This window comes from Capsicum annuum, chromosome 7, assembly GCF_002878395.1.
Source record: "Capsicum annuum cultivar UCD-10X-F1 chromosome 7, UCD10Xv1.1, whole genome shotgun sequence".
NCBI classification, from domain to species: domain Eukaryota; kingdom Viridiplantae; phylum Streptophyta; class Magnoliopsida; order Solanales; family Solanaceae; genus Capsicum; species Capsicum annuum.
This window is the reverse complement of record NC_061117.1, coordinates 210037103-210104835: the sequence shown is the minus strand read 5'-3', so window position 1 is coordinate 210104835 and position 67733 is coordinate 210037103. Positions and strand designations below refer to the sequence as shown.

The window sequence follows — 67733 nt, the reverse complement described above, 5'->3', positions numbered from 1 at the left end:
GTAACTAAAGTTTGTAAACTTTAGTTACTATGTAATGGAAACAATTGGTTTTGGAGGGAAAGTATATGTCTTAAATCTCCTTTAAGTATAATCTTCAAAAGGTAAGACTTGACTTTGTACAATTCCCACAAAACAAGGTCCCTTGAAATAAGAAAAGTAGTTGAAAAGTAGATGTTAAGTCAATAAAGTAATGGCTCAAGTCTTCTCACAAACAACTTTACAACTTGTACGTTCACCTTTTTGAATCTATGTTACACTTTGGTTGTCTTAAGTTGTAAGGTGAGATGAAGAACAAGATGAACACCACAACAAACTTCAAGAACACATCAACAACACAACAACAATTTCCACCCCACAACAAATATCAACACACATCATGGCCAATTTTAGTGTCAACACACGGCGAATGTTCTTTTTGGTGTTGTATTTTGGTTTTAGCAAGGGTGAAGGTTGTGATGAATGTCAAGAACTCAACAACAACTTTATCAAGAGAAACAAAAACACCAACAACATCCAACCAAGACTATAACAACAAGTCCACACGTCCAAGAACACCAAATTCAACACACGGCCATGGTCTTGTTCACAACAACAACATCAATTTTTTTAAAGCTCAAATCTAGATCGACTCAAAGTGTTAATGGACAAGAATACTAACACTTGAAACAACAACACAATAAAAATAAATCCTAAACCTAGACACACAACATTCGTCCAAGATACAACAACAATAAGTTCAACTTCTCGGTCAAGATCTCAAGCTCAAGAACACGTCTTTCTTTTCTTTTTCTTATTTTTTTATTTTCTTAAAAATAAAGCCCAAGATTGATATTGTAAGAACAAAACCAAAGATGGCTTTGATACCAAATGATATAATAAAACCAAGGAACACACGAAATTGGCTCAAAATAGTCCAAACACACTCCAAAAACAGTCCACTAATTCAAAGAATTGAGGACCCTTTTGAAGACCACTCTCGGATTCAAAAATGAAATACAAGAAGAACAATATAACTAGGTGTTTGACACCTTTTACTGCCAACAACAAACTAAGTTAACAACACAAGATGAAATAACAATGAGAACAACAACAACAACAACAACAACAAAAACAGCTTCACAATACAAGATACAAAACGGATACAAGATTACAAAAGAAAAAGAATAGATAGATAGAACACGTGAAGGTATAATGTTAAGAACCCAAGAATGGTAACTCTTGGACCCTTAACACTACACACAACAATAAACCTATCTCTTACAAAGACACAAGATCCGAATCCACCTCCCAAGCATCAATGTTTCCAAGAAAATCCAAACATAAGTGATTCTACACTTGTCTAAGACCTAATTTCGATTTTGGGTGCCTCAAGGAAATAGGACTTGTGTTTCTTTGTCTTGTAAGACTTACAACTTCATTCATAAACTAAACTAAAAACCCTACAATGTTCCTTTTAATGCTATAACAAAATATAAGTTAAAATGACCAAAAGGCTCTTCAAAGAGTGGACACCCATCTAGTGTAATTTATGGGCTAATTTGGGTGCATTTTGGGCCTTTTTTACACTTCAATTGCACGTGCCAAGGCTTGGGTCTAACACGCACTCTCCTAAGTCCATATCTGTGATTATTTCCATATCATACGATCTAAATCTTGTTGTATCAAGATTCATACTTACATAAGTTATCACTTCTCAATTTGATATGTATGATTGGATCATGAACACCTCAAGGGAATCCTAAATTCTCAGCATGAATCATCTCCTTAAAGCAAGTAAGGGCAAGTCAACTCAGAATTCTGTTTCATGATGGAAATTTAAATGTTTCAGATCAATATATTCTTTCTTAGAAGACATATCATTTCCACGTTATTCCATACCATTAAGACTTCAACATTCCTACCCATCATTCAGGGATGAATGATCCCAAGGGGGAGATAATGTAATACCCTGCATTTTGGGCTAGAATAAAAATCATCGTTTCTATGCATAGATGATCCAAAATCCATAAATCCTATGCAAATTTGGCATGTTAATCAATTATGTAGTGTGTTAACCTATTTAAGCATGAATTGAGATCGTAGAGATCCCCTAACTGAAGGACGAGTTGAAAGCTTTCCTATCATTCGAGTTTGAGTGAGCGTCGAAACTTGGGTCAATTTCAATCGACCATAAATCTTTTTATATAATGAATTAGAGGTTATACTATATATCAAATGAAATATCTTCAAATTATCTTTCTAACAATACCAATTTTGCCTAAATTTGATGCCCGACCAAAAAGTTATGGCCATTTTAGCGACTAAGATAGTAGCATTATGCGATAAGCGTGCAACGCACGCACTATCACACGCATCAAAATTTCAGGTTCTGTTTCCACATTTTTAAGGGCAAAATGGGTATACTCCATCCCTTATCCAGCTATAACACAGGATTAAACTCCCAAAGCACCAAAATATTGTTCTTTTCTCTCAAATTCATCAAGAACTCACCCTAGGGTTTAAAACTAAAAACCCAAATATCTCAAGATTTAACTGTGGGTTTTCCTTAATTCTTCAAGATTCGAAATCCCCATTGCGAGGGCTACAAGAGGCACCCATCAATCGTACGTATAACATCCCAAAAGCTAGAGTTCATTCAAAAGCTTCTAATTTAAAGTGCGCGTGGTTTTTTTAAAATCTCATGGGTATGGAAATCTTGATTTTAAGAAAGGGACTTTCAGATTTATGAATATATTCAGGCTTTAGAAGCATTGATGATATTGTTTTGGCCTTTAGGCTTTCCCCCAAATTGATTTGAAATTATATATATATTGTAAGCATATGTTTTAAGGTTGATGATTGAATTGAGAGCATGATTCATGAAAAATCCCTCTCTTGTGATGATTTTCATTTACTTATGATATACTATGAAATCGTTTGAATGCATCTTAAAAAGCATGTTATGAAATATCTTGAATAATGTTTTATTTGGATTATGATTTTGATTTCAAAAGAGAGAGGGTTGTTTATGTTGATGAATGTTGAACATAATCATATAATGAGAAGGGTTGCATGGTTTGTTAAAGATTACACGACCACCATTTGTTTATTGAAAGAAATAGAATTTTGCATAGTTTTGGCTTATATTTTCGGAACATGAATTCCCTTTGTTAAATTACATGTTTGGATGGTCTGAACTATGTTTTGATGAAAGAATCATGCATGATGCATTAGGGCTCAAAAATAGGACTTTCAAGTCTTGGTGTGACAATACCAATCCAGATAATGCCATGGTAATTCAGAACAGAATAGAATGCATGTTTGAAATCAGATTTTTCAGATGATGAAACTAGAATAATACATGATTCAGAACTGAATAAAATTAGGCATAAAGAGAGCTTAGGTGATTTTCCGAAGAAGGCATGAGTTCAGACAACTCATTGCCAAAAATCATGATTTGTCGTTCTGGGTATATTATTATACTCTGGCCTAGTGCCCTGTGGCATATCAGACTCAGACACTTCAATCCTTGCGGCACACTTGGGTTGGGGGCTTCCCCACTGAGCAATGGTGGATTTCATAGAGCCCGTGGAATATCAAACTTATAGGGGAGTTCCACCTAACTCAGAAGTAATACAAAGATCCGAAACTGCTTTTGACAGAAAGGTTTTTTTATGTTTTTTTCAAGAATGCCCATGAGTTTTGAAAATTATATCTTTCATGATGTTTATGACTAGCTCTCAACTATTTTATTTATATAAAATCTTTATTTTGGATTGTTCTATGTACCAGTACATCTGTATTGACCCCTTCCTTCCAGGTTCTGAGGCACAGTCTAGGGGTCCTGATAAGTAGTAGATTTCATCAGACAGGAGTGAAGAGTACCAGTTGGTGAGCCTTCTATATTTAAGAAGGCCTAGTTTCTTTCAGACAGTTATTATTTATTATAGTTTTGGTCTAATGGGGGCCTTTTTCTAGTTTTCAGACAGTTGTTATTTTATCATGTAGTAGAGATTTCGCAGACGATTTTCAGACGGTGTTTAGTTGATATTGGATTTTATTCCTCATTGTTAAACTAAATTTAGATTATGACCATGTTTTTGTAGCAAATTTTATTTTTGCATTTCCTATTTATATATGAATGGTGTATATGATTACAAGTTAGGAGGGCTCTCGGGCCTTCATGGTTCGGAATGTCCGTCACAGCTAGGGCCCTGGTTCAGGTCATGACAGTAGGATCCGAAGTCTTGAGTCTACTTGGGATGCTGAAGAATGATTTGATGATATGGCTAGATGTCTCTCCAAGTTGCAAGAAAGCTGATGATTGAATGTGACACCACTAAATGGAAAAATTCACTTCTTAAAGCTAGCTATGGTGGATAGCTTTTATATACTGTTTCCTCTACTGGAGACTTGGATTTTGTTCAAGAATTACTTGAAAGAATCCCACTTCTTGTATTTGGAGAAAAAGAATATGGTGTCACTGATATATTATACACTGCTGCTAGGAGTAAAAGTTGTGAAATTTTGAGCTTTGCATTTATATTTCCTTAGCCTGTCCACTATTAATTCAAGATGTGAATATAGCTAGGATATTTGACCTAAATTTTATGATATACACTTCACACTCTTGACACACCTCACAACAAAAAATACACACTAACAAAAAATAGGGGAGTAATCCACATACACCTCACAGCAAAAACACACATTAATAGAAAATAGGGGAAATATCAGGAGGAAAATTGTAGAGAAATATGGAGTGAACAGGAAAGAAACCCAGAGAGAGAGAGAGCTGCCCTTTGATTCAGATATTCCGATAAAGTTTTTGCCAAAATCACCAACCCGTTCCCCTCAAAACAAACTCACCAGAAAAGCCCTCAAAAGCCTGACCAAACACCACCAATTGACCACCCTAAAAATTTGATCAAACACAACTGAACCATCACTGGAGAATAGCGGTTAAACACCCCCACCACTGTTGTTACTGTCAAGCAGTGGAATTCATCACCAGACCATTGACAACCATCAGTAAGCACCCACCACTCCATCGGCAAAATATAATTATACTCTCATAGTTTAATTTGGACCTTGAACACCCATTGAGAACCCATAATTAATATGAGTATTTTACTATTCTATCCATATTAGTTTAATATTCATATTAATTGATGTATAGCGTTTGATCTGACATTTTCTTCTTTCTTTTATATTGTGATAAAATGACATTTTCTTGGTCGAAACAAACTAAAATATAGGGCTTTGCCCATTAACTAAGCTACTATTGATTCATTTGAATTCGTTATCTAATATAATAGTTCTGCCTTTGGTGGAATTTGGTTAGTTATGACTATTTAATATGATCAAAATTTATGGATTGAAAAGAAAAATATTTTTAATTTTTAAATTCATGTTTCAGTTTATATTTACATAAAGGCATAATACATAAACATGTCCTTTAACTTGCCATCAAATCACATGTATGGCCTTCAACTTTGGGTGTGCACAAGTAAAAACTTAAACTTATATAAAATTGAACAAGTAGACACACATTTCCAACGTTGCATATGTCACAACTTGAACTAGGGCCTGGCCGTGACGGATATCCCGAATCATAAAGGACCGGGCATCCGACTCTATCTGGTAATCATGCACAACATTCATATAATAAAAGAAGATGCGGAAATATAATATGATATGGAAACATGGTCATACTTTGGATTTAGTTTAACAATAAGGAATGAAATCCAAAATCAACTAAACTACATCTGGAACAGTCTGCGAAATCTCTACTACATAATCAAATGACAACTATCTGAAATTGGGACAAGGCCCTCAGTGGACCTAAACCAAAATAAACAACATAATCTAAAAGACACAGGCCTTCTGGAATTAAGAAGGCTCACCAACTGCACACTTCACTGATGTCTGAGAACTCTACTATTTAGCAGGACCTCTGAACTGAGCTTTAAACCATGGGAGATAGGGGTCAATATAAATGTACTGGTATGCAGAGCAAACCCAAAATAATAATATATGTTCAACATATATGAGAGCAATTTAAAATAGTTCATAAACATATCATATGGTAAGAAATCACATAGGCATTTTCGAAAAACTCTGTAAAATCATCTAAACTCTGAGACATTCTTTGTTTTACTTCTGTGCTAGGTGGTATACCATACAACTCTGAAATTTCACGGGCTATATGGAAGCTTCCATTAACTCTGCAGCCAAGCCCCCAACCCAAGTATGCCGCAAGGGTCAGATTCTCTGAATCTACTATGCCACACGGCCGTCGCCAGCGTACAATAATAATCTACCCGTATCAGCAAATACGATTTCAGGCTAAGAGTTACTTGAACTCAATCCCTCTTCGGGTAACCACCTAACCCTCTTTAAGCCCATTTTTAACTCTTTTAAAATCATGCATCTTCTGAAAACATACTCTAAAATCTCTTATCTGTTATGGCATACATACTTATGGTATCATCATACCATTGACTTGCAAGTCACACCTCTAAGCCATTAATAACATATTATAATCTCTATTTTTAAAAGATAAGTTTGGGACCACCATATCAATAAATCAATTCAAAGAAACTCTTTCTCAAACCTCATGTAAACGCATGCAAGGCACTCTCTTTGTCAAGCATTTCAATAATACAATGTGGTCAAGTCAAATTTCTCAATCACATGCAACACTTTCTCATTTAAAACAAGGATGTAATTATATCAAGAAGATCCCTCTCATCATCTCTAAATCACGCTCAAACACAAAGGTGTTGAGAAAATTAGTTTCAAAACCATAATCATGCATTTCAAAACATTCACAATAAGATCATAAACTTGAATTTATCATAAGAGAGACTTATAATCTGTGCTCTCAAACAAATCTTAAATTTTAATTTCATACATATACATATACTTGTAAATCAATTTAAAGGGATGAGGCCTAAAGGCCAAAACAACAATATCAATAACATGCATAAAGCATAATAAAAATTATGGATTTCAAACCCCTTTAACAAATTCATGCTTTATAATCTTTAAATCATAATTGAGTATTTTCAACAAGCCCATGTATTTTTAGGATAAACCTCACATACCTCAAATAGGAAATTAGAGACTGATTCTTGAAGCCTACGGTTTGGGGATTTCAAATCTTCAATCAATTTTGAAAATCCACGGTTGAATCTTGAGATTCTTGGAAGAGGTTTTGGGATACTTAGGGCTTTTGCTTTGTAGAGAATGAAGATTTGGGCATAAAGTTCTTTTGTTATGCCATTGATTGTATGTTTATAGATGGATTGGGGTAGGGTAATTTCCCAAAATACCCCCCTTTTAACCCTTAACATAACCGGAAAATATAACTGGGAGCCCAATTTTATGGGCCACCGCAACGTGCCACTATCGCGGTGGCTCACTGAAAATTGATGAATGGAATTCTTGGGATCACCGCAACGTGGAGCCATCGCGTTGTCCCACTAGTTGGGACCTGTAACTTCAGCGCGATGCGCCACAATCGCGCTAGGCTACTGGAATTTAACAATTGCTAAATAGACCCTCTCCGTGACGCGCCAAGTACTAAAATGATGGTTTTTATTCTAGCCTGAAATGCGGGGTGTTACAGCATAATACATGTAGGACGCCATGTAGGATGCCACATAGAAAATATGTATCTACTTTTTCAACGTTATACAAGTTTAAGTGCTTACTTGTGCATAGCCAAAGTTGGAGGTCATAAATATGATTTGATAACAAGTTAAAGGGCATGTTTATGTATTGTACCTTATATGAATTGATGTTGGTCGCAAAATGTTATACCTTGTGACCTAAGCATAGAACCAATCTTTTTTATAGACACAACTGTATAAAAAGAAAAAAAAAGACTATTATTAGTTATAAATAGTGCATTGGTTGGTATAACCTCAACAAGGAATGTAGGTTTAAAGGCAGAGGCGGATGTAGCTTAATATGTTCTGGATAAACTATTATACATATTAAGTGGATTTCTTAACACACGTACAAAAAGTTTTGGCCAAAGCTAGATCTAGCCCCGCCCTATTTACAAGTGTATAGAATTAGGGAAAATGGTTCAGTGGACCCTTGTACTATGTCCGTTTTGTAATGTCGACACTTCTACTTACATGTTTGTCATCTGGACCCTTGAACCCACTAAAAAGCAACATTTTAAACACATTTTCTGATGTGGCATCCTATGTGGCTAGGACCACATATGAGCGTGAAGTTTAGCTTCCTAGCGTACGTCAACCATCATAAAAAGGGCCCCAATGGTCATAAAAGACCTTATAAATGCTCTTTCTTCCTCATTTGCTTCCAACACCATTGTTGGAGCAATTTGAGTTTTTTTTCTCCCTTCTTCTCAATTTTTTCTCTCTCTAAGTTCTTGTTCCTTAATTTTTTTTCCTGTTCTATTTGTAATATTGGAAAGTTAATTTATTTTGTAATTTTTTGCAACACCATGACAGTTCGGGTTTGTTATTATGGGCTTTTTGTTGAACTTAAGATGTCAAGAACACCAACCAACCCTAAAAGAATATTTTAGGGCTGTCAAAAATATAAAGTTGGTAATGGTTGTGGATTCTTTCGATGGGCTAATAAAAATGAACAATATAAAGGCAGACATAGAAGGCAACACAAACAAGAAGGACTGGAAAGATATGGAAGGCACGAAAGACATGAAAGATCAAGCATTAGTATTGATATCACTGTAATCATTATTATTGTCATCTGGTTTCTATCTGTTGTATTTAAGATGGCTTGATCTTTGTAATTGCAATGTGCAATGAAAATGAAATTCAAATTTATTGACAAACACCATTTTGGCAACGTAGAAATCTTTAATATATATTGTCTTAACAAGAGTTGACACCAAAAAGCTTGTCTTAACAACATCTTAAATGAGAAATACACCAGAAGTCTTAAAAAAATTTCTTAACAACAATTGGGATCAATACAGAAAGAGAATTATACTAATGTGTTCCTTGAGTACTTGTTGTGGACTGATTCTTGCTGGCTTGAGCGCTTGATGTGGCTTGAGTGGTTGTAGATGATTTTGCCTTTGATCTTTTGTAACTCTATTCTTGTAGCTGTCTTTGAGTTACTACAGCTCCATCTTTCTACCTTAGTCCATTTGGTTTGAAACCCAAGTCAATATTGGTTGGAACTGAACTAATAAGTGTTGGACTATGTAACACTCTATCAGTATTTTCAAATTGTAAAAATTAAAAAAAAAAGTTATAGATGCACTAATTAATACCAGTTAAATGTAAATTACATTATAAGAAACTTACCCTCTCCACTACACTGCCACTTGGTCCAAACAGCGTACCAAAATCAGCTTTTATTACCTTCTTTTGCCTTGGTCTTTTATATGCAAGATTTGCACCACCTCTTAAAGATGTACTAGTCTTCCTCTTTTGGCCACCAACACCACTAGTGGACTGTTGAGTTGTAGATTGTGTAGCATTACCACCTACTGCTGAAGTGGCAATGGGCATCACAACAGTTACAGGCCTTATATCAGCTGTTGAGGCACTTGCAGGCCTCACACCACCAACTGATGCAGTATTTATAGGCCTTCCTGCAGCTTTCGATACACTGTGAGAATTTGCAAGCCTTCTTGCACCTTTTGGTGCACTATGAGTATTTGTAGGCATTCTGTGGCTTAGTTTAGCATTTGAAGGCATCTCTTCAGCTATTAAAGCATTTCCAGGTCTCTCAGCAGCAGCTGCTGCTGTAGTACTAGTGTTGGCTTACACACTTGGTTAACTGCCACAGCTACTACTGAAATTTTTTTTCTACAAAAAAATATGTAAAGGTCAAAAACACATTCAAAAAGAGTAAAATTCATCAATAAAAAAATTTTAGCTTACCAAAGTTGGACATCCTTTCTTGTTGTGTCCAATAGACTTGCACACAGAACATGTCATTTTTTTTCCCTTTCTTGTAGCCTTTCCAAACTTTTTCTTAATAGGTTCATCCTTAGCTTTCTTTTTATTTTTACCTGGCCTTCCAAGCATGGGAGTAATCTCAGGTGGCTCAATTAGTGGTCTTGTGCTTCTTGGCCACATCTTAATATGTCATTTGTTGAATATACTTATCATATGCCTTCAAGTATGTTTTTCTTTGATACCAGTGATCAACAAATGACTAAACATTCCATCCCTTGTAATGCATTACAGCAATTGCATGTGCACAAAGAATTTCCTTTAGTTGCCATGACCTACAACTACATTGCTTCCTCTTCACATTAACAACATGTGTATATGGTGGATCACAAATCTCAAAGTATATATCACCATTAAACCTCACCTCACACTTGGCTGCATATTATTCATTCTCTGCAAGAACTTTCATAGTCATTGGTGATACATCACTGATCCATTTTTCTGAAAAATCTCTTATTTGATTCATTCTTTCCATGACTTTGCATCTTATTTCCTCCAACATAGTGATAATTGTTTTGAACCTAGCAGCTAAAATCCAACTATTGAAAGTCTCACACATGTTGTTCGCAACCACATCACACCTGTTATGTTCTTTAAAAAAAGCCCTACACAATGTCTCTTTGTTGTACTTGAGCAAATCTTCTACAACTTTAACACCCAACTCACTTATTTCATTAAGTTTTGTTGCAAATACATTTCAAATGGGGCCTTTGCAACCTGCCAAAATTTTTTTCTCCTTTCTTCACCACTCCAAACCTGCTTCCAATTGGTCCATATATGTCTAGCACACCATTTATGCTCAGCATTTAGCAGTAGATTAGTAAGTGACAAATGAAGACCCTATCAAAACATGTAAAACAATAGTTAAACAATAATGACATCACTACAGCAAACTGAAAAAAATAACTGAAAAATATGAAACTTTATACCTTTTGCATATCAGACATTATTGTCAAACCTTCACCTTCATTTTCTTCAAGTTCCAAATCATGGCTGATGCATCTAAGAAATCAAAACCATGTGTCCTTGGTTTTTTTATCGACCACAGTCTATGCTACAAGGTACATTTGATTATTTCCATCTTTAGAAATGCAAGACAACAAGATACCTTTACATACACCCTTAAGAAAGGCACCATCTAAACCAATTATTCTTCTACAGCCCTCTTTACATCCACTTTTTAAGGCCCCAAGGCAAATATAAATGCCCATAAACACCTCTTTTCCTGGAATTGCATTCTTGAATGTCCTAATAGATACAGTGGTATCAGGATTGGTGGTCCTCAACTGTTCAGTATAGTCCTATAACCTAGCAAAGTCTTCAATAAAATCACCAAAATGTTCATTCATAATTCTAATTTTTACCTTTCTATAGGTTGTTTTACTAACATACAACCTATAGTCCTTCCTTAAAAGTGCTTGAATCTGATGCAGTTTTATTGATGGATCACTCATAATCCTATCCTTGTAATGTTTACTAATCCACAAAGGGTTACACATCTTATTTCTTGTCCTTTTAGAACACTTGTGGATAGGAAAGTAAGTTTTCACTCTAAAATTTCCTATGTTATCAACACTTCTAAGAATAACCCAAGTAAAACTCTTATTCTTACACTTTGCCCTTACCCTTTCCTTCTCATTAGGTTTCAACTTAAGGTTCACACCATTTTGAATAAAGTAAGTCTAAACATACTTTCTTTGCAATTTATCAAAGTAAATCTTGCTAGATGAAGTTCTGGGTAGTAGATCTACCAGTTTATCATCATCAATAGGATCTCCTTTCTCTTCACTAATGTCACTACCCGGATATGAACTATCAAAATAAGGGTCATCCCCACCCAGTTTACCTTCATATTTAACCCCTCTTGCTCTTACAAATATCCTTAAAATCAACATTTATACCTACTGGTCCAGATGGTATCTCGTCTAGATTCACCCTATCAGCCTTTTCTTTTGTTTGTTTGTCAATGTTAGACTTTGTATCTTGAAGCAACTCATAATCAAAATCACTCAACTATTTAATGTTTTCATCAGCATCATAAAATGAATCGCCATCAGAATCAGTGATATCAAAAACTAATTCAGAATCAAATGTTTGAAGATGGTATGTGGAGAAATCATTAACTTGACCTTCCCCTAAGTCTTCTAAAGAAACCTTAGCTTTTCCTTTGACTTCCCTAGGAGGCTGATTTTCATTTATATACTCATCTTCATTTATAACCAATGGATGAGATGAAAACACATCAGCCCTATAATTTTCAAAAGGGGCTTCCACATCACCATTACTAAGTAGTAATAATGGTGGAATGACTGCCACAACATCATTAACAACTATAGGTTCACTAATTTGGTGAACAACATATACATCAACAAAATCTCCAGGTTTTTAAACTATTAGTAAATCTTAAAACATCAGCATCACTATCTAACTTGTAATAATAGCCCTTTTTGTTTACTCTACACCAAAAGATTTTGTAACACCCCAATTCGCTGAACCGAAATTCTACACGGTGCTCATGACCCCGAGGGACCACAAGCTAACTCATGAATGATATCTGTACCTGTATACTGCAAATCATGATATAATAATACGGAATACATAGAACTGTAAGGCCATAAGGTTCAACTAAATAAAATAATATGGGTGAAAATACCCAAAATAACTGAATCTGAAAGCTAAGTCTGAACGTAAATCTGAACATAAATCTGAAAGCCTCTAAACTATATGAATAAGGAGTTGAAGGAACGTGTCTCTAACTAACTCCATAAAACTGAACTGAAGAAATAAATAAATATATCAAATCATATTGTCCTCGAATCAATAAGGACTCACTGTGTCTCTGCGACTAGAATGCTACCGCTACTGCTGGGCTGGAGCTCGTGTCTCGAAACCTATGGTGTAACATAAAAAGAAAGCACCATAGCGCAAATGCGTCAGTACAACTGGAGTACTGAGTATACGAGAAAGGTAGGCTGAACATAAAGGGTTTCATGTATGAACAACACTGACTGACTAATATGAACATGGGAGTGCAAACACACATATATAGAAACTAGGATCGTGAATACGTGATAGCATGACCTATAAGCTAATACATGGTTTACTGATAACTGTTATGACTGATACTAAAACTGATAACATGGACGACTGTATCTGACAGTCCTGTATATACTAAAATCTAAATAACGCCCTGAGTTCTTTTATTGAGACTGATACTGAAACTATGGGAAGTAGTGTTTAACCAACATGCCCCATGTATGCCGTTATGGCTAATCTGGGGTCCAATCTCTGTCCCAACTAGAGGGGTGTCAATACCGTGCCATGGGTAAGGACAGCCTAGGAGTGACCCTTATCTGGCGGGTACTCAATGAGAACGGTGGGAACCCTAAACTGACAGGTTAAGCCACATCATCAACCCTAATCTAATGGGTTAAGATGTCTCAACCTACGCTGGCTACGTAGTTCTGGAACACAAGGATGACTATTAAGAATCACACCCTGAACTGACGGGTGAGTTCCCATCCTTGGGTTAACTCGGTGCTAACCTCTACTCCCATTTGGAGGGACTGGACATGAATAACTAATTGCGCATGACTTAATCTTACTGAGTTCCATTGACTAGAGGAATGTTACTGATATCTGACAACTGACTAAGATCATGAGGTTTTCCTGAGTCGCATGACTGACTGAAGTCTATGGATCATAGCTTGAGTTCGGATATCATGAAACATTACATAGCTCTAGGCACACAGCTATAGTTTTTGGGTACAAGTACCCCCAGGACTCATTAGGAGGAAACTGACACACATTACATGACTTGATCACAAGATTTGAGTCCACAATTCATAATATCATAAGTAAGGCTTTCATAATAAGAATGATTCTCAACAAACTATCACATGATCGGGAATGCACGCAATATATATATACTTGCATGGCTTCAATAACATGGTTATTCCATATCGCAACAATATCATGAGCATCTTGTACAACTTCTTCAATTCAAGACAGTAGCACAGGGATCGCGTTGAACATAAACTTAGAACATGGAATAGTCATTTAGGACTTATTATGTCATAAAAGCATGATTTCTATTTCCTTAGGTATTTTCACAAACATCTTACATGCACATCTTAGGCATAGGTGGATTCATCAAGATTACAAATATTCAACCACTAATTTCACATATTTATACGTTAAATACCACCATATCCTTACAATAAACATACAAAGATCCCATCTTAGGCATCATCAAACTTCAACCACATGAACATCAACCACCAACAGCATAAACATCATGATACAAAATTTAGAAGTTGGTTCTTGAGCTTCATGGATTAGAGGAGTCCATGAATCAACTCACGCATACCTTAGAAGGAAGATTCTTGATGATTGACGTAGGAATTTCCTTGAAATCGGATCTTCAAGTTTAGTTACGTAAACCTAGTTGTTTTTCTCTTTTAGTGCTCTTGGATGATGATCTTTGAGATGATAATAGGGTTGTAATATGTTTAGAAGCTATATATTTCATAAGGTTAAGTTTAGGGACGTGTAAGGAGTGTTAAAAGACTTAATTACCCTTAAAATAACTCAAAACGGAGTATTTTTGGCACCTGAAACTGACTTAGGCGGCGCCCAAGTGATTGCCCGCCCAACCAATCGCCTATGTTTCGCTGGGCGGTGCTTAACCAATCGCCTATCCTTACTGTCTCTCACGAAAATGGGTATAACTTTTCGCTTGGGTATTGGATTAAGGCGAAATTGGTATCGTTGGAAAGCTAATTCGATTCTCTAAAATTTGGTGGGTCTAAATCAGCCAAAATACCATATTAACATCAAGTTATACTCGTTCAAAGATGACCCTTGCAAAATCGAACACTAAAACTTGATGGATTCAAAAACTCTTAGCTTGTATTACCTTAAGTGACACATATGAACATGCTTAATGCATCATAAGCTATCCTATCACTAGGATATTCATTGTAAGTCATGTACTCAAGTATGAATCACAAGATAGGAGATTTCATACGTAGGAATGCTTATTCACTTCCTAGCTTAGAAACATGCGGGGTATTACAGATTTCAACTTTTTCCACATCCAAATCTACTGCTAAGTTATGAAATAGCATAATATGAAGCTCATCTGCATCTACTCTAATTTTTTCAGGAATACAAACTCCATTTACATTAGATCAGGGTCTGACAAAAAGACCCCCCTAGGTGAATTGAAGTGTTACCCTTGTGTCCATTTTTTAGAAAACCTATACAATGACAAGATAACATATACTATTAGTCAATTATCCACAAAGCCCTAATTTTTAAACAAAAAATAAAGAAACAAAAAAATCAATTCTGATTTTACCAAAAAAAAATTAAAATGTAGTCGAAATAACAATACATGCCATTGAAGGCACAAAATTGTTATACACACGTTTAATAGGAGCAGTAAACAACAAAAAAAATCAAAAAGCCCAAAGTTTTCGGACTCAATTATCATTTTATGAAAAAACCCTTAATTCTAATCAAAATCCCAATCTATGTCATTGAAGGCATATCACCACTACAAATACTACCTACAACAACAATAGATACAAAACAGAGCAAAACCACCCAAAAAATCGAAGAAAATAGTTCATAATCGGGAAACCCTAAAACCACTAAAACTGACTCCATCAAATCGACAAGAAGCTTCAAAATAAACTACGAAATACTACAACTACCCCCAAAATATTAAATACTTACACAGATCGCAACAACCATCAACAACAATCGGACTAAATTAAGTTAAAATCGGGGTAATTTTGAATTTGGGATAATAGAGACGAAGGACGAAAAAAAAGGGTCTTAAATGACCTAATTTTTTGAACCAAATTTACTATTTATACTCTAGACACGTCATTTCCTACGTGGAAATTATTTTACAAATATTTGATGACGTGTCCGCAATTGTGCAACACATTCAAATGAGTAGACCAACAAAGGGTTTAAAATGTTGTTTTTTAGTGGGTTCATGGGTCCGGATGACAAACATGTAAATAGAAGTGTCCACATTACAAAACGGACATAGTATAAGGATCCACTAAACCATTTTGCCATAGAATTATACATAAGTAAAATCGTCAAAATCATACTAGGAAGAAAAGATTCTATTAAGAAGTTTTAAAAATGTTGCTAGGAGAGTAACCTGTTTGCTGGTTGATTTATGAAACGTTTGTTGATATATTGTGGATTAGGGTCAGGAACTAGAATTCTGCAGCAGAACAATCAGGGATACCGATTTCCCACAATGTAGGACCACTCCTCAGAGGCTCGTATACAAGTTCACCGATATCAACATCAGAAGCTGAAGCCATATTTGTAATCTCCAATGAAGCCAGGTACCCATGCATAGAGGTTATAGTCCCCAGGACGAACATTTTGGATTGAGAAATAGCCTTCATCATCTGAGTTGGTTCAGAATTGGTAGCCCTGAGGAGTAAAATATAGTGTAACTTACTCTTGCGTTTGTTCTTATTTAACTCTGTCATAAAATCATGTACGATGGCACATGCAGTATTTGTTAAGCGCAAATATTACATCTTGTCATTATACGTAGTTATCTTAATGGCGTTCGTGGCTTCAGAGACTGAGTTGTAGCAGTGCTAACTGGAAACTTGCATCTTACCTTGCATTCTCTTTGAAATGATCCAGCATCTCCAGGTGGAGTTATCCCCACAAAAGCACCCTTTGCAGATAAATACTCCTTACTTATATACCTTCCACCAATACAAAATTGAACAAAACTTGAATTTCATGTGAACATGTAGTAATTCGATTCTTTCATTTTTCATGATTGGAAAATAGAGAAAATGTTCTTTGAATAGCCAGGGAGAGGGAAAATTTTGAATCTCTACCTGTCATTGACTACTAATCTTACCTCGGATGGCACCTGGTTGGTCGGCTTTTGGAAAATCTTCTGAACTTGGAAAACTATTAGGCCAACACCCAACAGTCGACTTCTTTGAGCATCTAAATTAACGCATACATATAATTTGCCAGAATCCCACTGGAGGATCTAAGCAAATGAAGCCGTGGACTTTGTTATCTTTGTTCTCACGCGAGTACTGATACTTGTCATCAACCTACTCGTTGGAACAAACACAGATGTTGAGGCTTACATATCAAGTGATTATACATATCAAAAAGAAGCACGTTTTCACGCTGACAGAGAGCTTTATATATACTTCTCCTTTAAATTCTGGCTCCACAGGATCAACCAACAAGCAGCACAGCTTCTGTATATGCCAATTCCTTCCCTCTTAGAGGTACGCCATCTTCAGGAAGGGGCATTAGCCTTTCCCTATCATCTGCCATAGCCATGTACCGAAACCTAAAAGTTGGATACAAGCAAATCACTTCATCATTAATTCAGCAGATCTGTAAAGAAAACTAAGTGGATTTTACATAAGACACATCCTTTTTCTTGTGAGAAATTAAAAATTAAGCTTCCAGAAGTTCCAATTCTTGGTTGAAAAAGTTCTTATACAGAGGGAGACATAGTACTTTTCGATGCTGAGCATGAAAGCTATCCTTGTTTCATTGAGGTTGAATACTGGTATATCCTCTTTGTGTTCATCAATAGCATAAGAGTAAAAAACAGGCGAATCCCGAAGAATTATGAACCTGAAAATTACCATATCTCAATGCTGCTACATAAAAAATTCTACGTTTGCATTCACGAGATGAATCCCGAGGGGTCAGTGGAAACTTAATTAGAATGTTTTCCAAGTTTCAGCTGGTGCACTCAGCTTCCCAAGTAGCTTCTTCTATCTTTTGATTTCTCCAAAGCATCTTCACCAAAGCTATATCCTTAGTCCTCAATCTACAAACTTGCCTATCCACTATCTCGACCGGGACTTCCTTATAAGACAAGGAAGTGTACCATGAGATATATGGATGTGCATAAAAAAGTTACACAAAAGGAAGAACCTGAACCTTTTGTCTATGGTTAACGGGGAAAGCTCGTCCTGAAGTGAAGGATCCCATGTCCTTGTAAATGAGAGCTCTATCTGTTCTTCAGTTTCTACAACTTCAAAACTATTACCTTCAATCCTGCATAACATCTAATTATGAGCACCGATATAGAAATTGTGATAAATTATATGCATCGGCAGATCATGGCTATGTTGTTGTTTAAGGGAAAATATTACTCATCAAATTTTCCTCTTGTTCCAACAGTTCCAGGTACACTCCAGTTTTTTAAGTCCCAGAACCTGCAGATACATTGTAAAAATAGCTAAAATAACGACTTAACTACACATAAACTCAATAGACAGAGTGCTAACTTACAATGATTTCTACTTTTAACTTCGTATTACTTTCTCTAACTATCATAACATTGTTATTAGAGTTCATGGTCAAAAATACACCTAAACCATCACCTTTTTTGTGAGTTGCATCCTTATAGATACATTGTAATGGTTAAAGTATTTAAGTTCCAACCCAAATTTTGAATTGGCCTACACATTGACACATGTCTATTGTAGAGTGGGAACAGTATTTAGCCAGTTCAGCATTGAGATGTGTTTTAATACAAAAGGAGTAAAGTATGTAGAGTAAACAATGGATAGTTGGGGTATGAAACTAGCTAAAAAGTGATAGATTAGGTATGTTTTGGACCATTAACTCTTGTTATTAGTCAAAACACTCTCTTATCTGCTTATATAATTATTTTCTTGGGAAAACATTTGTCTTAGCCAAACAGTTGATAGTAACATTTTTCATAAGAAATGACTTTCGTCGGACCAAACACACTCTAAAAAAGAACAAAAAAGTAGAATTCATGTGGTTTACCCTCCAAACAAGTATTTAGGAATATAAGCACACCCCAAAGGGAGCAAATAAAAACGAATGGATGAAATACCTTCTAGTTAATAATTTTCTTAAGAACTGTGCAATTTAAAAAGGTGCTAAAGTAAATAGAAATGGAGTACCTACTAACTTCAACTATTCAACTTAAGGATTGTTCAAAACTATATAAGGAGACTACTTATACTTTTTTCCTTTAATGTGAGATTATTGGGCATCGGAATGTCGATAATTTAATATGACATGTAAAGAAATATATTTTGTGCTTAATTCAACTTTAAAAACTAGCTTACAAGAAGAAGATTGCTCAAAATTATATTAAAGAACAGGAGACTGGAGACCACCACACATCTATTTATGATGAGTCTTTTAACACGGGTTGAAATCTGAATTAGTCATGGTGGACAAATAGGAAAGGGAAAAGGCATCGTTTCCATCGCAAACTACACAAGAAAAGTCGAAGTCATAACTAAACTATACCAGTGACCTATTACACACCTAAACTATAAAAAAGTGATACTTTTTACCCCCTAGATCTGACGTAGAAAAACCATAATTATTTAAATGAAATATAGCGCGTCTAGTAGCAAAATTAACGCCAAAATAAAAAAATTCCTCCCCCACCCCCAAACTCCAACCCCACGCCCAAATAACACAATTTCTTCATACCCCATCCTCCACCTTCATCGATTAGATGTCAATTTCACAATGAACAAAATTAAATTATATTTAATTTTAAACGGGCAAAACCAAATTTTATATTAAAAAAAATACAAAATATAAAATTGGAATCCAAATTGAATTTGTTGTTTTCAATTTGCCGGCATTCCGACAAACTCAAACGGTGATGAATATCGAAGGATAGGTCGAGAATTCTGTAGCAAGGACGTTTTCCGGTGAGTTCTCATCGGAAAAGTCGGATTCACCGTCTGTTTTCTCCTCTCTGTCTGTTAACTATTAATCCATCAAAAAATGGAGCTTGACACCACATTATTTTTGAAAAAATAAAAAATTATAGCTGAAAAACAAATAGAAAAAGTAAGAAAATGTCGTTGGTCATTACACTAAAGCATAAAGGTCAACAGTCGAGTGGCCATTTTCTGAAATAATAATGGCAGGTTGGCCATTTAAGTAAAAAAAAAAAAGTGGTATGTGTGTGCATATGTTTAAATTTAAAAAAAATTATGAAAATAATAAATTTATTATTTTTTTCGTATTATGCTGACGTGGCAGGCGCGTGTGCAACACCACACCACATGCAAGTGGTATAATGCTTTACAGGATGTAAAAAGTATCATTTTTTTATTGTTTAGGTGTGTAATAGGTCACTAGTATAGTTTAGATGTGGTTTCGACTTTTCTTGTATAGTTTGGAATGTAAACGATGTCTTTTTCCCAATAGAAAAATATAATACTCCCTTCGTTACTTTTTGTTTGCTTTTTTGGGCTTAGGCACACTATTTAATAAAGTCCTTAATTTTAGAAAATTAAAAATAATTTTAGAAAATTAAAAATAATTTTATCAATATATCCTTAATTAATTATGTGCCGCTTTCTAAATTGTAGTAATTAAATGCATTGAAAAAAAAATCTCAATTAATGGTCTTAGTAATTTGAATAAGAATATAATAAGAGGATATTGACCAAATTATTCTTAAAGATTAAAGGAGTATTTAAAAAGAAATATAAACATATAAAAAGGAAATGGAGGGAGTAATTCTTTTTAAAGACCATCTGGGAATTAATAAACATCATCATACTACTATCCTCGCTCTTTTCTAATTGTCATGTTTATTAAAAATAATTGTTCCTAAATTTAAAAAAATCAAAAGAATTAATTATTTTTGCAACTTTACCTTTAGCATTAATTATTCTACAAGAGGCAAGAAAATAGATAAAAACTAAAGAATTAATTAGGGAATCATGATTCAAATTACACTTATAATTAACCTTTTATCAAAAATTGTGCAACATATCCATATTAGGGTTGGTGTTCTATACCTATGTTGGGGCACTAAGTAAAACTTACACGCACTCGGTGTATATACCAAGCCAATATATGTATGCCTTGTGTTTGAATTTAAAGTTTATGTTACTTAACCATGATTAATCAATATATATTTTACTTAATTTAACTACATAATCATGGTAAAAAATATTAATTTGATGTATACACAGAATGCGTGTAAGTTTTTACGGTGGGGGCACTTGTATGTATATTTGCATTAGGATCCGCCTAAATTGGGCACATGTATTAGCATTAGGGTTCAACTAAATTTGAATTCGCTGATTATACACCTGTTTATATATTGAATGCCCAACTCATCTATAGGAGGAAAAAATCAAAAACTTTTAAAGTCAATCTCACTACAATCACGTAACCAACAACAAAAAATATTTACTTGCCATTCAAGAATCACCCCAAAATCCTTTCTATCTTAATAAACCCTTGTGGTTCAGTCCTTACTCGCCCGCACATAGCTGAAGTTTTAGTCACCGGACTGCCCTTTTTCCTTATGGGGTTCAAGAGGGGTGATGTTATTGAAGTAGCAAGCAAAGATGAAGGATTTGTTGGTTCATATTATGAAGCAATTGTGGTGTGTCAACCACTCAAGAAAGATTACATAGTACAGTATAAAACCCTAATGAGAGATGATCATTCTGGTCCCTTGACTGAGTTTGTTACCCTTGATGAACTCCGGCCCGTGCCACCGGAGATTCCAGTGAGTAGATTCGACGTGCATGATCGAGTAGATGCTTATAGTAATGATGGATGGTGGGTTGGAAAAATTACTGGTAAAATTGGTGCTACGTACTTTGTATACTTTGAATTAAGTGGAGATGAATGTGGTTATGGTATTAGTGATTTGAGAGTTCATCAAGATTGGGCTGATGGAAAATGGATTTGTTCAAAAGAGGGTGCAATTAGTGTTTGAAGAAGCAAATACTTTTCTTGACAATAGAAATTTAGTGGGTGTTTGGCAATGTTTCATTGTGAAAATTGAAAAAAAATTAATTTTTTTCAATTTGAAAAATGATATATATTTGGAAATTGGATTTGTGAAGTTGTTTTTGAATTTTTGTGAGTAATTTGGAGTGAGCTGAAAACATGTTTTTTGTTGTTTTTCAAATTTTTGAAAAGTTCGGAATTTTGCGGCTAAACGTGTTTTCTAGAGTTAAACTTGACAAGTAGGAAAAAATTTCATGGCCAAACGCCCTCTTAATTTCGTTGAGGGCATAGCATATTGATCAGGCTTGAATTTTACTTTAAATCTTAGGGAAATTGATGAGGGATTTATGATTTAGTATTGTTGTTCATTTGTTTGATGTGGTATAAGTATTTTCTTTAAATTATTCAGACAGAAATTTGTACAAAAAAAAAACTGTTCAATTTTAGTAAACCTTGTGGTGTTCCTTCAGTAATTCAATACGATACATGTTCTATCTCTATTATTAGTTTTTTTCTTCTTACCTTGCTTTTTAGTTTTTTAGCCAATGGCCTATCGAAAATTGTCTCTCTAAGGTGAACTCCGCATAAAGAACAAAAGGAGCACACCAACTAGTTGCTGTGATTAAATAGATATGATTGAGAGGTCTTTTTAAAATATATAATAGTTCTTCAAGATATATACACATATGTATACAGAACTTTTTTCAAAGTTAATGAATGTACGTGCACCCCTATTAAAAGGCTAGATCAGCCCATGACTCTTCTCGTAGTAGTACTTTTGTTGAGTTTTATTTTGTCAAGGATTATAATTTATATGCTTCTCTTTTTCCAATCAAAATCAAAATGGGGGGCATGCTTAATTATTTCTAAGAGAAATTAGGATTTGTACTAGGCATTCAAGTTGTTGTATTATGTACCTATGTAGAACATATTTCCCTTGGAATGCAAATCAAAAAGACAAAAGGAAAATCATTTTCATTGTTTTTCCTATTGGATGCGAAACGCATTAGTAAGCATATTTTCTAATCAGTTAATGGTATTATTAGTTAAAATTGTAAGGGAGTTCCTATTTGTGGTCACAATTTGGTACTTTATAAACAAAGATAATTAGGTATATTGGCTAAAACATTTGTGAACCTAATTTTCTTAAAAAAAAGATTTTCTAAATCTTCGGGATAATATCCACGAAAATACCTGAAGTTTGACTGGATTACCAGTAGAGCATATTGAACTTTGTGGAGGTCTATTACCCCAGACTTTTTTGTTCGTATTTTAATGACATATATCTGCCACTTGGCACATTGCGTGTTAGTCACGCGCATTAAGCGCGTGAACAGTGCTAAAAACGTTTTAAATTCTTTTTTTTTTGTCAAACAACCCCTTAATTTTATAATTCTCTAAAGTTTTATATTTTTAGTTATTTAAAGTTTTTCATTCTTTTTCTCCTTTCTCCTTTCTTCTTTCTTCTTTTTTCTTTCTCTTTCTTCTTGAGTTTCAGTTTTTTCTTCCTATTTGTTGCAGTCCATTTCGTTCCGTTTCAGTTTCCATTCTTGAAGCTTCTGTCATTGAAACTGGAAACTCAATGGAAGAAAGTTTGGGGTTTTGAGTTTAAGAAAGTTTGTTGAAGAAAGTTTTCAAGAAATTTGAGTTGGAATGGACTTGGAATTTGAAACTCAATGGAAGATTCAATTGAGTTGGCGTAATTTGAAAATGGAATTTGAAAACTTTTGTGCCGGATGAAGAAAACTAATAGAAAATTTCATTCAATTATTGAAAATTCAATGTATGTTTTTTATACATAAACTGAAATTCAAGTGAATTCACATAAATTCAATGTGCAAGAAAATTTTTTATTAAACTCAATGGAATTCAAAGTTTGAAACTAGAAATTGAATTTGGAAACTTGTGTGATAAGAATGGACTTGAAATTTGAAATTGACTCAATGAAATTTGATTTGTAGGATGAATTTGAATTGTGGAATCTTTAATATGGTTGTAATGGTGAAAAAATATTAAAAAGTGATAAAATGGAGAAGACAAAGCGTGTGTACCACACATTCCACCTAAAAAAATTGGGTATACGTTTTGGAGGATTAATTTCACTTTAAAAAAGTTCGGGGGAATTAATTCCGATTAAAAAAATATAGGAGGTAATAGGACCCCCGCAAAGTTCAATATTCTCCACTAAAAATTTGGTTAAAATTTAGGTATTTTCATGAATATTATCACATTTTATAATGTTTTTATACATAAACCCAATTTTACCTTTCATAATCCAAATCTCTTTCCCCCAAACACAGTTTAGGCAAATTCCTAAAGTTGGTCTTAGCCGACAAGTAAACACTACATAGAGATACATCAACTCATCTCCACTATGTCAGTTGAATACTCCGACTTACAAAATAATCCTCTAGATAGTTTTCAAAGTTAACGTGTCACATCAGCATCAAATGTCTATGAGACATAATTAAGACGAGTTGGATCGCTTAGAGTGTTTACTTATCGACTCAAGTTAGAAGTATTTAGATTTCCACTCTCAAACTTAGAGTGTTTACTTATCGATTAAGATCAAGTTTAACTGTTTGTTTATGTATTATGCTTTTTATTAGGAGTAACTTTTATCATAAATATCCAATCAAACTTTCTCATAGCCAAACAATCAAAAGGAAGCAAATGTTATCATTAACCAGGTCCACCCCCTATCATTTAGCAACTAGCACAAAGATGTGTACATTTTTCCTCTATAAAATCAAGAAAGTTGGCAACCCCATAACTCTATCCCCCCAAAAGATTGAACAAAAATGTCAGTGCTAAACTACTGTTACCTCTCGGTGACCTCAACAGCCACACCAATATCTCAAGATTCTTCAAATAACTCAACCCCATTGTCAATTCCAACACAATCCAAGCAGAAACCTGTGAAATTGTCAAGTGGGGACCCACCCATTACCACCACCACTAAGCTGAGGAAGTACTGGGGTGAAGATGTGGATCCTCTTACCTCTGATGAGTTTATATGGAATACAGAATTTATGGGGCGCATGAAGAAGTATGTTCAAGATCCTCAAGAAAATGCTCCTTCTGTAAAGGTATAATCTTTAACCAATTGTCCTCACTGTGTGTTCATTACTGTTGTGCTCAGACAACTCAAAGATACTCTTACGTGTTGTGATATTGTGTGTTCTGTGTAAAGACTGTCAGTCTTTTCAGTTACCAATTTGAGACTTTTGTTCGAACACGCAACAATCACTTATGACATGCTTTTATCACAAAGGATTGTCTTTTATAGAATTTGAAGTGTTGTGGCAAATTAGCTTTACTAACTGTTGTGGCAACTTTTGAATTGTTGGTTCTATCCTCCGTTCATGATTACTTGTCCAGTATTGACTTAGCACATCCCTTAACGAGCAATAAATAGAATGAGAATTTTACTACCTCGCCTTTTGTATATAATAAATTCAATGTTTTGGGAAATGACTATATGTTCATCTTTGGAGCTATTTTAGTTCAGAACTTATGGCATGCTTTTTTCACAAAAGATTTTATCTTTTCCTGAATTTGAAGTGTTGTGGCAAATTAGCTTTACCAATTGTTCTAGCAACTTTTGAATTGTTGGTTCTTTTCTCTATTGTGTTGTTCTGTGATGAAATCTTTCTTTAATTGATAGGCTTCTCTTTATTGGTGTATATCCTTTTTTTTTTTAAACAACCGTGGTGTCGGGGTCAGCTTTTGCACACCTTGACTAATTCCATGTGATACCTTCCACCTCCCGTTAACATGTACCACGTAACTTTGTCCACCAAGGCTATTTTTGTCTCTTTTGGGATTTGAACTTGAAACCGCATGGCTCGCGACACACTTTATTGATCACTAGGCCACACAATTGGGTGCGTGCATATCCTGGTTTTCATGTTGGGCAATTAACAATCTTAGTCATTTTGATGGTTTCCTTTAGCTCTTTTTATAATCAACTCTTTTGTGAACCTATTTGACTAGGCACGGTCACGGAGTTAAAGAAATGAATGGACATTTCTGTAAGTTGTGGTCTTAAATATGCCATAACTTATGTCTGACTAATAGATTTTTGAAATATATCATAATTAACATTTATGTGGCTAGGGAGAATGCAAGTGAGGTGTTGGGTGTTTCTAGGGGCCGGGCCGGGCACCATCGGGGAGATTGGTGGTGGAATGAAGAGGTGGAGAAGAAAGTGGGGACCAAGAAAGGGGCGTATGCTAAGTTGGTGGAAAGTAAGGACGAAGAGGAGAAAAGGGTAAACAGGAAAGAGTACAAGCTAGCGAGGAAGGAGGCTAAGTCAGCAGTCACGGCAGCTAAGACGGCCGCTTTTGAGAGCTTGTATGCAGGGTTACAGGGAAAAGGAGGGGAGAAAAAGTTGTTTAGACTCGCTAAGGCTAGGGAGAGGAAGGGTCGTGACCTCGATCAGGTGAGGTGCATTAAGGGGGAGGACGGTAGAGTGTTGGTGGAGGACGGCCACATTAAGAAGAGATGGCAGTCGTACTTTCATAGGCTCTTGAATGACGAAGGGGATAGAGCTATTGTGTTAGGGGAACTGGAGCACTCAGAGGAGTGTCGGGATTTTAGCTATTGTAGACGTTTTAAGGTAGAAGAGGTTAGACAGGCTGTCCGCAGGATGCGAAGGGGTAGGGCGACGGGGCCGAATGAGATACCGGTGGAGTTTTGGAAGTTCGTTGGAGAGGCTGGTGTAAGGTGGTTGACTGGATTGTTTAATGAAATCTTCAGGACGGCAAAGATGCCCGAGGCTTGGAGGTGGAGTACCATGATCCCTCTCTATAAGAATAAGGGGACATTCAGAGTTGCAATAACTATAGGGGGATTAAGTTATTGAGTCACTCTATGAAGATCTGGGAGAGAGTGGTCGAGGTGAGGCTGAGACGGATAGTGTCTATTTCGGAAAAACAGTTCGGATTTATGCCCGGCCGCTCGACGACGGAGGCAATCCACCTGGTACGGAGGTTGGTGGAACAGTATAGGGAAAGGAAGAAGGATCTGCACATAGTGTTTATCGACCTGGAGAAGGCTTACGACAAAGTCCCCGGGGAGGTGCTTTGGAGATGCTTGGAGGTGAGTGGAGTACCGCTGGCATATATCAGAGCAATTAAGGATATGTATGATGGAGCGAAAACCCAGGTGAGGACGGCGGGAGGAGACTCAGAGCATTTCACTGTCCTGACAGGATTGCATCAGGGATCTACTCTTAGTCCCTTTTTGTTTGCGTTGGTGATGGATGTGTTGACGCGGCGTATTCAAGGGGAGGTGCCGTGGTGTATGCTTTTTACAGACGATGTAGTTCTGATAGATGAGACTCGAGGGGGTGTGAATGACAAATTAGAGGTGTGGAGGCAAACTCTTGAGTCTAAAGGGTTCAGGGTGAGCAGAAGCAAGACAGAGTATGTGGAATGCAAGTTTAATGACGTAAGGCGGGAGAATGAGATAGTAGTGAAGCTGGAAGCACAGGAGGTATGTAAGAGGGATAATTTCAAGTATCTTGGGTCCGTGATCCAGAGTAACGGTGAGATTGACGAGGATGTCTCGCACCGTATTGGGGCGGGATGGATGAAGTGGAAGCTCGCGTCGGGGGTGCTGTGTGATAAGAAAGTGCCGCCCAAGCTTAAAGGCAAATTCTACAGGGTGGTAGTCCGTCCGGCCTTGTTGTATGGAGCGGAGTGTTGGCCAGTTAAGAACTCCCACATCCAAAAAATGAAGGTGGCAGAAATGCGGATGTTGCGTTGGATGTGTGGGCTGACTAGAGGGGATAGAGTTCGGAATGAGACTATCCGGGAGAAGGTTGGTGTGACTTCAGTGGAGTGCAAGATGCGGGAAGCACGATTGAGATGGTTCGGACGCGTGAAGAGGAGGGGCATGGATGCCTCGGTCCGTAGGTGTGAGAGGCTAGCGTTGGATGGTTTTAGGCGGGGTAGGGGTAGGCCGAAGAAGTACTGGGGTGAGGTGACTAGGCGGGACATGGAACAGTTACAGCTCACCGAGGACATGACCCTAGATAGGAAGGTCTGGAGGACGCGAATTACGGCAGAGGACTAGGGCCTGTTTCGGTCGCTAGTGTAGGGAATTACTTGGTGGGGGTTTTATTCCTGTTATGATTCCGTGTTCCGTGTTCCATGTTTCATTACGAATCTGTGTGCTTTCCTCTGCTCTCCTCTGTTTTATATTACTTATGGGTGCCGTATTTATGTTATGTAATCTGCTTCTGTGCTTTACTATGTGTCTGTGTGGTATCTCGTGCCTTGAGCCGGGGGTCTATCGGAAACAGCCTTTCTACTTCTTCAGAGGTAGAGGTATGGACTGCGTACATCTTACCCCCCAGACCCCACTAGGTGGGAATACACTGGGTTTGTTGTTGTTGTTGTAACATTTATGTGGCTAAAAATGTTTATCATTAAGGGTGAAATAAGAAGTTTTAAGTTAAATTATTTTTAAATTTAGAAAGAAGTCATTCTTTTTGGAATGGACTAAAAAGGAAATAGGGTCGCATAAATTGGAGCTGATGGTATAGGAACTTACTTGAACAGGAATGTGTCTTATTTGTGTAGTTCTCTAGTATGAAGAACAAAAGTAGTTGCTGTTGTATTATATGGTAGTGAAAACATATGCATGTTGCTTAATACTGGTATATTTTTTTTTTACAATGATTGCCAACATTCTTGTGACCTGATATCTCAACAGGAAGAGACATCAGGATTTCTTAGCTTAAACAGAGTCATGAGTCTTAACAGGTGCAATTTTTTCTTACTTTCTTTCTAGATATTTAGAAATTATGCGTTCTTCCTAATATAATTGCATATGGAGAATGTAGTTTGGAAGTTGACTTGACCAAGGAGCTCACGGCCCCTTCAGAACCTGCTCTAGAACCAGAAGTGGAAAATACTCAAGTATGTAGTAACTTTAAAGAACTTGCCTTCAGAATCTTGAAGCATTAGCCTCTTCTACTACCCTTGTTGAAAAATAAACTGATTTTCAGGCTCGTTTTTCTGCATCTCCAAAATGGCGGCCAGCACCAACACGACGCGAGCAGGAGAAGTGGGGCAAAGCTGCCAAGGCTGCAACTGGGGGCAGTGTATGTCATCAACTTACAATTAGTGCATTGCTTGAAACTTGGTTCATAATACATCTTTGCTCACCTTGTCTCTAACTAATAAGATAGAGAAATATGCTTCTCTAAGTTGTAATTCTGAAATTTTTTATCACACAGGACGTGATGTTAAGGGAATTAAAACGCCCTCAAGGGGATCCACAGGTTATGGCTGCTCAGTCAAGGGAACAGTATCTTAAGGTCCTTGTTTGCGTTTATTCCGCATAAATCATTCTTTGTTGAGATATGTTGACTTTTCAGTTCACCGTCTTGATCGTTTCATTTTTCTCTTCTTTCAGTTGAAAAATAAATTGCTGTTCCTCACAGTTGGGATTGGTGGTGTTGGTGTGATTTCAGCTTATATTTCTTATTCTCCTGAAATAGCAGCAAGGTAATCCAATATAGAACTTTCTACATGGCTATATGCTTTAATTCCTTTAGGTGTCTACTTTACTCATGTTTGACTTGCTATTATTGTGTTGGGACATTGCCCTTATTTATTGCAAATTGTTCCTCCAATTAGTATATTGGTCCCTTAAGGTTGTCAGTTTGGTAAAATTTTGGATGGAGGGAGTCTTAATTTGCTTATTTCTCTGAAATTGACGTTCGTGATAACTGATGAAATGTGTGGAAGCTTCTTTGACTGAAATATCTTAATCCGGTAGTGTCCTTTCAATGTCCTCTATCTGTCCTGGATGTTTTTTAGCTTCTCTTTGCTTAGATATACTTAATGCAAGGAATCTTCAGCTTTTCTGAATCTGGTGATGTTACACATGCACAAAATTGTGGTGTTAATGAACTGTTGTATTTTTCATTCTTGCAGTTACGGTGCAGGGTTGATTGGTTCTTTGATGTACATGCGTATGCTTGGAAATAGTGTGGATTCTATGCGGTCAGATGGACCCAGAGCACTTATCAAGTACGCTTTTGATGTTTCTAGATCTTTAGCCAATGGCTCCCTCTCTGCATGTTTCTTGTATTTTATTTGGCTTTATGCCATGCGGTCAGATGGACCCAGAGCACTTATCAAGTACGCTTTTGATGTTTCTAGATCTTTAGCCAATGGCTCCCTCTCTGCATGTTTCTTGTATTTTATTTGGCTTTATGCCATTTTTTCATGATTTCCAAAAGGAAGTTCCACGTTTTGGTGATTTTGCTTAAGAAACTGAAATATTCATTATTTCTACTTCATGACTTGTTTGTTGTCAGCAGGCAAATGAGTGTCCTGCTCGATCAGCATGTTAAGAATACCCTTGTAATAAAGGACATCATAAGAGTCCTGACTCGAGGGTAAAGATGAAAAAGCGAATTGTATGTCTGTTTGTTTTGTGCGATCTGGTTCCTGTTCCTTTCCTTGCAACCTTCTCTCCTTTGTAAGCTGTTGGGGCATGAAAGAACAAATGTATGAGAGGATGAAAAAGAGAAAGTCAAAAAATAAATACTACGAAGGACTGGAGTGAAACTGTTTCTCTCTTAGAATTGTTTTGTGCACTGATAGGTCAGGAAACCACCAGAAATATCTTGATCCTTAACGGAACTGTATCATTTTTGAATACTTCTGCACAGTGTTCACCATGGTACTATCCCCCGTATTTGGGTGGTGGTTCAAAATAGTACTATCCCCCCGCGTTTGGGTGGTGGTTCAAAATAGGCCGTAATTTTACAACACAAATTTACTTGGAAGAGCTGAAGAAACTAATCTAGGTCAGCCGGTCATAAATCAATATGCAAACATTTAACAAGGAAAAGAACTTAGTCAGAGAAAGACAAGTGTATTCTTTTTGTTAGTAATTTAATATAGCATTAAGAAGGTGCCAAGATGTACAAAGGGGTTTCTATTGTATTATCCCAAACCTTAGCAGCTTCTGTTTCTTTGTGTTACATGTATGTGGCACTTGGGTTGAAGGTGTTGATTATTGCCTCAGTTACTGCAGTAAAAGTAGGAGCAATTGTTGGACATTATCCAGCTTTTTTAGCCATGTTCTCAACTTAGTTTAGTGGCTGATTTTTAGATGTTAGTGGTGTAGTTGTTTTGGATATTGCTGATCATAAAATCATGTACAAAGTAGTGGCTTAATTATAGGCTTTAGTTATTGCATTTTTTTAGTATTTAAGCACCACTTCAGATTAATGAAAAATAAACCTTTGTGCAGTAAATTATTTGTTCTGTTCTTTCTTTCTTTCTTTGTTTTCACTTCAAAGAGTTGAAGTTAACCTTACAACTCCAACAAATTGGTATCAAGAGCTCTCTTCTAAAGGGACCTGCATTTGAGGGAAATATATCTTTCTCTTCTTGTTTTTTTCTCCTATGGATTCAGAGGCTCTTTTCACTACACTAGCACCACCTGTCTTCAAAGGTGAAGGCTATCGTATCTGGGCAGCAAGAATGGAGGCATATATGGAGGCAAACGATTTGAGGAAAGCCGTTGAGGAGGACGACGAAGTTCCTCCCTTGCCTGAAAATCCAACCATAGTGCAGATGAGGAATCACAAGGAAAAGAAAACAAGAAAATCAAAGGCTAGAGCAACGCTATTCGCTACAGTCTCATCTGAAATCTTTGTCAGGATTATGACATTGAAATTAGCTTGTGAGTTCTGGAATTTCCTAAAGAAAAAATATGAAGGAAATGAACGGATCAAAGGTATGCGTACTCTTAACCTGATTCGAGAATTCGAACTTCAGAAGATGAAGGATTCAGAGACAATCAAAGAGTATTCTAATAGATTACTCAACATTGCCAACAATGTAAGATTACTTGGCTCTGCATTTCCTGATTCTAGATTGGTTCAGAAAATTCTAGTAACAGTCCTCGAATGGTTTGAAACAACTATTTCCGCTTTAGAAAATTCTAAGGATTTGTCACAGATTAGTTTGGCAGAACTATTGAATGCTTTGCAGGCACAAGACCAGAGAAGACTTATGAGGTCTAAAGGATCTGTTGAGGGTGCACTACCTGCAAAAGTTCAATCAAACCAAGGAGACCAAGGTAAGAAGAAGTGGAACAACAAGGGAAACTCAGGTTCTCATTCACTTGAGATCCATAGGGGAGCGAAACATGATTTTCCTCCTTGCAGGCATTATGGAAAAAAGGGTCATCCACCGTTCAAATGCTGGAGAAGGCCAGACCAACAAGGTGAGGAATGTCAGCAGATGGGACATCATCAGAAGGTTTGCAAGAACAACACTCAGCAAACTAATGTTGCACAGGTAGCTAATCAGGAAGATGAAGAGCAACTCTTTGTAGCGACATGTTTGGCAACTAGCTGCTCGAGTGACAAGTGGCTTATTGACAGTGGCTGCACAAACCACATGACATTTGATCGTGATCTCTTCAAGGAGTTGGATACTTCAGTAATTTCCAAAGTACAAGTTGGTAATGGAGACTATATTTCTGTGGAAATGAAATGCTCCTCGGGTACAAAACTAATCAAAGATGTGTTTTTTGTACCTAATATTAGTCATAGTCTGTTTAGTGTTGGCCAGATGCTTGAGAATGGTTTCAAACTTCATTTTGAATCCAATTACTGTCAAATCAAGGATGAAGATGGCAGAAACTTATTCAAGGTAATGATGAAGGGAAGGAGCTTTATATTGGATCTTTTAGATCATGAGCAAAAATCTTATTCTGCAACTAAGATCAGCACAAAAGACTCGGACATTTCAACCATGCTGCTGTAATTAACTCACAAAAGAAAGATCTGGTTTGAGGGCTGCCTAATCTTGAAGCCGAAATACCAGATTACAGAACTTGTCAATTTGGCAAGCAAGCAAGACTTTCTTTCAAGAAAGCAACCTGGAGAGCCACTGAAAAGCTAAAATTAATCCACACAAATCTGACTGGTCCTCACCGAACTCCGTCACTCAAAGGGACCGCTTCCCCCTGAATGGAGCCCTACGAGGCGCGAATCCAGAGTAGTCGGACTCCAATATGGGTACCGAACACCGGATGGGAAAAAAATACTGCAAGACGGATCTTCAACTGACAGATATGTTTACCAAAGCCTTGTCAAAGAGCAGATTTGAATTTCTCAGCGAAAGACTTAGAATTTGCAGCAACTGAAGCAAGGAGGAGTCTTGATTATTGCCTCAGTTACTGCAGTAAAAGTAGGAGCAATTGTTGAACATTATCCAACTTTTTTAACCTTGTTCTCAACTTAGTTTAGTGGTTGATTTTTAGATGTTAGTGGTGTAGTTTTGGATATTGCTGATCATGAAATCATGTACAAAGTAGTGGCTTAATTATAGGCTTTAGTTATTGGATTTTTTTAGTATTTAAGCACCACTTCAAATTAAAACCTTTGTGCAGTAAATTATTTGTTCTCTTCTTTCTTTCTTTGTTTTCACTTCAAAGAGTGGAAAATAGGAAGCCCAATTTCCTTATACATTTTGCATGTGCTACAATCCTACAGTCCAAATTTGTTTTGGAAAATGTTCATGGAGCATCTATTACCACTTTGTCACAGTTAAATCGATATCCATAATCTTGAATTGGAGTAGTACGAGATCACTCAAATAGTGGTTCTATGCGAATTGCCAGTTTCATCATCATTCCAGGATTGGAAGTTATCAAACGACAGTCGTAAATAGAAATCAAATGCTTGCATGACAAATGACGTTGGTTTTGAGACTAAGAAGAGTAGCTATAGCCTATATCCCTAAGACTGACTGTTTTGTGCTCTGATTGGTAATCTTACCAGAGGCTTTTACTTGCAGGGGGGCTGTTGGGCAGCCAAGGCTATTGGTTCCTGTTGCTCTGGTCATGATTTTTAACCGGTGGAACGGGTAAGATCTACCGCTATTACCATATTGTCCAAAAATGTATATGGATCAAAACTAAATGTTAAACAAAACCTCTCTTCTTGATTCAGTGCAAACTTCCTAGAACCTCTTGTTTATTTTCTGAAAATTGCAATTGGTAGTATAAGTTTTATCTGCATTCGCATGGCCAAAGAAGTTGGGGCTGTTTTAAGGGACTTCAACTTCCTCTCTTAACCTTATTTTCAAGTTGGGGATCCCAGCTTTTGGTTTAGCAAGCTTAGAAGTAGCGACTTCCTCTGGTTCATTCTGCGAGGGCAAGTATTAATGCTTTTAGATTGCCTCAGCTTTCAATTTGCTTTATTGGTTTCTTTTCCAGGATCCTAGTCCCAGAGTATGGATTCATGCACCTCGAGTTGATACCCATGCTGGTCGGATTTTTCACTTACAAAATCGCAACTTTTGTCCAAGCAATCGAGGAAGGTGTATCAATTATTGGAAATAAGACACAAGCTTAGCTCTCTACATTTTATGATTTTGCATCAACCTCTGATGAAAATAGTGGGTATGCTTCGAGTCAGCGCTCCCATCTACAACTTTTATATTCATTTCAAGTTACTATGAATCTTACATTGAATAAATATGTGTAGATCTTCATGTTCCATCTTAGTATAGGACTTGATTAGTCACAATGAATAATGAAAAATCATGTCATTTTTTAATGTGCACTCACACTCCATAGTTCTTGTTGCAGAGGTAAAAAAAATGTTCAGGAAGATGTTGGATTCGAAAGACGAGCTACAACATGGATACTGGTTTACTTCTCAATTGATGAAGTCAAATGTTTATAGCTTGAGTTCTTCCATCTACCAGATCTTTACTAAATCTTGCTCTAAGTTTCATTGATCCTCTCAAGTTTCTTATCCTGTTGAAGGCTTACGAATAGTTTTCTCCAGAAAAAAAATCGAGATATTTTGACTATCAATTGAAAGTGTAAATTCTTCCTGTTAATGAACGATTCTCAAGAGTTTCTATTGTGTCACCCCTTTTAATACAAAGCAAATCCTATTAGTTTTATATATGCCCCACATGGACCTCCAGTAGATAAATAAATAACCTAATTGTGAGTTACTTTTTCCATAGTTACATTTATATGTTTTTGGAGCAGAAAATATGATCTTGTTTTCTTTGGGAATCCCATGCTGGAAGCTGTGTGTACTGCGCTGCTCTTCTTTGAAGTACTTTTTAGTGTTGGTAATTAGCATCTTTGGAAACCAAAAACAGTTTTGTATGTAAAATCCCATTTACTTGTTGCTAGTAATCAATTTAATTTGCCCGACTTATACCGCCTTTTAAAGTTTGATTTGCTCACAAGTAAAAAGAAAAGAAAAAAGCAATCCAATACAGCTTCCAATATGCAGGTAACCATCTTGCAGCCCTTCGCATTGTCGAAGAGTCAACCTTCTTTCTTTAGTCAAAAATGTGTTTTTGCGCAATAACATATTTAGTGCATAAATTGTAACGCAAGAATAATAACATGAATTCAGTGCATAGGGTGAAAATTAACATATGCTATTGTAAGTTGTAACTGTACTTTTTTATACATGACTTCTGTAGCGGCTCATTGAAATGGGTGGCCTAAAGCCAAACGACCTTAAATATATTTTTGTCCATTGCTATTTTAAAAGAGAACACTTTTGTGATATTATACCATCCTTGATTGTTATTTTAAAAGAGAACACTTTTCTGATATTCTACCATCCTTGATTGACTGGGGCTTATATTGCAGTAAGCTAGCTAGGAAAAGAAGTAACACAACATTCCAATTACCTTTACCAAAAAAAAAAAAAACATTCGAATTACTTTCCACTTGTTCTTTTTTTACGCCCCATGCATCATATTCAAGAACAGAAATAGTTATTGTTCTTTAACATACATAGTTATGAGTTAAGACGACATCACTTATTCCACGTACGTATATAATAGACTTAGACTTAACCAGTGTTCTGCATACCAGCAGCAATACCTTTCATTGTCAAGATGAGGGTGTCTTCTAAGCCAGGAGCATACTCACTCATAGGATTCAGCTTCACTAATTCAGCTGCTGGTTTGCTTGATTCCATGATTTCCTTGTCTAGATGCGGCCCGACCTTCACATTGTAGCTGGGGTCGCGAATTCTCTTCAATGTGTATGCTTGGCAAACATTGAGGGTCGTAATGTAAGAATCACGAAGTTTGAGCCGTTGCCTCAAGTATGGATCTCCTTCCAAAAGATCCTTGTGCCCAGCAACCTAAAACAAAAAGCAGCATGATTAGAAGTAAGATATTCCAAGAATCCAAACATGTGAACTTTGGAATAACTGGTTAAGTTGTTGTCATTTGACCAGGAGGTCAAGGGTTCCAGCTGTGAAAAGAGCCTATTCCAAAATGCAGGGTAGGCTATGCACTATAAACCCTTCTGGTCCGGGCTTAGTGCACCAGGCTGCCCTTAAAGATGTTAACTTTCTGGTGATAAGAACATGATGGTAGTAAAAATAATAGTATCAATTTCTGTACCTGAAGGAGATAGCCTTTTGTTTCTTCATATTTGGATCTCAAGCGCTCTCCAAGCGGCCACAGATCTTCTGATACCAAAAGCTTATCGTACAATGCAGCAATACCAGGGTCTCCCTTAGCAAACACCATTTCAATCAAGTCAAGTGTCACTCTAAAGAAAGGCCATCCATTGTACATATCCTTGAGCATTTGCAGATTTCTTATATCCTTCTCAATAACATGCTTGAATGCAGCCCCAAAGCCAAGCCAGACTGGGAGATGAAACCTCGTCTGGGTCCATGCAAAGATCCATGGAATAGCTCGAAGAGATTCAATCCCACCACTTGGCTTCCTTTTGGCCGGGCGACTTCCAATATTCATGCGACCATATTCTAGTTCCGGGGTTGCCTGCATTTTTGACAAACAGAAAAAAAAAGTTAAGTTTCATAGGCATCAGACTGAAGGCAAATAAGTCATCAATGTCTGAGAGGTAAATTCTATCCATGCTATAGTTTTGACTGACTATTAGAAACTGTGCTTTCACCTAGTAGAAAAAAAATTATTAATGTCCTTCAACATTTTGTATATTTTGGTTTCTGAATGTTCTTTTTTTTCTTTTACATCTTTTTAAATTATCCATTAAGAGTCATCTAAACGCAGTTCAAATCAACTTTTGAAGTAACTTGAATATACTTACAAGGCGGAAGTATTCAACAAATCGTGGATCCTGGAACACTAAAGACCGATACTCTTTGGTAGCAACAACAGACATCTCATCCAATAGGGCACGCCACTCTGGCTTTGGAGCCACAGGGGGATTCATTCCATGCTCAAGTGTAGCAGCAGTGAAACGCTGAAGAGTTCTAAAGCACAGGTGTTCCTCCCCAAATGACTGTTCAATAACTTCACCTTGAACAGTCACACGAAGTGAACCATGGACTGTGTCGGGGGGTTGTGATAAAATAGCAAGGTGGGTGGGACCCCCTCCTCGGCCAACAGTCCCTCCTCGGCCATGGAACATTGTTAACTTTACTCCAAATTCTTTTGCCACCTTTACAAGTTCCTCTTGAGCCTTGTACAATTGCCAAGCTGCAGATAGTCGGCCAGCATCCTTACCTGAATCAGAATACCCAATCATAACTTCTTGTTTCCCGTTGATACGGTTTCTGTACCAATCTATGGAGAACAGCCGAGCAACAGCAGCAGGTGCAGATTCAAGATCAGCAAGCTTTTCAAACAACGGAACAACCCTCAATGGACTTTTTACATGACACTCACGCTGCAAAAGCTCAACGGCAAGCACATCAGAGGGTGCCGTGGCCATCGAAATTATATAAGCACCGAAATTATCAGCAGGAAGTTCAGAGATGACGTGAAAGGTATCCAGAACATCAGCGATTTCATCAGTTTTAGGGAGATCAGGCCCAAAAAGTGGACGCTTGCCACTTAGTTCAGATAAGAGCCATTCCTGTTTCTTCTCTTCAGACCATTCTTTATAGGAGCCAATACCCAGGTGCCTTGTTATAGCATCTAGAACGTCGGTGTGCCTATCTGACTCTTGCCGGATATCAAGTCTCACAAGTGAGAGACCAAAGGTGGAAACTTGCCTTAGAAAATCAAGAAGGCTGCCATCTGCAATTGGTCTGTCACCGCAAGCGCATAGAGATCTATAACACAGCTCCAGAGGTTCCAGAAACTGCAGGACAAGAACAACCATCTTGTTCACATATTCAAATCATACAAAAATTGACATGCGTATTAGCAGAACAGAAAGCCATGAAATATGTCTAAACATTTGAGAAATGAGAACCATGCTATTTTGGTTGATAGACAAAATTCCAAAATAACCTGTACAACTTACCTCACAAAATTTGGTGTAGTAGTATGCCAGAACTTTGATTAAAAGCAAGATGAACATTGTCAAATAAATATTTCAAACGCTCACTCGAGTTCGTTTTCTTATTATCTTACAGAAACTATTTTCTTCTGCCTTTCACCATTTAGTGACAGACTGTAGAGCTTTGCTACTTAGACGGGCAAATTAATTAAGGGTGACAAAAAAGTTTCAAAACTAAAAAAGAGTGACACAAGTGTTAAATATTGAGTAAAGGTGACAATTTTAAGATTAGTATTAATGACACTAATTTTAAAACCCTCAAGTTTTATTATTTACACACAGATCCCTACACAATATTTACATAAAGATTCCTACACCATCACCACCACTCCTCCTCCACACCCTTTTTGTTGTCGCCGCCGCCGGCACCTCTTCTTCCTCCACTATCACTATCACTACCATTGTCACCTCTTCCAAATTCACCATTATTTCCTCTCTCTACATAACTATCGCCTATTTTTCTTCTTTCTCCTCCACCACCGTCGTTATCAACACCACAACTAATGTCATCTTCTCATTCAGCGTCACCACCAACACCACCACCTCCCTTTTTATCGTAAATATCACTTTTTCGTTGGCTCCTCCTCCAATCACATTTTTTTCAGAAATTAAGTATCGAAGTTGCTGCAGCAACTTCGATAATTGCCGTAACACAACAACTAATAGTAGTTGTTGCAACAATTACCGTAACTGTTGTAGCAACTATGATAGTTGTTGAAGCAACTCTCATAGTTGTTGAATTTGCTTAATTATTTCTTCATTCATTTTTAAAAGAAATAAAAAAAATTCTTTTCAAACTTCTCAAATTTCTTTTAAAAAAATAGTCCATAAAAATTAAAAAAGGAAGAAAAACGAAATGAAAAGAGGAAGAAAAAGAAGAAGAGAAGATGGAAGAAGACGAAAATCTAGAAAGAGAGAAAAAATAAGAAGAAGAAGATGGGGAGAAAGAAATTTGAAAGGAGAAAGAAAAAAAAAAGATTGAAAGATAAGAAAAGGGGGAATTCTAAAATTTGAAATTTGGAGTTGGAAGACTTTTGAAAAGTTTATAGAGTTTAAAAAGTTACATTTTACACTCCAATTTACTTTAATCACTAATTAAAAAGAATTTGACTGGTCAAAGTTGTTACCAATTTTAATTTTAAAACTTATTTGTCACCCCACACTTAATTTTCTCTACTTAGACAGCCAAATCCACTTTCAAACAAAAATAATTAAAATTCACCCATAGAACCCGATATGAAATATCATTGACGCCATATTGGAAATAGAAAAGAAATCTATTCAGCATTAGTAAATTTTTTTGACATAGCATCAGTAAATTTGGAAATCGAGCTAACAAGTTCTAGATTATTGAAGAGGTGAACAGAACTAACAAGAGTTTCTAAAGGACACCTGTTCAATATTTGTGAATGTGGCCTCCTCAGGAATATCAGACAACCCATTAGCTAGTAACTGACGAGCTCGTTCCCGTGTATTATATAACTTATCTCTCACATCAGCAAGAAGCACACGGTAGGGCTCATTTGATGGAATTTGCTTCCAAAATTCTGTATTAGTAGATTAAGCAAGAAGATCAGACTAAGTTGAAGGGTAGGAGGGAAAGAGACTTTAGCAACAATAATCATAAAAGGAGAAAGGCAGGGTAGGCGGAAGAGAATAATATGTGAGCTCCGATACACTTTTCAGTAAACAAGTCTGGAAGCAGAACAAAGAACGGAGGTAAATACCAATGTAGTGCTTTGCATCTCTTTTGGAAGTCCTATGAAGTTCTTCTGCACGCGCACGGAGCTCATCATTGCATCGCCACATTGACAGCTGAGGCAAATAAAACGAGGCAAGACGAAAATTGTTAGTCAAGTCACTGCCACAGGATCAGGGGCAAAGTGAAAGCAACAACATCCAGTAACCAATTTGTCACCTCAAACATAAGATCCTCAATCTGAGAGAAATACAGTTTTGCAGCCATCATTCGAGCCAATAAGCACACATCTCTTGTCACTTCGGGAGTTACTCTAGGGTTACCTGCATGCAAATCAAAAATTGTAGGTTCCTTTACAAAAGCATTCAAACCTTATTTAAAACTTGGCATGCAATTATATTAAGCTTTAGGGAGAATATTTTCTCATGTCACTCGAGAATCAGAAGCAAAACGCTTCTACTGCTCTAACCTAATGCATACTGTAAAGCTTTAAAAGTGCCATTTTACCATCTAGTTATGATGTTCCAGATTATATGAAATCGTTAATGAGTTGATAAAACTTTAAATAAACAAACATCGTCTCTTTGTCCCTCAAAGGTTAGATTTGCAACATATGAGCCATTGATTTATATAAGGATACAACCGACCTCATTAACCTTTTGAGAATTTCAATAAACTGAACCATCTTAACCAACCATAAGTTCCGCTTGTACCGGCGTTGGTTCCTTTTAATATGTGCTTGATCTGACTTTCAAAGAGAGAGAACCAAAGAAGAAGAAAAAAAGACGATGCTACTTGTAAAGAAAGACCATACCATCTCGATCACCACCCATCCAAGAAGAGAACTGAATGAGAGGGGCATTGTAGGGAACGCGTTCATTTATTCCAATATTCTTCAAAGCAGTGTCAACACGGCGTAGGAATTTCGGCACCCCCTTCCATATTGTCTCGTGGAAGTAACTCATCCCCGCCCTCATCTCATCTTGTGGAGTTGGTGGAGTCCTTCTGATTTCATCCGTGCGAAAGGCTGCTTGTATCTGTATGCAGCAAAAGAGCAGAGTCACAGGAATTTATAGTTACTGATATTCTTTATGCAGAGGAGTGAGGACTAACTTGGTATTCCGGCAATGCTTAATACCCAAAATCACGTAAAAGGATAAGAAGTCAGTTGCAAAAATGTAGAAATGAAATAGTGCAAACTCTAGTGGATTCCCTCCTTATTTGTTCATTTTTTTAATATACCTGCCAACTAGCCTTCTTAATACTACTAATGCAGATACTTTAGTTCTTAGTTTTTCTCCATTTAAGGAACTTTGCTTTTATGTGTCTAACAGCTTACAACCTTTTAATGCAAAAAAAATAAAGGTAATCTGGCTGCTTAAACACCTCTGCGGAGGTGAATCTCTTTCTTTCCGTTTAAAAGCTAAGATATGGTTCTTGAAAGGACTAGCTTCCCTAACAAGTGCAACCTATATTTCTTACTGTGTACAGCTGATTTTGCTATCCGAGTTTTCTTATCAGCTGTAACTACAAAGAGAGATGCCCCAATATCAGTACTTACGCACCAGGCGAGTGAAAAAGCGCTAAGAGAACACTCTACGACCAACAGAGATTTACTAAAGCACTGTTCTTGAAAGTTTTTCCTCACATCCGTTTTAGCTTAGCACAAGTTCACTAAACAACATTTCTGTACACCGTCTTCACATACCAAATAAAATTTAATCCTTTCTTAAAACTTAAAATTGTACCCTTAATGAAATGGGGAGAATTGACATGACAGAAAAGAGAGGAAGACGACAATAAAACCAACACTATGAACCTCATACCTCTCTTTGTAGAGCCTCGTCTAGCTCCTGCTTATCATCAGGAGTAATATCTTTGGCATACAACTGCGTCAGACAATCACGAATCCTGGACAGGAAGTGGGAAATGAGAATCTAATCTTGTCCAGTTAAGAATAAGTAAATTGGAAAAAAAAAAAAAAGAGTTGTTCTCTAGATGGAAATATAGATGAACTGAACAAAAAGTAATGTCTCCTTTCCTTTCATCTTCTTTTATTATTAGTTGCTTTAGGACTACAACAACAACAACAACAAACCCAGTGTATTCCCACACAGTGGGGTATGGGGAGGGTAAAATAGACGCAGTCCATACCACTACCTCCGGAGAGGTAGTAAGGTTGTTTCCGATAGACCCCCGGCTCAAGAAGTTGCTTTAGGACTGCAGTATTTATTTATTTTATTTCCTATATTTCTTTTTTAAGTTATTAGGAGGTAGTTAGCATGGTTAGCACCATGACTTTAAAGTAGGGCCATTATCTATTTCAGTTTTTTTTTTTTAAGAACACTTTATGTAACTTCTTTTTTTTAAAGAAAGAATATCTCTCTCTGCACAAGTTTCTCTCACACAGTGATCTTCTTTCATTCTCCTGCTTCTTTTCTGTAGCAATCTAGACATCGTTTGCATAGTGTTATGTGCGATTTGTCTATTTAAAACTAACATTTGGTATCAAAGCTTTCATCTTAAGGGATCTGTGATTGAGTTGGAGAAATCATGGATGAAGAAACCAGTTTCTCACCAATCGCTCCGCTGGTCTTTGATGGAGATAACTATCAGTTTTGGGCAGTACGAATGGAGACGTACTTGGATGCTTTAGATCTATGGGAAGCTGTGGAAGAGGATTACGATGTTCCAGCCCTACCGAATAATCTCACCATGGCTCAGATTAAAGCACACAACGAAAAGAAGACAAGGAAATCGAAGGCCAAGGCATGTTTATTTGCTGCTGTATCGTCAACAGTTTTCACACGAATAATGTCTCAGAAAACTGCTAAAGAAGTATGGGATTATCTTAAGGAAGAGTATGCTGGAGATGAGAGAATAAAAGGTATGCAAGTTTTAAACTTAATTAGGGAATTTGAATTGCAAAAAATGAAGGATTCTGAAACAGTGAAGGAGTATTCAGATAGACATCTTAACATTGCAAATAAAGTGAGGCTACTTGGCTCTACACTTGCCGACTCAAGAATTGTTGAGAAGATTCTGGTAACAGTTCCTGAAAAGTATGAAACAATAATTACGACCTTAGAAAATACTAAGGATTTTTCAAAAATTAGTTTAACGGAGTTGCTCAATTCCCTGAAAGCTCAAGCGCAAAGAAGACTCATGAGACAGGATGTTACAACAGAAGGGGCTCTTGTCAGTAAGCACCAAGTTGACGAATTTCCGAAGAAGAAAAAGAATCAAGCGTTGAGTGAAGGAGAAACATCAACCAACAAAAAGGTAAGGGAGGAAGTGCGAAAAAAAACTTTTCCCCTTGCCATCACTGTGGAAGAAAAGGCCATCCACCATTCAAGTATTGGAGGAGACCTGATGCTAAATGTAAGAAATGCAATCAACTTGGACATGAGGCAGTGATTTGCAAAAGTAAAGTCCCCCAGCAGGAAGAAAATGCTCAAGTTGTTGATCAAGAAGAGGAGGATCTTCTTTTTGTTGCAACATGCTTCTCAAGTAAGATCTCAACAGATTCTTGGTTAATTGATAGTGGGTGCACTAATCACATGACTCATGACAAGAGCCTATTCAAGGAGTTGAAGCCCACTAAAATTTTCAAGGTTAGGATAGGAAATGGGGACCATCTTCATGTTAAAGGAATTGGAACCATAGCCATCAAGACTGACACAGGCATAAAGAAAATTGCTGAAGTTCTTTATGTTCCTGAGATTGATCAAAACTTGCTAAGTGTAGAATATCTGATGGAAAAAGGATTTACACTTTTCTTTGAAAATGATCACTGCCAAATCAGTGACACTGCTGGAAATGAAATTTTCAGGGTGAAGATGAGAGGAAGGAGTTTTTCCTTTAGTCCAACAGAGAAGGAGCAACTTGCTTATTCCGTGAAGGCAGATGTAACGGAAATCTGGCACAAGAGACTTGGTCACTGTCATCTACAAGCATTATTGTTACTGAAGAAGGAGGATATGACAAGAGGACTACCAACTCTCGTCAATCACTTACCCAGTTGTCAAGCTTGTCAATTTGGTAAGCAGAATAGGAAACCATTTCCTAAAGCATCATGGTGCGCTTCTCAAAGGTTGCAATTGATTCGCACAGATGTTGCAGGACCTCAAAGAACACCGTCCTTTAATGGTAGTCTTTACTATGTTATATTCATTGATGATTATACAAGATTCTGCTGGATTTTTTTCATGAAATACAAATCAGAGGTGGCTGAAATATTTTGGAAGTTTAAGAAGATGGTGGAAAATCAAAGTGGTTGCAGAATCCAATCCCTGCGTTCTGATAATGGAAAAGAGTACACTTCTGAAGAATTTAACAAATTCTGTGAGGAATTTGCAGCTCCTAATGCAAGGAGGAGTATTACTAGTTGCTTTAGGACTGCAGTATTCATTTATTTTATTTCCTATATTTCTTTTTTAAGTTATTAGGAGGTAGTTAGCATGGTTAGCACCATGACTTTAAAGTAGGGCCATTATCTATTTCAGTTTTTTTCTTAAGAACACTTCATGTAACTTCGTTTTTTAAAAGAAAGAATATCTCTCTCTGCACAAGTTTCTCTCACTCAGTGATCTTCTTTCATTCTCCTGCTTCTTTTCTGTAGCAATCTAGACATCGTTTGCATAGTGTTATGTGCGATTTGTCTATTTAAAACTAACATCTTTTAACATCTTCAGAAATAGAGTTATAGTTAGATAACCTACACAAACTATGCAGCTTGTGCCAGCACAGCCCCACAAAAAGATTGAGTAGGGTATGCTGCTATTTCAGCACTCATTTTCAGTTAACTTCAGCAATCGTAATTTACCTTGCATGCTTTTGAAGCAAAGACCTACGAACAGATTGAGTAGGATGTGCTGTTAGCACCAAATCCACGGTCTGGTTCTTCAAAGCATCAAAAACTTCTTCAGGTGATTTCTTTAGCTGTCCGACGAGCCTCCTAAGGGTCTCTTCAATGTCTGATTCAGTTGATGCAGACGCCTCATCTGAAAAATCACGCTTTTTTAGCTTACTTCTTCGTCTGTAAGCTATCTGAACCTCTTCGGCAAGGTTTGCCAAGTTAAGCATGTTAGAAAAGGCTTTGGTGACTACGATGGAATCCCCAGCATCCAAACTGGTAAGCATATTCCCAAGCTCTTCCAACTTCTGTGGGTCATGCTTCCCTTCGTATTCAGCAGAAAGTTCATAACAGTCTTGAACCTAGCACAATGTACCACCAGCGTAAGTTCCTTACACTTTTACCAGAAATTGCTAATATTTTGTAATGATTAAGACCACAGTACCTACAACTTCCCGTGCTCTCACAAAGATAGAAACATCTTGAAACAATCAAAAGTCAAACTTCGACTCATCTTTATCCCAGCTAAACAATCTTTAATAATGAAAACATTAAAGGATATGTAAGTGCTACCAAGGGACCAAAGCTAAAACTAATTTGATAGAAGAGCAGACAGTGCCAAATCGGAACATAATAGATAAGAAACAAGGTCGATAGAAGTAAACATTTTCTTCTTTTCATGAGATAGGGACTAAAAAAGTCCCTAATTCAAGGGCTAACAAAGACTTCTCCTTAACGAGTCAGGAGAATTTCAACATCACTGAACTAAATCAAAATTGCATAACTATACGTCTTAGTCAAACAAAAAGAAGCTCCATCACCCTCAACAATCCATTCCCTCCTTTTTATTGGTTGTATGCAGATCACTCAGCTCAAAACTTTATATATAATTTGAAGTAAAGAGTTCAACAGAAGCTTAACAATAAAGAAAAATAAGAAAACAAAACTACGTATAGTGGACACTGGTCTAATGCATTCACACCAGAAACTATGAATAAAGTACAAATCTTTTCTACTTACACCGCATAAACAGCAAAAGAATTACAGTAAAGGTGTTGAACAGAAGTTGATAAACACAAACTTAAACTAAGTACTAACAAAATAAACCAAAATGTATAATTGACGCAACACATTCACATCACAAATTATGAAGAAATTACCGGTCTTCTTGACTAATCCACATAACCATCAATACAAACACATTAAAGGAGTTGAACAGAGGACACTGGGTATGTTGTTGCTGTTGTTGGTGTTGAACAACAGATGAAATCAAACTAAGTACCCACAAAAATAAGCAAAATGTATTCTTAGCATACTAAGCAAAATCAGCTTGTTAGTACTTTTGGTGAGAAGCAGCTTGTTTTTGGAATTTAGAAAGTAATTCTGAGCATCAATTAGTGTTTGGCCAAAGCTTTTAAAAGTGCTTGTAAGTATTACTTTTTGCCAAAAGTGTTATTGAGAAAAACTACTTTTTTTAGCTACTGAAAACCTTCTGCCACTCCCCACTCCCAGGAAACAATTATTTTCTCCTAAAAGCTTGGCCAAACATTACCAACAAAAACTAAGCAAAAATGTATACTTAGCATACTGCATTCAAACCACAAATTAAGGAACAAAGCAAAGGGGTTTAACAGAAGTTGATAAAAACAAGATCAAGAAAAGTACCAACAAAAACTAACCAAAATGTACAATTACCATACTGCATTCAAACCACAAATTATCAAGAAACACAGCAAAGGGGTTCAACAAAAGTTGATAAACACAAGATCAAACTTTTTTCTTTTTGGATAAAGGCCATGTTCACAAGTTCAAACTAAGTACCAACACAAACTAACCAAAAAGCACAAATTACCATACTGCATTCAAACAACAAATTATAAACAAACACAGCAAAGGGGGTCAACAAAACTTTAAAAAAAACACCAAATAAACTTCCAAAAACAACTAAAAATACCGTTTCTCTAATATCCTCTCCATGCAAATCCTGGAGAATATCAAGAAATCTATCAAGCAACAAAGCATCATATTCCACAAGCTTATCATCCTCTGACACTTTTGCTGGTGCCAATAACCTCAACTGTGCATCAATTGATGCCATTTTCTCTATTTTTCTACTCATCTTGAACCAAAAAAAACTCTCTTTTATCAAATAAAAAGAAAAAAAAAGAATTTTTTTGCTTTTTCTTTAGCAAAAAGTTACACGAGAATTCTACGGATTCTTGCACCAACTATCACGGAGAAAAATGGGTGTCAAAAATCTTTAGCATTAACTCAAAAAATTCACCCAAAAAAAATATTTTTTTTATTTTTTTAATGTAAAGTACAATCAAGAAATATAGTGATTAATTATTTTATGGGGAATCACGTGAAGGGAAAATTGAGAAGATTAATAAGTCACGAGAGAGGTAAAAGAGAAGTGAATTGGAGAAAATTTTGCAGAGAATTTTGGGATTTTGCTTAGGATTTATAGGAGGAGGATGTGAAGAAGACAGTGGAAAGTTCCAACTAAGCTACTGTCCGATTCCTAAATATGTGGTGTTTTAATATTATTATTATTCAACTAAAAAATAATTTAAGTAAACACTCCTAGTAAACTACTAAAAAATTATATTATTTTTTTATAAATATGTTCGAACTAAAAGCACTACTTAATTAGTGATGAAGGGAATTGTGGTGTTTTTTTGGTCAAATTATGGTAAAGTTTGGTTGAAAATTGAAAATAGAGAATTTTTAGATTCGTGTAAGAGGTGGAATATTCCACCGAATCATCTTTTCATGTACTACTCCTATGATTTAATTTGCATTTTGCCACAAAAAAATATTTTCATTTATTTTTTTGAAATAATTTGAAATTAATAATTGTTTATAAAAAATTTAAAATTTGATTTAACGTTGTATTTAATATTTAAAAGATAATTTTAAAATTATTTTGTCTCATTTTTCATTGTTGAAGTTAAATAGTAACTATAGTCAAGTATGAATATTGTTTTAAATATTTTTTTTCAAAATGTATAATTAAATACAATTCTATTTTTAAATCTACAACAATAAAGTACATAGTTTAGTGATATAAATGATGTCTGAGGAGGTAGAGTGTTGGTAATTTTATCTCTATATTAGATCTAAATAGGTTGTTTATGATAAATTCTCGACTCAAGAAAAAATATTTAAAACAATTTTAAAAAAGAAGTAACTTAAAGTATGAGAAACAACAAATAATAAATAGAAATTGCAACAAAACAATACAATCTATTTTCTATTTTAACTCCATAAATTCTAAACAAAGTAAAAAATATTTTAAATTTATGAAAAAATGCTACTTAAAATTTTTATTCCTAGTTCCTTTTCTTTATATTTATTTATTATATGTATAGTACTGTATTTGTGTACTTATATGCCTTTCAAAAGTTATTGGATTCCAAAGCTATTGGCATTATAATATAAACTCCTTTTTTCAAAATTTCTTTTATTTTTTCCTTACACTTATAGCTCGTTCGGTTAAGCTTTTTTTAAAAAAACAAATGCTTATTTTTTTAAAAGAATGTTTATTTTTAAAAAATTAAGATATTTAGCCAGATTTGTTTTAGAGAAAATAAGTATTTATGGGGTGTAGAGAATTAGTTTTTTATAAACTAAAAAAATAGTTTCTTACTAAAAGCATTTTTGAGAAAAATACACTTAAAAATATTTTTAAAAGTTTAGTCAAACACTAATAGCAACTCAAAAATATTTTTTTTAAATTTATTGACCAAACACAAACGATTTCTTATCAAATTATCTTTTTAAACAATACATTTAAAAAAATACCTATCAAAATAAATTAATTTTATAAGTTTAACCAAACAAACTATTAGTCTTATATGTTATTTGCTAAATATTTGAATAATTTAACTTCGTAATTTTAAAATTTGATCACAAACTTTTAGATTTTATTTTTTCCATCATAAATAAAAAGACAATATTGATTGTAATCTCTCCCCCATTCCTCTTCTCCTACCCCCATTTAAAAAAAAAAAAAAAAAAAAAACTATGAACATGAAAGTCCGTCGAATTATATTTTGACAATACTAAAAGATACCTTCTAGATGATTATTTTTTAAAAGTTTCTAGTTCGGTGTTTGATATTTACTTTACAACTTGACATTTGGCGACTAACATTTTAGATTTCATCCTCTTTCTAAAAATAAAAACATAATATTGGTTGGTTAAAAAATGACTTCGACTTCTTTTCTCCTCTTTCACAAAATCTCAATTAAAGACATTTTTGTTCTACTTGAGTTGATGTAACAAAGAGACATTTTGCACCATTTTAAACAAATAATTGAAGAATATGAAAGTCCAATAAACTACGCTGATAATACTATGTGATTGTTTGAATTAACTTTTTTAAAGTGACTTGTAAGATAAAAGTTAGAACAAGTTAAAAGTTAGTGACTTTTTTTTGTATTTCTTAAATCTAAGTAAGTAATTGAAAGCACCTAAAAAAAGAGTCGATTCAAATATCATCTAAAAAGCTACCTTCTAGATGATTTATTTTTAATTCTCTGTTTGATGTTCAATATTTATTTACGACTTAAATAACTTAAATTACATTGAAAATTCTACATTGAAAATTCTCGTCTATTAAAGTCAACTTAATTTTTAAAACCTGCATCCAAATTTTCTGATTAAAAACTGAAAAATGAAAATCAGATTGAATTATGCCATCTTTGGGAAATAAGAATCGTGACCAAACAGTTCAAGCAACAGTTGATTTTGACTGTTTAGTTGATAAAATATGTTAGTTTTTGGTCTTATATAAATGTTTTAAGGGCCACGTGCTGTGATATGATAAGATGAGTACGTTATAAGTATTTGGGTTTATTTGATTGGGAATAAATTATTTTAAGATTACTTATTTTAAAATTATTATTTTATCTTTAACGTGAAATTAAAATAACATTATAATTTTATGATAATTAATTTCGGAATAAGTTATTCCTTAATTTGACTAAATACATAATAAATTCATCTTAAAATTAATTTTGAAATTAGTTATCTCTTATTCTTCTTATCAAAAGAGTCATGATGAGTAGCTTGACACACATATGTGGTCGTATGAGTGTCAAGCGAATGAATTGAATTAAATTTTTATGGATTAAAATAGATTGAATTAATAAATAAATGAATTATAGATCAATGTGTTATATAATATGGATGTCATGTAACATATATATGTGTGAAATATTAGAGATAATAGTTAGTAGTCAAGCTGGATTTGAAGACCAAAACATTCCTTGTTCAATTTGCATTTGGAAACCTAAAATAGTTGGCCAACTTGCCAACTTGAAATCAAGTTAGGCAAGCTTAGAAACTAAGTTTGGTGTCTATAAATAGCTACCATTTGTACATTTTATTGACACATCTAAGTAGTAACAAATCAATATATATGTATATAAAGGAGGATTATAGATATACCTGTGTGGCACCTCTCTTTGGCCAATGATTCTATTTATCTTTTTTTGGGGAGTTTTTCTTTTCTTTTTTTCAATTATTTTATTTTTAAAATCATTTCATAACTCATATCTCTTTATGTTCATAATAAATTACACTCTTAATTAGTATTAATAAAATTCATAACTCTAAAACCTTTTATATTCATAACCTCCAATTATTTAATTTTGCATTAAAAAAATCTAATGACAATTGTTTTTTTAAATAATGTGAAACTATGGCAATTTTTTCTTGAAAAAGTCTAATGACAATTGTTTCTTACTATATGCATTTTGAAAGTCACTTCTCTAAGCTTTATTTTTTTATTTTTAGAGTAGATTTCTTTTATGATATGCATAGTCTATCCATAAACTTCGTACATTTTTATTTTTTTGAGGAGTTATGTATTACTTTATTAGAACAAATTTCTTTTATGTTATGTGCCCATTAGTTAATTTTTTGCAATCTTGTATTTCTCTTTATCTTAATCTCATTAATTTTTTTATTGTAGATGAAAAGAAGATTACTATAATGACAGTTTTTCTTGTCTTCATCTCACCGTGGGTATGAGAATAGCATATAGAAAAAGTCGCACCGGTCAAGATATAGTTCAAAGTGCAATATTTTTTATATTTTCGATTTATTAAATTTCATCTCCAACTGCTCTTAGCACTTTTAGTTAATAATTTAGTTGTCCTTCTTTTTCGTTTCATGCAACACTTAGTTTTTTTTCTTTTAGTTTTTTTTTTTCTTTTTACTCTTTTAAGGCTCGATTGACATACAAATGAAGTAGGATATTGAGACGACAAGAATCTAACTATTACTGTTTAAAATTCTTTGAGAGAAATTATATTTATATGTGTGATAGTTCTTCTTTCCTCTTCAATTCACAATATAACATTTTCAAAAGTTTATATTAATTTAGTTAACTATTTTTCTGATTTTTTTCGTTAGTGATGTCAACTTTTTATGTGCGTGTATAGACCGGAGTGTTTATTTTCTAAAGTAAAAGCAACGGAAGGAGGCAAACGTATATGTGTGCTACTTAAGAAAGTATCTATAGATCCTTCTACAATTATGTACATCAATTTTAGTAAATCTTTTGATAAAATATGAGAATGTAACATTAGTTTATAATTTTAAAATGACATTTTAATTCATAAGAAAGTTGTTTATTGATTCGTTAAATTGTAGTTTTTGTTTTTTCACATTTTATAGTTTAAAGAGAAATGAAAAGGATAAAATAAGATAAAAAAATATGAGATTCATATAATTAGATATGTCTATATATTAGAAATGATGGTTTTGACATGTTAGTTTATGGGTATTAAAACAAAATTTTAGGATACTAAGGTTTATAAAATATTTTGCAAGATTAGTTTGCTTAGGAAAATTGTATTTTGAGTTTTAATGTTTGAACCTTATCAATAACTATAAGAAAAGACCATCCATTTTGAATTAATTACAACTCATGCCATTCCAATAAACTACCACTTTGTCATTGATGCTACTCCTATTTAATTATTATAAATTATTTATATATTAAAAAATTAATAATATTTAATTAAAATAAAATAAATATTTATGACATATCTGCTTCAACCGTAATTATACTATATCATTCCTAATTAATGATTATCATCCCTAGTTAATTATTAATATCACATATAATTAATTATTATAAAATATGTATTATTTTATTTATTATTATTATTATTTATTTTTCTATATAATAGAAGCGCTAGTTTTGACCAGCTACTTCATTATTTACTATATTACCCTTAATTGCTCTGTGATTTACCATATTACTCCTAATTAATTATTATAAGTCATTTATATATTAGAATTAATAATACTTTTTACTATATAACCCCTAATTAATTATTATAAGTTATTCATATATTAGAGCGCTGGTTTCGACCAGCTGCTTCATTATTTACTATATTACCCCTAATTGCTTCGTGATTTACCAAATTATCCCTAATTAATTATTATAAGTCATTTATATATTATAATTAATAATATTTTTTAACATATAACCCCTAATTAATTATTATAAGTCATTAATATATTAGAATTAATAATATTTAATTAAAAAATAGATATTTATGATGTTTGTTTCAGCTGCTTTAACCGTGATTTTACTATATCATTCCTAATTAATTATTATAAGTCATTTATGTATTAAAAAATTAATAATATTTAATTAAAAAAAATAGATGACATGTCTGCTGCAGCTGCTTCAACCATAATTTTGCTAAATATCACTAATAATTAATTATTATGAGTCATCTAAGTGTTAAAAATTTAATAATATTTTAAAAAATAAAATAATCATAAAATGATGAATTAACTTTTGATGTATTAAATTAAGTTGACCTCCTTCAACCGTGATTTTACCGTATCACCCCTAATTAATTATAAGTCATTTATGTATTAAAAAATTCATAATATTTAATTAAAACATTGATTTCGATATGGCTGCTTCAAGAGTTGCGCCATGATTTTACTATATCACCCCTAATTAATTATTATAAGTCATTTATGTATTAGTATATCAATAGTATTTAATTAAAACAAGAAAAATATGCGTTTATGACATGTTTATTGTAGGTGCTTCAACCATAATTTTACTAAATATCGCTTCTAATTAATTATGATGAGTCATCTAAGTATTAAAAAATTAATAATATTCAATAAAATGATAAAGTCGACAAATGATAAATTAACTCTTGATGTTTTAAATTAAGTTGGCGTCCTTCAACCTTGATTTTATTGTATCACTCCTAATTAATTATTGTAGGTCATTTATGTATTAAAAAAATATTTAATTAAAAAAAGAAAAATAGACATTTATGGCATGTCTATTTCAGCTGCTTCAATTGTAATTTTACTAAATACCGCTCTTAATTAATCATTTAAGTATTAAAAATTAATAATATTTAATAAAAAATTAAATAGACATAAAATGATAAGTAGGTAGCAAATCAACGTGTTTGAGAATTACGTAAAAGTATTGTAAATCATAATAATTAACAATTTAAAGTAATTAAAAAGACATAAAAAAATTTGGTTGACTCTCTAAATTTTATTACTGTCACGTAAATTAGAATAGAAGAAAAAGTACTACAAATCACAATAATTAATAATTTAAAATATTTTAAAAATATGTAAAAAAAATTAGTTAACTCTCAAAAATTGTATCAATACCACATAAATTGAGACAGAAGGTATAACATATATCATTTAAAAATTACATAAAAAGTATTATAAATCACAATAGTTAATCTTGAAAATATTTTTCGCGCTGCCACCTCAATTCTAACTGTTGTTATATTTGGATAACTAGATCTGATAATATTGTGCATCCATTTATAAGAATTTCTTAACTTAGTCGTGGTTCAAAATATTTCAATATCTGTATTTATAAGTGTTCTGCCTTTGACAAGATGATCCAAGACTTTGTTGTTAATTGAAGTATTTTTTGTTCCAGTTTTTGTATGAAACATTTCAATATGTACATTTATGTTTGTATCTCATCAATATCGAATTTTGGTGCTAAAAAATGTCTATAGTGTTGGGCCCGTGCTGACACGGGCCATGCACCTCTAGTGTTATATATATAAATAATAAACAAGTTTAAAACTTATTAAAACTAGGCATGAAAATAAATTCAATTTTATGAAATCTTTTCTTTTTCGCTACTTTCTTTTAAGAAAAATAAAATTACTGTTTCACTTATATTATATAAAAATCAAACTTTTAGAAGACCGAAAATACGTAATTGATGAAAATTCACATAAAATATATTTATATACTTAAAGAGTGTATACATTCAATTACATAAATTCTACTCTTAAATATTAGTAATGTCCATAACTCTTAAGCCTTTCATATTTATAACCCTCAATTAGTTAATGTTCAAGAAGACCACTTTTTTTTCTATTATTTTTTAAATTTTCAAACTTTAAATATTTTGTTAATTGTTTTTATCTTCCTTTATAATTAATGTAATTGATTTGTATTAAGTAAAATTTATGTCTATATATAATTGAAAAAATTAAATTTCTACTCTTAATAATATCATTAACTTCATGACTTTTAAATTTTCATATTCATAACCTCCAATTATTTAATTATAAAATTTAAGATAACTTATGATGTTCCTTCATTTTCATCTATATAAAGTCATAATATTTTGTTTCATGAGACCCATACTCAAGAATATCCTTTGTGTTTTATATCTGAAATAGTGTTCTTTATATTATTATTTATAGTATTAAATTCAAGCTTATTAAGAAGACATTTGAAGGTTGATTGTTTGTCAAAGAGACTATTGAACAAGATCTTAAAAAAATTGTACACTAATTTTGTATTTCCTTGTCGTGTATTTTCTTATGGTTAACGTAATAAAATTAGGTGTGTGTGTGTGTCAGTATTCGTGAGTATGTTCTCTATATGTAACTTCTATAATATGAACTTTCATGATTTTTTTATTATTGTAAATTTTATAGACTTTTGAAGGTTGATTGTTTGTCAAAAAGGCTATCGAACAATAGCTTACAAAATTATACACTAATTTTGTATTTTTTTTTGGTCCATTTTCTTATGGTTAACATAAAAGCAATAGGTATGTGCGCATGTGAGTGTTCATGGCTATGTTCTCTATATGTAACTTCTATAATATGAACTTTCATGATTTTTTTATTATTGTGAATTTTATAGGCTTTTGAAGGTTGATCGTTTGTCAAAGAGGCTATCGAACAAGAGCTTAAAAAATTGTATACTAATTTTGTATTTCTTTTTTCATCTATTTTCTTATAATTAACGTAAAAAAATAGGTGTATGTATGTGATTGTTCATGTGTATGTTCTTTATATGTAACTTCTATAATATGAACTTTCATGATTTTTTTATGATGCTAATTGCAATATGCACATTAATGTAGTTGTAATATGGAGTTAATCTGTATATAGTGCTGACGACTTAAATAGATTTATATTGTTGAAATTGTTTATATATATATGTATATAATGAGAAAGAAATTATCTTACCATCTTAGTGCATTTATAAGCACACATAAGTACATTATTTCAAATTAAAATCTCAACTTCATTGAATACGCAATACAAATGAAATAAAATTGTTATTAGAGAATATATTTTAATTTATTGATAAAAAATATATTATCCATCATTTAATAAGTGTTAAATTGTTATTTTTTTTCTTTTATGTAACAAAACATTCTTCATAATATAATTATAACAAGTTATAATATTACGATTAGATAATAAATTTAAAGTAAATATAAAATTGATCATATAAAATAATTAATTTTTTAACACTGCGCGAAGCGCGGCTAATTTTCCTAGTGTACTACTAAAATTTTCTAAAGTTCTCTCATTTTTTTAAACTTGATATTGATATTTTGTCTTTATTTTAATAATACGTTATCAACATGAGACTCTACCAAACAAGGTGAGATTATAAACATAAAAGTAATTTTAAGGTTAGTAATTCCTTATTTGTCTTTTGCTACTGATGATATAATTATTGTTGGATTTGAGGAAAAATAGTTGATTTGGAACCACTTATGCTTTAAATTTGTTCATGAAAAATAATATTATTAAAAGATATGATGATGGATTTAAGTCTCATATCATTAAGAGGGTAAGCCATTGGATTAAAAGTTTCAATGCACCATAATGATAAGATGTTGGGTTCAAAGTCCCATCGATTTATGTCTAAGACGCCTTTATATAGATAAGATATTGAGTTTGAATCGCAATGCACCGTATTGATAATATAATGATGGCTAAGGTAAAATAATATGTATTTCATGAAAAGTTTCATTGATATGCTCCATTCCATGAAGTGAATATGGTAGTAATACATGATGAATTTGAAAGTTAACAACTTGCTCCATTCTTGAAAGGAATGTGATAGCAGCGGAGAGTATGTTTGAAAGAAGACAAGTGATTGAATGCACGAATATAAGCGTGAAGGGATAATATGATAATAATCATCAAAAGTTATAAAATTTTCACACTTTTATTATGACTATAAGATATGTTAGAGAAAAATTCTCTATATTATATGCATGCCTCGATTTGCTCCTGAAGTAGCAATATCATGAAAGAAGTTACAAACTATCAAAATTTGATAGACTTAGGTCATGATTATATTTTATTCCTGCACTTGATTGTGATGGTATCACAACTCACCTCCGAATGACGCAGAATAACTGAGAAGACTTATTTTGAAACCTACTTCTAAAGTAGTAAATTTGAAATTTATTCATGTAATAGTAAATCTGAAATTTACTAAAGTAAAAGATACATGTCATGGTAAACTTAGAGTTTGCTAGAATAAAAGTTCATAAATTGACATGAACGATTGCGACATCTCAAAGATGTGCATACTGAGTATTGAGCATGTGTTGAAGAATTAGAAAATTCTTCATTATTTTTAATGTTGCTTGTTCTCATGATAAGTTGGTTGGACCAACTAATTTTGGGATTGAATCCCTTAAAATTTGAAAAGTATAAAAGGTGAATAAGGGCCCGTTCACCTATCATGTGATTTGTTGAAATGATGCATCAATAAGATGATCACATGTACTTTTATTGTCAATCTGTAGTTTGAGATTCATAAAGTTATTTGCTCAATAAAATTGAGTTAAGAACATAATTTACAGATTGTGTATTCAAGACAATTCATTTTGATGATGATGGTTTGACATTAAATGCCTTCGATAAATAGTTAAACCATTGCTAATGAGAACAAAACTTCATGTGTTGGTATGAAATATGATACAATAGCACTTGTATGAATTACACCAATAAATTATGATTGTTTTTCCCTCTCAATTGATTCAAGGTCAGGAACCAACTATTCTATCAAATAGCTTTGATGTGCGGTATACGATTAATGAATATACCATGATGTACAAAGATGGATTCCTCAAAGAAGATAAAGGATTTATGTAAGTTTTTCTAACATAAGGAGGAGATTATAAGCAGCTAAGAAATATGTGAGGAATTATCATCAGATCCTCATTCAAAAGACAATCCAAGTCAAATGTCGAAAGCATCTCATATATTAATCTGCAAGTGCACCTATTTTGTGTTCCTAAAGGACAAAGTCTATGCATGCGTGAAGCATGGTAGACCAATCGGTTACAAAAAAAATAATCCTTGAAAAGGATAAGGAGCAAATAATCGTAATAAGAAGGCAATGTGCTCTTGAAGAGCCTACGACATAACACTCCAAGAAACCTTATGAGAGGTTCAAGTACCTGAAAATAATGAAGTGATGAGATCTCAAAATGTTATTTCATATTGTGAACCGATACAAAATGAGAAACGTCGATGATATCTTTGATACAATATTGGTGCAATATTGTAAAAGATTACGAGGATCTAAATTCTATGTTAATTTAAGCATGCTGACGTAGAAACATTTATCAAGTGACATGAAAGGATGCATCTTGATAAGCATAACACTTATTTGATTTGCAGTCCAGATACTTGAAGATGTCACAGATGAAATGTTGAATATTGTCACTTAACAAAATTACATAAAAACTTGTTTAAGGATTCAAAATGTTTGAAGCATATAAAAGTTTCTGAGAAACTTATCTATAATCCTTATATTGCATAAATCTATAACTTGAAAATTATTGAAACTCTTGGAGAGTTTTCAAAAGCAATAGATTATTTGATGACATGAGAAATATACGAATTGAATTGGTTATGAAGTGTCATATCTTAGTGCAGTTGATGTACTAATGTATCTTGCAAATACTACAAGGCCTGATATTTCCCTTTTCGGTTAATTTGTTAGCAAGGTATAATTCTGCTCCTATTTTATTCTAAAGATTGCAGTCCTAATCTTGTTGATTATGCTGATGCTGGATATTTATTTAACCTGCATAAATCTCGATCTCAAACATGCAATGTGTTGACATGTGAGGATACAGTCATATCTTGGAGATATACAAAGTGGTCTATCTAGAACTTCATCAAATCATGCTGAGCTAATAGTTATTCATGAAATAAGTCGAGAATATATATAGTTGAGGTTCATGATACATCTCATTCGAGAAAAATATTATTTGAAATGTGACAGTGTATCCACAATTTATACGAAGATAATGCAACATGTATAGCACATCTTCAAGGAGGATTCATTAAAAAGAGACAGAACGAAGCACACTTCATCAAAGTTTTTCTATACATATGAGCTACAAAAGAATGGTGATATTAACGTGCAACAGATTCGTTCGAGTGGCAATATGACTGATTTATTCATCAAGTCTCTTTCAACTGTAACTTTCAAGAAGATGATGCACAAGATCGGGATGCAAAGATTCAAGTCATTAAACTGAAGTTTCCATCAGGGGGAGTAAAATACGTGTTGTACTCTTTTTTCCTTAATCAAGATTTTGTCTCATTCGGATTTTCCTGGTAAGGTTTTTAATGAGGCAACACTAAAGGCGTATTACAAGATGTGTGTATTCTTCACTGGACTTTTTCCATTGGATTTTCCTAGTAAGTTTTAACGAGACACATTATCTCTTAATGGACATCCAAATGGGGAGTGTTATATAATATAGATGTCATGTAACATGTATGTGTGTGAAATATTAGAGATAATAGTTAGTAGTCAAGTTGGATTTGAAGACCAAAACATTCCTTGTTCAATTTGGATTTGAAAACCTAAAATAGTTGGTCAACTTGCCAACTTGAAGTCAAGTTTGGCAAGCTTAGAAACTAAGTTTGGTGTCTATAAATAGTCACCATTTGTACGTTTTATTAACACATCCAAATAGTAACAAATGTACTACTAAATTTTCTAAGGTTCTCTCTTATCTTTAATTTGATATTGATATTTTGTCTTTATTTTATAACACAATTTAAATATTACTTGGATAAAATGAACTAAAAAGTGATTCATAATTCAAATTGTTGAATTCTTACTCAACTTTAAAATTTTGTTATGTTCTTTTATAATATTGTAGTACCTACTAAAATTATTTTTCTCTTTATCACAGAGATACAACAACAACAATAACAAACCCAGTATATTCCCACATAGTGGGGTCTAGGGAGGGTAGAGTGTACACAGTCTATACCACTACCTCTAACGAGGTAGAGAGGCTGTTTCCGGTAGACCCCCAGCTCAAGATAAAAGGCAGTATACAAAAAAACATCAAAAACATAGAACATGATAAAATAACATAGATACAACATCCATAAAAAGTACCTTTCCAAACAAAGGACACCACAAATCCCTTACCTACTGACTACAACTCAACCACACCCTTAGCCCTCTATCCTAATGTTTTTCCTCCATATCTTCCTATCCAGGGTCATATCCTCAGTCAGCTGTAACTGCTCCATGTCACGTCTAATCACTTCTCTTCAGTATTTCTTTGGTCTACCCCTACCCCGCCTGAAACCTTCTAAGGCCAACCTCTCACACCTACGAACTGGGGCATCCGTGCCCCTCCCCATCACATGACCAAACATCTCAACCCCACTTTCTACATTTTATCTTCCACTGATACCACTTTCACCTTCTCCCGAATAATTTCATTCCTAACCTTGTCTGCCCTTGTGAATTCACACATCCAACGCAACATTCTCATTTCCGCCACCTTCAACTTTTGGACATGAGAATTCTTAACGGGCCAACACTCCACTCCATACAACATAGCAGGCCAGACTGCAACTCTATAGAATTTTTCTTTAAGCTTGGGGGCACCTTCTTATCACATAAAATTCCCGAAGCGAGCCTTCATTTCAACCAACCTGCCTCAATATAGTGAGAGACATCCACATCTATCTCTCCATTTCCCTGAATCGTAGACCCGAAATACTTAAAACTATCTCTCTTGCAAATCGCCTGAGAATCCAACTTTACTACCACCTCCTTCTCAAGTCTCGAGTCATTAAACTTGCACTTGAAGTACTCCGTTTTGGTCCTACTCAGCTGGAAACCTTTTGACTCCAGGGTTTCTCTTCAAATATCCAGCTTATTATTAACCCCTTGTTACGATTCATCAATCAAAACTATATCATCCGTGAAAAGCATACACCAAGGCACCTCGCCTTGTATATTCCGCGTCAGCACATCCATCACCAAAGCGAATAAAAACGGACTAAGAGTTGATCCCTGGTGCAACCTTGTCAAGACTAGGAAATTCTCAGAATCTTCTCCCACTGTCCTTACCCGAGTCTTCGCCCCCTCATACATGCCCTTAATCGCTCTGATGTACGCCACCGGAACCCCCCTCGCTTCCAGGCATCTTCAAAGAACCTCCCTAGGGACTTTGTCATACGCCTTTTCCAGGTCTATAAACACCATGTGAAGATCCCCCTTCCTCTCTCTATACTGCTCTACCAATCTCCGCACAAGGTGAATTGCCTCAGTCGTGGAGCAACCAGGCATAAAACCAAATTGATTCTCCGAAATAGACACAAACTTCCTCAACCTCTGCTCCACCACCCTCTCCTAAATCTTCATCCTGTGACTCAACAACTTAATACCCCGGTAGTTGTTGCAACACTGAATGTCACCCTTGTTCTTATATAGAGGAATCATCATGCTCCATCTCTATGCCTCGGGAATCTTTGCTGACTTGAAAATATTGTTAAACAAATTGGTCAGCCACCTCAACCCTGACCCGCCAGAGAACTTCCAAAAATCCACCGGAATCTCGTTGGGCCCCTTCGTATCTTGCGAATAGCCTCACTGACCTCCTCTACCCTAAATCGACAACAAAAGCCAAAATCGCGACATTCCCCGAAATACTATCACAGAGATATAGTATATAATATATCAAATATTAAAAAAAAATAATAATAATAACAACCCCTCATGGATCAATTTGAATTGCACCTCTGACCAATTTTTATAGACTAAAATAAATTGAATTAAAATGGATTGACATCCTTTCAAGCTTAAGCAACTTGAACAAAAGTATGCATATGAATAAATCAAAGAGAATTCAACACTATTATATTTACATAAAATTTTTTTTTAACATATATATAAATAGTAGTATTTTTTGGACAAAAAAATCAAATAAACCGTTTGATCCTACCGTACTCCGCCCTGAACACATAATATGATACCATTTCACTGAGAATCATCAAATATTTTCCATAAACTTTTCTTTTTGTTGTTATCAAATTCGTATCTTTTCCGAATAATCCGATATGCCAATCAACTTATATCCTATGAAATGTTCTAATATTATATTCGATTTTGACAAAAAAAAGCTTTATTTTTTCAATCCAAAATTCATAAATCAAACGTTCTTTCGAATTTGTACCACCTTTGAGGTCATCTGGTTGATGTTTAATTATACATCGTGATGCTTGGATTATTAATTGATGAATGATAATAATATGAGAACTGTTATGTGTGGAGAATAAATAATATTGAGATAATTAAATAGAAAATAAATAATGCATTAGATTGTTATTGTCTTACGATGAACAAATAAGATGGAATTATTATTTTAGGAATTACTTGTTTTAACGACATTTTTGTCTACGTTCTATTATCCCCATATTGCTAAAATATATACTATTTCTCTCATTTTCTATTTTGTATATAATTTTAAAATTTTATAATTTATATCCGTATTAATTATGCACTACTTCTACTGAGTTTACTATCGATTATCAAATATTATATCATTAACTATTGACTAACAATGTGGGCATCAAAGGACGTGACGAAATGGATCGGTCGCTGGGATCAAACCCGTGCACGAGTCGTCTTTGGCCTATACTGAACTCCGATCACCACTAAGCTACATCCTTTAAATGTGTTAGGCTGTTCAAACCTTTATATGTAACCAAATAGAATAACATTTTAACTATATATGTAGTATAAATTTCCTATCCACCCTTGATAAAAGGTGGCTGCACCCTGGCTGCTCCTCCCTTATTAAAGGTCTCGATTTTGAGCCATGAATGTAAAAAAATCATTAATAAGAGAGGAAATGCTACTCCTGAATGGGACATATCTAACGCGAACCAAGATTAGTCTGATCCAATTAAAAATACCTTACACTGAATGAATTTTTTTTTTTAAAAAAGACCAACAATATAGAATATCGAAAACCAAACATTATACTAGTAGATATTAACTAATAATGTACAATTTTTATACTTCATACGAAACATTGTACAAGCTAACACAAATTTTATATAATGACTCTTTCTGCACAACTAAAAAAGTGAACTAATGGCAGATAAATTCTATAGCTAAATTACAAATTTTATCACTATTCTTAGTTAACATCGAATAGCAATAGATTATCATAAAATTCTGTTAGATATGAGCAAATAAGCAGACCAAATTAATAGGAGGGTTGGACCAGTCTACCCTACAAATGTTTCCCTCCAATGGAAGCTTTTGGTTCAAAGTTACACACGTCCATTCAAGAAAAAGAACAATTCTCAACAAAGGAAAAAATATATATATGGCCATAAATAGCTGAGTGACAAACAAGTTAAGATCACAAATATGAAACAAGGAAAGGAGCTAACAAAAAAAGTACTTGTCCTTACTAACCAACTAGCTAGTATGTATGTATCATTTGTCCTTACAATCTCATGAAAAGTCAATTTTTTCACCCTTTTTTTTGGGGCAATGCATGGATGGCAACTTCTAATTTCTTGAAGGGGCAAATGGGAGAGGAAGAAAGATATATTGATGTTCGCTAATAAGGATTATGGTGGGATGAATAAGATTCTGGGAGAGAAACTAAGATATATTGATATTCGCTAATAAGAATTATGGTGGGATAACTAAGATATATTGATATTCACTAATAAGGATTATGGTGGCATGAATAAGATTCTTTGTTCCTTAACTAAACGTCTGAGGTTCTTCAAGACTTGATTTAAGAGATGTGTGTTATGAAAAGTCAATTTTCTTACCCTTATTTTGGGCAATGGCTACTAATAATTTCTTGAGGGGGCCGGCAAATGGGAGGAACCAAGATATTGACGCTTTATCGATACAATTGTAATGGGATGAATAAGATCGTTTAACTTTTAATAAGAGGCTTCAAATTTGAGTCTTTTGTATGAGAAAGATCATGTTAGGGTGTTATGTGTTATTCACTCTTAAATTGACCTAAGGCATCGTGAATTCGAATTAGTCAGAATTCCAACATCAGAACTAAACATCAAATGTGAAACAAAAATAAATGCTTATGCTTCTTTTGGCAAGACACTATGCAAACAACAATATGGAAGATATGATTTTGTTTAGAGAAGAAATTGGATTTGAATTGTACCAACTCTTTGTTCTTTCAAAGAGCTCAAAGTTCACCATCAATTTGTCATGTTCAATATTTTCCAAATTTGTGAACAATGTTTGGGAAATAAAATTTCGACTTGCCAATCAACATTTGCAAATTGCATGAACAAAAAAAAAAAACAAAAGACAGAAAAAAAAAGAAGGAAAAAGACCTTTCGAAACCAACTATGTTGATCTTGACTAAAGTTCTATTGGGAAAAAAAAAAGTAGGAGGAAAAAGACCTTAATAGAAATGTGAGTATTACACATGAGAAAATAACTAATTTAAGTTGACCATTCAATTTTTTGTTATGTGATGAAATAGCATTTACTTCATGTCCACCTCAAAAGTGAGTACATTTTAATGCAAGACATGGAATGAAATAACAAATTAGGGGTGGCAAAGTTAGTTATGAGAATCTCATTTATTAATTTAGCTCATACTCCTTCCCCCACTTTAATTTGTCCTCTATGATAAAATCAAATTTCTGCTTTACTTGTTCAGTTTGAAAAATTGAGAGAGAAGTTATTACATGAGTAGTTTTTAATCAGCCTTAGTATTTAACTATCATTATTTTTTAGTGCATTTTTCAAGCATTTTTTATATTCAAAGGGTGACATGGAGTAGTAAAATTATCATTTTATTTATTACTTTTTAATGAAAGTGTCAAGTCAATTCCGGATAAGTGAAAATCTACCTGTTCAAATTTAGTTCATTAAATATTGAGTTGATATAATTTAAGTAAATATCCCCTCCATTCTTTTTTAATTGCTCTTTTGAGTTGGACACGTGCCTTAATAAACTCCTAACTCCTATAAAAGTAAAAGCAATTTTTTCAATATACCTTTGATTAAATTTTTTACCCATTTTCATATTAACAATGATTACATTTAAATGAAAAGACATTTATTAAAAAAAAAAAATTTTTTTGCCAAGGGTATAAAAGGAAGTTTTTAGTCAAATTATTCTTAAAAAATGGAAGGAGCAATTAAAACGGAATTTGAACCCATAATAAATGGAGCAATTAAAAAAAATGGAGAGAGTATATTACCAAATTAACTCAAGAAAAAATTTATCGAAATAACTAATTTCTTGGATATATTATATATAACTTTAATAAAAAGGAATAAAAAGCTTTATTCTTTTGTTGGATAATTAAATAAATTATTTTAAGAAAAAAGACAATGAAATTACAAAATTTGGACCATTATTTACTTTATCTTGCTCATTCACTCTAATTAACTTTTGGACCAAAATAAGCAATGATCTATTTATTAATCCATTTCATTTTAGTAAAATTTACCTATATAACGAAATGTTTAGTGGTAGTTATCAAAAATCCTATATTTTTTTAAAATTTTAGAAATTTCAAATTTTTAGCCTTTGATGATCTATATAGCTTATGTTAGATACATACTACGGATACATGTAATAATTAAACCAATTAGCATATTTTAAGGGATGTAACGACTAAACTAGCACTAATATAGCAATTAACCTAACTAATTATGATAACGGCGTAATAAAATCCCAGGAAAAAGGAAAATTTGTTTGTTATTCCAACTTTTTAAACAAAGTATCTTCCATAATCAGTTTCCACGTACAAACTATTCGTACGACTTTTTATTGTTTGCTCTTGATTTTGTTTGAAATTACTGCGATAAATATTTCAGTGTTGTTACGTTATTCCGGCGTTTGGATTAACGATATAAAGTACGAGGGTTATAAGAGTGATGTAATCGTTGTTAGTGAACAACGTATGATAAATTGATTTCTTTCCATTGCTATAGAATTACAAATTGACGAAAGCAGAAAAAATTAAGGCTCGTTACATAGTTGATGGTAATGCGGCACCATTGTTGATTCGTAATGAGATGGGTGTGAAGCTTTATATCGAAATTAAGAAAAGTGAGTTTGATTTTGGGATGTATCCATTTATCATCACTACAACAGTAGATATATCTGATAGCGAGATGTTGTTTGATGAAAAAGTTGGTGCAGTAATATGTTTGGAAAATCTTTGTGAAGAAGTTGTGAAATTAATTAGTTATAATTCTAATTGTTCTGCTCCTTTATCGTTGTTCGATATGAAGGGGAATAAGATCATTACCGATTGCACAAATAGTGAAGTTAAAGTTGGGTAAATATACAAGGATAAGTGTACTGTAATTTCAGTTATGGCAAGGTATGCCATTGAGCATTGCTTCAATTTCTATGTGAAAAGGTAGGACACGAAAAAATATGTATCTTATTTAACGTCTCATCTGTAGTTAATTATCTCTTGTTTAATGAATTATGTATCTAACGTAAAATTGATTATTATTTTACGTAACTCTTTTTAGCTATGTTAATAAGACCGAGATACATATTTTTCTGTACATGATACATTTTACGTATTTTTATATCTGTGGTTCTCTAATTGTGTATAATTATGTATCGAGTGATGTTTCATTTTTAGTTATACAAGCATACGAAAGATACATACGAGTATTGTTAAAGATACATATTGTGCACGATTGTGCAGTGTATGTACCTTTCATTTTTTAGTACGTTAAAATGCATTTTATTTTTGTAACATATTCTGAAGTTTTGTTTGCATGATTCTAGCTATGTCCTAAGATATCGTTCGGTGGATTGTATTTGAATATTTAAAGTATCACGTCGGTAGGGGACTGACCTCTTTAAAGTTAGATTTTTTCGAGATGTCCACACATGCCCATTGAAAGATAGAGTTTTTACGCAACTTCAAGCTACAGTTGAGTTTGTTAGTTGCTTTGCTGCTCCAAAACTTATCAATTATAAGAGAATACACACCTCGAATGATATAATCAAAGATATTAAAAATGCTTTCGGTGTAGACATTAATTATCAGAAGGCTTGGAGGATTAAAGAACATGCAATTGAGATGTTGAGGGAAAAGCCTGCTGATAGTTATCGTCAACTGGCTAGATACATATACATGTTAAATTCTGTTTATCTAGGGTCACATATTAGAATGCATAAATCTGAGGATAATAAATTCACGTATCTGTTCGTTGCATTACAACTATTAAAGTATGGGTTCAAGTTTTGCAGGCATGTAGTTGTGGTTGATGGTACGCATTCGAGTGGAGCATATTAAGGGACATTTATTTTTGCAATTAGTTGTTATGTATATTTTTTTGTGATGTTATTCAGAGCCTACTTTGTATTATTTTTTTTGTTATGTTTCATAAAGAGTTTACTTGTATCTGCGTCATTAAATTTTTTTATCGAAATTGTAGGATGCATTCTGCCACTTGCATATGGTGTTGTTGACAGCGAAAATGACAATTCGTGGATGTGGTTTTTCGAGTAGTTTAGAATTACTTTTATAGAGCGCGACGGTATGTGTGTGGTGTCCGACCGTCATGAAAGCATAATAAAGGCTGTCAGTGTTTTTTATCCAAATGAGTTGCACCTTGCATGCATTTAGCACTTATTAAAGAATGTGTGCACAAACTTCATGAAGAGTAAAGATAGACTTAGCGATTTTTTTATGCTATGACTAAGGCATACAGAAAAGGTAATTTTTATTTTTTTTGAAATCAAGTTGGCAAGATTGATCAGAGGATAAAGACTTATCTTGATGATGCTAGATTTGAAAAGTGATCACGTGTGTATGCACCTGTTAACCTAGGTAAAATGATGACTTGAAATATAGTGGAGTGTTGTAACGATCCATTTTGCCGTTACTAAATTATTCATAATAAATTCATGAAAATTCTTAATTTTCATTCCTCCATATTAACTTGGGTCCAAAATAGCCAATATTTTATTTATTATGACACCTCAAATTTTTCGGTGAAGATTTTAGACTTCGAATGTGTCTAGATAGACTCAAACTCGATGAATTTAATCATTCATGAGTTCTAATATCAATACTTTAGTTTTAAAGTTCTTTAGGTATGAATTAAGGTCGTACAATATCTCTAACACAAAGTTAAGTATAAAACTTTCTTTTCGAAATAGTTTCGATATGGGTTTTATTAGGGCCAATTTCAAACGATCATATCTTATAGAATATAAAGATTTATGGGTCTCATTACCTATCAAATCAAATATCTCTGAGTCCTCTTTCCAATGCAATAAACCGTTCCTTAATTCGAATTCGAAGTAAAAATTTATGACTGTTTTACTGAGCACTGTTTGGGCTAAAATGGGTTTTGCTGTAGCGAAAATTCTAATTGTATTTAAATCAGCTTTAGCCATATTTTAGGTCTAAAATTCCCAAATTTCATTCTCCAACCCTAGAGAGGTGATTTTCCAAAGCTTAAGGTGAAATTTCTTCGTGGA

The 67733-nt window shown here is 34.1% G+C and overlaps 3 protein-coding genes and 1 pseudogene across 6 annotated transcripts; 2 read left to right on the top strand and 2 right to left on the bottom strand.

The window, feature by feature from the left end:
* Positions 1–11966: 11966 nt before the first annotated feature.
* Positions 11967–19474, bottom strand: LOC107876815 (annotated as a pseudogene).
* Positions 19475–21315: 1841 nt separating this feature from the next.
* LOC107876814 (protein AGENET DOMAIN (AGD)-CONTAINING P1-like) lies at positions 21316–21735 on the top strand. The gene has a single exon (XM_016723659.1). It carries the CDS (start codon positions 21316–21318, stop codon positions 21733–21735), a length of 420 nt encoding a protein of 139 aa, XP_016579145.1.
* A 2652-nt stretch (positions 21736–24387) lies between these two features.
* On the top strand, positions 24388–34664 carry LOC107878440 (protein CONSERVED ONLY IN THE GREEN LINEAGE 160, chloroplastic). Of its 4 annotated transcripts, none has more exons than XM_016725436.2 (10): positions 24388–24838; positions 28473–28522; positions 28603–28678; positions 28768–28863; positions 28999–29079; positions 29178–29269; positions 29702–29797; positions 33593–33661; positions 34014–34199; positions 34389–34664. In XM_016725436.2, the coding sequence occupies exons 1-9, from the start codon at positions 24551–24553 to the stop codon at positions 34150–34152; spliced, it is 987 nt and encodes a 328-aa protein (XP_016580922.1). In that variant the 5' UTR covers positions 24388–24550; the 3' UTR covers positions 34153–34199; positions 34389–34664. The 4 variants fall into 4 exon arrangements, with proteins under 4 accessions (XP_016580922.1, XP_016580923.1, XP_047271387.1 ...); XM_016725437.2 differs by having other exon boundaries at positions 24408–24838; positions 34377–34664; XM_047415431.1 differs by having other exon boundaries at positions 24408–24838; positions 29702–29908.
* Positions 34665–35460: 796 nt separating this feature from the next.
* On the bottom strand, positions 35461–47287 carry LOC107878436 (phosphoenolpyruvate carboxylase-like). Its single transcript, XM_016725433.2, has 10 exons — positions 46575–47287; positions 44591–44982; positions 41592–41676; positions 40580–40802; positions 39985–40088; positions 39794–39881; positions 39459–39613; positions 36867–37865; positions 36191–36577; positions 35461–35925 (listed from the first exon to the last, which is right to left on the bottom strand). Exons 1-10 carry the CDS (start codon positions 46737–46739, stop codon positions 35629–35631), a joined length of 2895 nt encoding a protein of 964 aa, XP_016580919.2. The 5' UTR covers positions 46740–47287; the 3' UTR covers positions 35461–35628.
* Between the last annotated feature and the right edge of the window lie 20446 nt (positions 47288–67733).

What these genes read in the sequence shown, in the direction of transcription:
- LOC107878436 (XM_016725433.2), bottom strand. Translation starts at nt 46,739, where the DNA reads ATGAGTAGAAAAATAGAGAAAATGGCATCAATTGATGCACAGTTGAGG. An exon ending in GAGAGGATATTAGAGAAACG is followed by an intron (nt 44,983 to 46,574) that starts GTATTTTTAGTT and finishes ACATTGTGCTAG; the next exon opens with GTTCAAGACTGTTATGAACT. An exon ending in TTGCTTCAAAAGCATGCAAG is followed by an intron (nt 41,677 to 44,590) that starts GTAAATTACGAT and finishes CTTCCTGTCCAG; the next exon opens with GATTCGTGATTGTCTGACGC.
- LOC107878440 (XM_047415431.1), top strand. Translation starts at nt 24,551, where the DNA reads ATGTCAGTGCTAAACTACTGTTACCTCTCGGTGACCTCAACAGCCACA. An exon ending in AGGCTGCAACTGGGGGCAGT is followed by an intron (nt 28,864 to 28,998) that starts GTATGTCATCAA and finishes TTTATCACACAG; the next exon opens with GACGTGATGTTAAGGGAATT. An exon ending in ATTTTTAACCGGTGGAACGG is followed by an intron (nt 33,662 to 34,013) that starts GTAAGATCTACC and finishes TTTCTTTTCCAG; the next exon opens with GATCCTAGTCCCAGAGTATG.
- LOC107876814 (XM_016723659.1), top strand. Translation starts at nt 21,316, where the DNA reads ATGGGGTTCAAGAGGGGTGATGTTATTGAAGTAGCAAGCAAAGATGAA.